Source organism: Somniosus microcephalus, chromosome 3 (assembly GCF_052327205.1).
Source record: "Somniosus microcephalus isolate GS21.2 chromosome 3, FLI_Smic_1.0, whole genome shotgun sequence".
Taxonomy (NCBI): domain Eukaryota; kingdom Metazoa; phylum Chordata; class Chondrichthyes; order Squaliformes; family Somniosidae; genus Somniosus; species Somniosus microcephalus.
In genome coordinates this window covers 153939325-154011413 of record NC_140989.1, presented here as the reverse complement: position 1 = coordinate 154011413, position 72089 = coordinate 153939325, and the positions used below count along the sequence as shown (strand labels likewise).

The window sequence follows — 72089 nt, the reverse complement described above, 5'->3', positions numbered from 1 at the left end:
TAGAATCAAATTCTTTTCTTTTTAAATTACGGCTAGGTATATCTGGCAGCAGTGTTAAAAACCGCTTTTCACTTTCTTACAATGGCTGGAATTTATAGAGTACCATAAGCAAAGCTGGAGAGCATAGTATTGGAGATCAACACAGCATGTAAGAATAACTTCAGATGTAATGGAATTTAACTGTTTGCAGATCGGTGGGAATTGTTTCATTTCTGAGAAATTTGCTTTTTTTTTCTGCACAGATTTTTAATCTAAGGCTGCACTTATCTGCTACGATGCAAAAGGAACAAGGCCCCAATTTGACTGCCAAGCAGATTCCAGTAGGCTATTTCGTACTATTTTAACTTCACACCAGGGAGAGTATAACTCCAGTTCAGGGTGAAGTTGGGGATAAAAGGTGCTTAAGCTGTTTTTTCACTCTCCTGGGCACTTCCTAAACTTAGCCCAGAGTCTCTTTAGCATAATGAGAAAGTGGTGCTGCTGCCCGCTTCTTCCTAATATTAAAAAATAGCCACTGGGGGTACAGAGCTTTGCTCATGGATATAACTGCAGACTGAAAGAGATTGGATCTGTGATGGTTAAAAATAAAATCATTGAATATAACAAGAACTCTTAACAGACTGTTAAACCTCTAGTCAAAATAAAATCATATTTATTTCCTACTAGCAACTACGTTACAAAATATTTCAATTGTATAGTTATAATAAATAGGTTTTCTGTTTTTTGAGCCTTTTCAGAAATAAAAATTATGACATTAGTTGCAAGTAAATATGCACTTCTTCAGGTCCAAATAAAACAGAATGTTTGTAATCAGATAATGTTACGTCTGGCAGCAGATATTTGGAACACATAAATGCAATATCTTAAGTAAATCATATATGTTTACAACTATCTTCACCAGTATAACGCATCATTAACTATATCCTGAGCACGTCTTCACCCATAGACTTTTGTTCAGCTGCCCGTTTGAAATCTTGGAAACCTCGATGCTGTTCATCAGTATGAGATGATAAAGTGCTCCTTGTGTCAAATGGGGAAAGTGGCTGTGAGCATCACACCAGAACTGCAGCATGATGATGTTGACATTCCCAGATTTTATCCAGTTTAACCCTAACTAACCTTGGGATTAATTTTTCAGGGGGCAATCAACAGGTTTAATTGTGTGTAAGCCTAATGGGGTCTAATATGGATCTGATCACCATGACCTTAGCAATAAACGTCAGTGTAAATAAATAAAATATAACTTCCATATCCGATATAGCAGTAGAAACATAACCTGATCCATATCAATAATCAACATCTGTATTATGAACTATAATTATTGACTATGTATTTTGCAGAGCAAGATAACAACTGTAAGCTTCAGTGAGCTTTAATTTTAAAAATCACATTTTATTCTGGGTGTAATCTCCCCTTGCCTGATTCCATTCCTATCTACCCAGTTGTAGCCAGAGAATCACCTGCAGTGGCTTCTATTCCCACTCCCACACCGTTACCTCTGATGTCCCCCCAAGGATCTATTCTTAGCCCCCTCCTATTTCTTATCTATGTGCTGCCCCTTGGCATCATCATCCGAAAACACAATGACAGGTTCCACATGTACGCTGAAGACACCCAGCTCTACCTCACCACCACCTCTCTCAACCCCACCACTGCCTCTGATTTGTCATGGTGCATGTCTGACATCCAGTATTGGATAAGCAGAAATATCCTCCAGTTAAATATTGGGAAGACTGAAGCCCAGTGTTCACTGTAAGGCCAAAAAAAATTACAGGGTCCCTGCCACAAACTCTGTTCCTTAGCCACCGACTCCATCCTTCTAACTGGCCACTGTCTGAGACTGAGCCAGACTGGTCACAACCTTGGCATCCAATTTGAGCCTGAACTAAGTTTCCGACCACATATCCTCTCCATCACCCAGACCGCCTACTTCCACCTCCATAACATAGCCCGTTTCCGCCCCTGCCTCAGCTTATCTGCTGCTGAAACCCTCATAAAGGCTTTTGTTACCTTAAAACTCAGGTATTTCAATACTCCCCTGGCCGGCCTCCCACCTTGCACCCTCTGTAAACTTCAGCTCATCCAAAACTCTGCTGCCCGCATCCTAACTCACACCAAGTCCCGTTCACCCATCACTCCTGTGCTCGCTGACCTATATTGGCTCCCAGTCCAGCAACGCATCAATATTAAAATTTTCATCTTTGTTTTCAAATCTCTCCATGGTTTCGCCCCTCCCTATCTCTGTAACCTCCTCCAGCCCTATAACCCTCCAAGATCTCTGCGCTCTTCTAATTCTGGCCTCTTGCACATCCCTGATTTCCTTCACTCCACCATTGGTGGCCGTGCCTTCAGCTGCCTAGGCCCTAAGCTCTGGAATTCCCTCCCTAAACATCTACGCCACTCTACCTCTCTCCCCTCCTTTAAGACACTCCTTAAAACCTACCTCTTTGACCACGCTTTTGGTCACCTGCCCTAATATCTCCTTCAGTGGCTTGGTGTCAAATTCTGTTTGATAATCCCTCCTGTGAAGCACCTTGGGACATTTTACTATGTTAAAGGTGTTATATAAATGCAATAAATGTTGTTGTTATATATCCATTTCCCTTTTGAAAGTTACTATAGCACTTGCTTCCACCACCCTTTCAGGCAATGCATTCCAGGTTATAACAACTCGCAGCATAAGTAAAATTATCATCATCTTCCCTCTGGTTCTTTTGCCTCATTTTCTCCCCATTGCCAACCCTATACAGCTGCTTCCTGTTGATACAAGTTCCTCTGTTAGCTAGGATGGTAGAAAGATTGGGACCATAGACATTTAACAGTTATGAAACCCATTCAAATATAAACCAACATAAGTTGCCTTTCTGAAGGAGGTGGCAGGAGACAATCTATTTTGCTAGTTTTTCCTTCTTCAGGAAATGAGGAGAGGACCAGTTTGCAGCTGAGCACAGACCTGTGATCTTCTAAGATGGAAGCAACTGGATCACAGAGCAATACCTTTATAACCAACTCTTGGAAAGAACTCTGTTGATTTTTTTTAAACCAAGCAACATGTTTAGATTCTGCAGTGTTGTTTGTTTTGAGTCTGTAAATAAAAATGGTTGCGGTCTTTTCACGACAATGCAACACTGTCTACTAAGATTGAATTTATTTTTACTCCTTTAAATTTATGACAGGATTGGGAAATGAAAAAAAATTGCAATGTGCATTTGTTTAATAATGCAAAACTATAAAAAAGTACCCTCCAACAACATAAATACTGTGTTGCTGTAGAAAAGGCAACTGCTGCATAGACACTTCCCTAGACTCATTAGATATGTAAAGTTTAAAGCTGCCTTCACATGCATTTGGATCTATGAACAGTTAAACAAAAGCATATTTGTCTATAAGCAAAACAGTGATCCAAAAATCAAATGGCATTAATAAATTCAGTCTACTTTTCAATGTTATAACAAAGTAAATTATCATCTTTGTAGTTACAAATGGTTGGCAGTGCAAAATCAGAGTAATTCTCTGACTTGGAAAGGTTGGAACTACAACTTTTTTTAGTTTTGAGGACTGAATAAGGTAGATGTAAGCAGGTTATTTAACTTGGATTGTGAACATAAAACTAGAGGATATGAGTACAAAATTGACAAGCCTCAACTGAAGCTAAAGGTAACTATTTACTCCCCCCTCCCCCACCCCCACACACAGTAGTGGATATGTGGAATAGCCTAGCAGATAAAGCACTTAATGCTGTATCAATTAACACCTTTAAGATAGGCCCCACTCTAGGAGCTGCGCACATAATCTCGGATGATGCTTCAGTGCGATATTGAGAGGGTAGTGAATTGTCAGAGGTGCTATCTTTCAGAGGAAATGTTAAACCAAGGCCCTATTTGCTCTCTCAGGTAGATTTAAAAGATCCCATGGCACTGTTCGAAGAAGGACAGAGGAATTTTCTGGGTGTTCTGGCCTCAAAAAACAGATTATCCGGTGATTAGTCCCACTGCTGTTTGTGGGACCTTGCTGTGTGAAAATTGGCTGCCACTTTTGCCTACAAAACAACAGCGATTATCAAAAATAATTCATTGATTCTAAGGGACATAGAATCATAGGGCGTGATTTTGCCAGCCTTGGGGAGGTGTGTATGGAGGTGGGACTGCTGGGAAAATGGCAGAATTTGGGGGCAGGTGTCCAACTCGCCTCCAACCCGCCTCCATGCCATCTTCCTAGGAGGCGGGTAGCCGTCCCGCGCCGGGTCCCATTTCCTTGGAGGCGGGAAGAGATTAAAGCCTATTAACTGCCTGTTGGTTAGTAGTTAACAGGTAGTTAACAGGCAGAGAATAGGATTATCCCCTTTTTGACCTCACAAGTGCGGGCTTCCCGAAGGCTCCGAAACCCGCCAAGTCAGCGAGGCGAGTACTGGGTCTGCGGGGGTTGGGAGGGTCCAAAAGTGTGCTGTGAAGGTAAGTGATGGGTGCAAGAGTGTAGAGGTGAGTATCTGAGGTAAGTGCAAAGTGTTTTTAAAAGTGTACTTACCTTTGTTTCTTCCTGCAGGCTTCAGTCGGTTTGTATGCGGAGAGTCTCGGACCTCCGTGTTGCAGATGAGAGATAGCCGTTGCATTCTCAGATGCAACAACCATCTCATTTCTGTAAAAGAAAGAAGTTTGATGAGGTCTTGAATTCAAGGCCTCATCAAACTACAGAGAATGTCAGCGTTTGACAGCTTCACAGAGCTGTCAAATGATGACAATTCATCTGTCAAAAATTTTTGACAGATGAAACGTCATATGTTGACGTTCTCTGCAACCGGCTTTCCCTTAATTAGCCTGCTAAGCCCGCTGGGTGGGCTTAACAAGGTCAATCAAGGGAAAATAGCGTGGGTTGGCCACAAATCAATGGAGGCGGGACCTTGATCCGCCAAGCAGCAGTCACGCCTCTAACGCACCCCCATTGGCAAAATCACCCCCATAGAAACTTATAGCACAGAAGGAGGCCAGTCGACCAATCTTTGAAAGAGCTGCCCAATTTAGTCCCACACCCCAGCTTTTTCCCAATAACCCTGCAAATTAGTCCTCTTCAAGTACATGTCCAATTGCCTTTTGAAAGTTCCTAAGGGTTCTGCTTCCACCACTCTTTCAGGTAGTGTGTTCCAAAATTCTATAGACTCTGGTACAGTTCTCATGGATTGGAGGGTAGCTAATGTTAACCCACTATTTAAAAAAGGTGGTAGAGAAAAAACGGGGAATTATAGACCGGTAAGCCTGACATCGGTAGTGGGGAAAATGCTAGAGTCCATTATAAAAGATGTAATAGCAGAGCACTTGGAAAGCAGTGACAGGATCGGACAAAGTCAACATGGATTTACAAGAGGTAAATCATGCTTGACTAATCTACTGGAATTTTTTGAGGATGTAACTGGTAGAATAGATAAGGGAGAACCAGTGGATGTGGTGTATTTTGACTTTCAGAAGGCTTTCAATAAGGTCCCGCATAAGAGACTAGCGTGCAAAGTTAAAGCACATGGGATTGGGGGTAAGGTACTGACTTGGATAGAAAACTGGTTGGCAGACAGGAAGCAAAGAGTTAGAATAAACGGGTCTTTTTCCGAGTTGAAGGCAGTGACTAGTGGGGTACCGCATGGATCGGCGCTAGGACCCCAGTTATTCACAATATATATTAATGATCTAGACGAGGGAACTAGATGTAATATCTCCAAGTTTGCAGATGACACAAAGCTGGGTGGGCATGTGTGCTGTGAGGAGGATGCAGAGTAACTCCAGTATGATTTGGACAGGTTGAGTGATTGGGCAGATGCATGGCAGATGCAGTATAATGTGGATAAATGCGAGGTTATCTACTTTGGTGGCAAAAATAGGAAGGCTGATTATTATCTGAACGGCAATAGATTGGGAAAAGGGGAAGTGCAATGAGACCTGGGTGTCCTTGTGCACCAGTCGCTGAAAGTAAGCATACAGGTGCAGCAGGCGGTTAAGAAGGCAAATGGTATGCTGGCCTTCATAGCAAGAGGATTCGAGTACAGGAGCAAGGATGTCTTGCTGCAGTTGTACAGGGCTTTGGTGAGACCACACCTTGAGTATTGTGTGCAGTTTTGGTCGCTTTGTCTGAGGAAGGATGTTCTTGTCATGGAGGGTGTGCAGCGAAGATTCACCAGACTGATACCTGGGATGGCAGGAGTGACGTATGAAGAGAAATTGGGTCGATTAGGCTTATATTCGCTGGAGTTTAGAAGAATGAGAGGGGATCTCATTGAAATTTATAAAATTCTAACAGGACTAGCCAGACTAGATGCAGGAAGGCTGTTCCCGATGGCAGGGGAGTCCAGAAGCAGGAGTCACAGTCTAAAGATAAGGGGTAAGCCATTTACATAGAAACATAGAAACATAGAAGATAGGAGCAGGAGTAGGCCATTCGGCCCTTCGAGCCTGCTCCGCCATTCAATGAGATCATGGCTGATCATCCAAATTCAGTACCCTGTCCCTGCCATCTCCCCATATCCCTTGATCCCTTTAGCCTCAAGAAATATATCCAACTCTTTCTTGAATATATTTAATGAACTGGCCTCCACCGCCCTCTGTGGCAGAGAATTCCACAGGTTCACCACTCTCTGGGTGAAGAAATTCCTCCTCATTTCTGTCCTAAATGGCTTACCCCTTATCCTTAGACTATGACCCCTGGTTCTGGACTCCCCGGCCATCAGAAACATCCTTCCTGCATCTAGTCTGTCCAGACCTGACAGAATTTTACAGGTTTCGATGAGATCCCCTCTCAATCTTCTAAACTCCAGTGAGTATAAGCCCAATCGACACAATCTCTCCTCAGACGTCATTCCTGCCATCCCAGGTATCAGCCTGGTGAATCTTCGCTGCACTCCCTCCATGGCAAGAACGTCCTTCCTCAGGTAAGGTGACCAAAACTGCACACAATACTCAAGGTGCGGTCTCACCAAGGCCCTGTACAAATGTAGCAAGACATCCTTGTTCCTGTACTCGAACCCTCTTGCTACGAAGGCCAACATACCATTTGCCTTCTTAACCACCTGCTGCACCTGCATGCTTACCTTCAGCGACTGGTGCACAATAACACCCAGGTCTCTTTGCACTTCCCCTTCTCCCAATCTATTGCCATTCAAATAATAATCTGCCTTCCTGTTTTTGCCTGTTTTTGACTGAGATGAGGAGGAATTTCTTCACCCAGGGAGTGGTGAACCTATGGAATTCTCTATCACAGAAGACAGTTGAGGCCAATTCATTAAATATATTCAAGACGGAGTTAGATATATTTCTTAAGGCTAAAGGGATCAAGGGATATGGGGAGAAAGCAGAGACAGGGTACTGAATTTGGATGATCAGCCATGATCGCATTGAATGGCGGAGCAGGCTCGAGGGGCTGAATGGCCTACTCCTGCTCCTATCTTCTATGTTTCTATGTGTTCCAGATCATAACAATCTTCTGTGCGAAAAACATTCTCCTAATTTCCCCACTAGTTCTTTTGCCAATTATTTTAAATCTGTGATGTTTGGTTACCGACCCACTTGCCAGAGGAAACAGTTTCAACAACAACAACTTCTATTTATATAGCACCGTTAACATAGCAAAACATCCCATGGCGCTTCACAGGGGTAAGACAAAAAATTTGACACCGAGCCACATAAGGAGAAATTAGGGCAGATGACCAAAAGCTTGGTCAAAGAGTTAGCTTTTAAGGAGCGTCTTAAACGAAAAAAGCGAGGTAGAGAGGCAGAGAGGTTTAGGGAGGGAATTCCAGAGCTTTGGGCCTAGTCAACAGAAGGCATGACCACCAATGGTTGAGCGATTATAATCAGGGATGCTCAAGAGCGCAGAATTAGAGGAGCACAGATATCTCGGTGGGCTGTGGGGCAGGAGGAGATAACAGAGATAGGGAGGGGTGAGGCCATGGAGGGAGGGATTGACAACCTACTTGACATGCTGAGGATGTGAAAGGTGCTGTCTAAGTGGAAGTTCTTTTTCTACTAAAATCTACGCAAAACCTATCTGGACATGATTTGGTCATGTCCCCTAATTTCTCTTCGGATCCATTTTGTATCTGTAAAGCACCATGGGGCTTTTATTGGGTCATGGGCGCTATATAAATGCAAATTATTGTTGTGGAAAATTTTGGATGGGTTAGATCAGCCTTAAAAAAAGTGAAATTAGAAATAAACAGATACAGAATAGGAAAGGAGAACTGAAGAAACTGGGTCTGGCAGGGTGAGCACAATTAAAATTTCAATGAAGTGTGTTTGGTGTTAATTTGAGTTGTTTAGGGTTGATAATACAGTAATAAAGCTATTGATAATGCTTGAGTCACTCTACTAATATTAATATTATTTTCAGTGTCACAGTATATAAGACAACCCTTTTCATAGCCGGTTGGCCCAAGATGACAGGAATTTCATGGCAGGCAAACTGGAAATTGAACAGTCAGATAAACAACTGTGCTGAGGATCAAGAAGTGTTAGAAGTGTCCCCAAACAAGTCTGGTAATAACATCAAACTGAAAAATGCATTCCTTTGGTTAAAAGTCTTTCACATAATAATTCTTAATTTTCTGTGTGAAATATAGTAATACAGGTTTAACTTTTAATAACTTAATGCTCATTCACACTAATTGATAGTACAAATCATAATATGCAGGAAGAGATGATACTCATTTTGCTAGCCTATGCTTATCCTGTATTCAGAAATAATTTGGTGTTGCAGTTATACTGCAGACACTGGTCTTTGACTGATTTCTACAGATTGTGATGTTCAACTGACAGTCTCAAGTTATACTGCCAGCTGCATCTCACCCTGAATTTAATGACGTTTTACAGCACTGTAGGAAGCTATTCAACCCATTGTGCCTATGCCAGCTCTCTGAAAGAGTTATCCACTTTGTCCCATTTCCCTGCCCTTTATTTCTGTGCCCTATTCGATTTCTATTTTGTAAATATTAACCCCATGTAAAATCGACAACAACAACAAGTATTTATATAGCGCCTTTAACGTAGTAAAACATCCCAAGGCGCATCACAGGAATATTATAATGCAAAAAATTTGAAACCGAGCTACGTAAGGAGAAATTAGGGTAGATGACCAAAAGCTTGGTCAAACAGGTAGGTTTTAAGGAGCATCTTAAAGGAGGAAAGAGAGGTAGCGAGGTGGAAAGGTTTAGGCAGGGAATTCCAGAGCTTAGGGCCTAGGCAACAGAAGGTACGGTCACCAATGGTTGAGCGATTATAATCAGGGATGCTCAATTGGGCAGAATTAGAGGAGCGCAGATATTTTGGGGGGTTGTGGGGCTGAAGGAGATCACAGAGATAGGGAAGGGTGAGGACATGGAGGGATTTGAAAACAAGAATGAGAATTTTGAAATCGAGGCATTGCTTAACTGGGAGCCAACGTAGGTCAGCGAGCACAGGGGTTATGGATGAATGAGACTTGGTGTGATTTAGGACATGGGCAGCCGAGTTTTGGATGACCTCAAGTTTACATAAGGTAGAAGGTGGGAGTGCATTGGAATAGTCAAGTCTAGAGGTAACAAAGGCATGGATGAGGGTTTCAGCAGCAGATGAGCTGAGGCAAGGGCAGAGACTTGCGATGTTACAGAGGTGGAAATAGGCGGTCTTAGTTATGCCGTGGATATGTGGTCAGAAGCTCATTTCAGAGTCAAATGTGACACCAAGGTTGCGAACAGTGTGGTTCAGCCTCAGACAGATATTAGGGAGAGGGATGGAGTCAATGGCTAGGGAATGGAGTTCGTGGCGAGGGTCAAAAACAATGGCTTTGGTCTTCCCAATATTTAATTGGAGAAAATTTCTGCTCATCCAGAACTGGATGTCGGACAAGCAGTCTGACAATTTAGAGACCATGGAGAGGTCGAGAGAAGTGGTGGTGAGGTAGAGTTGGGTGTCGTCAGTGTACATGTGGGAACTGACGCTGTGTTTTCAGATGATGTCGCCAAGGGGCAGCATGTAAATGAGAATCTATTATGGATGATGCTTCCACCACTTTCTGGTCAGGGATCCCATGTCCTGACAACCCTCTGCATAAAAGAATTTCACTAATATCTATATTTTTGTTCCTTGGTGATAATCTTAGACTTATGTCCTCTAGTTACTGAGGCCGCGATTTCCCCTACCGGGTTGCAATCCCGCTGCCGGCTCCAGCCTGCTGTCCAAAGTGATCTTACGTTGATTGGGCTTGTTAAACCTGCCCAGCGCATTTGCCAGCCAATTGAAGGAAGCTGGTCTGATGATGTCACTTGATGATGCGTCATCAGCCGGTTTCCTTAAAGGGACCATGCGCAAATTTATTTTGACAGTTGTACTGTCAGTGTTCTACAGCATTGAGGTGCTGCAAACACTGACAAGCATGGCACAGAGGTGCATGGTTGCACCCAGACTCTCCCATGACTCCCTCCATATGCTTATGGAGGGAGTCACTGCACACAGGGAGGTTCACTTCCCTTCCAATGGGTGGAAGAGACCTCCCCAGGAGATCAACACAGCCTGGTTGCATAATGCACAGGAGGACACAAGCAGGAATGTTATCAGGAGGACTAGGCTGCAGTGGCACAAAGCTTTCAATGATCTCAGTAGATCACGAAACGTTACTGCAAAGCCACACTCAACCTCATCCTGCTGTGCCACTCATCACATCCCCATCACTCTGCCTTCCCCACCCTACTTCTGCATATCCTTACTCACACCAACTTACCTTGCACCTCCACCCATCCCTCTCTATCTACATGATCACTTCCCCATCTCACTAGCCACCCCTTACACTCATCCTCACCCTAGTCCAATCATACCAACTAACAACACACAATGGTAGGCACTTGTGTGTTTTAGCCAATGTCCATGTGACGTTTCTGTTAATGTGCTGTCAAACATTGAAACCTTTATTTTGAACACTTTGCCTTCTTGGACAGAGAGATTTCTGTGCACCTTTGGGAGTGGCTTAGTGAGTTGCAGTGAATGGTGAGACATAACAATATCCCCCGCAATGGTGATGAGTGTGAAAGGAATGGCTTGGGCATTGTAGGGATGCTTTATGGTGTTGGTGTGGAATGGTGCCAACCTGGTGCATCATGTGGCAGTCAGGGTGTACAGTGTCAATTGAAGTAAATCTGGTTACGGTGAGGCCATCACTGGCCTCCTGGCCAGCAATGTGGCCAGGTGCTGATGCCCTGTGTCCTGTGCAGCATCAGGTGATTGCGGAGAAGGTTGTTGTTGCTGTTGGTGCTGCTGGTGTGCCTGGTGCTACTGGTGTTGAGGCTGGTCGTGGTGGGATTCTGAGGACCATGGTGAGATAGTTTCAAGGGCACTGATACTGATGTAATAGATGGCAGGTGAAGTTGAGATGACAGAAGCGATCTGTCAATGGTGAGAGAGGTTGTTCCAGTGAGGTGACACTGGATTCAGAGTTTACTCCAAACACTTGCAACCTGCATAAAACTTAAATTGAACAGCTATGAGACGGGAGCTTTTATAGCACATTTGCAGCTGTCAATTAAAGAAATGATGTCATGGTGACATAACTCCCGACCTGCTTACCTGACGTGATCTCCGAGCAGCGTGGAACCCATGGACGAACTCGTAAAATTTAAAGGTGAGCTTAAAATAGTTTTTAAGTGCTTGTTAACAAACACTTAAGCATCTAAATTGCCTCCCCCACCGCTTGGTGTCGGGTCTGTTCAGCGATGACAGTCCCGACATTTGGGAAACTAGCGTGGTGGTTGGTTGACAGTGGGTTCCCTACCTGCTGTCAAAAACAAAGAATTCCCACCCGAGCCACCACCAAATGTGCCTGCTGACCCCGTAAAATTCCCCCTGACATGCCAACCAGTGGAAAGTTTTTTTTTCCCTTTTTACCTTATCAAATCCCTACATAATCCCTACATAATTTTGAACTTTATACTAATGAAAAGAGCTTTAGTTTCTCAAGAGTCTCACCGTAGTGAATTTCTTCTGCAAGCTCTCCATGATGTTGACAGCCTTCCTGAAGAAGAATGCCCAACCTTGACACAATATTCTAACTCCAACATAACCAATGATTTGTATAGGTTTAGCATTACTTCTTTGCTTTTGTATTCTGTACCTCAAATTTGTAAAACCTAGGATTCTATGTGTCAGTGGTGGTACTCTCATTTCTAAGTCAAGCCTCACTCCAGAGATTTGAGCACATAATCTAGGCTGACACGTCAATGTAATACTGAGGGAGTTCTGCACTGCCAGAGTCTTTCAAATGAGATGTTAAACCGAGGTCCCATCTGCCCCTCAGGTAGACGTAAAAGATCCCATAGCACTATCGAAGAAAAGTTCTCCAACATTTTTCCCTCAATTAAACCACAAAAAACGATTATCTGGTCAATTATTTCATTGTTATTTGTGGGACCTTGCTGTGTTAAAATTGTCTGCTACATTTCGCTTCATTACAACAGTGACTACACTTCCAAAGTACTTTGTTGGCTGTGAATTGCTTCTAAGTTCTACTCCTTTTAAAATGTACTATTTAATAAATGTTATGTCCTTATTCTTCCTCCTAAAATAAATCAACTTACATTTCTACACATTTAATTTCATCTGACATCCATCTGCCCAACCTATTAACCTATCTATGTCCTCCTGAAGCTACTTACAGTCTTTGTCATACTTAAACATGTCCTTACATTTGTGTCATCTGCACATTTTGATATATATGCCCCCCCCCCCCGGACCCACTTCCTGATTATTTTTAAATATTGAGAAGAGCAATGGTCCCACCACCGCCATGTGGAGAATATTGCTGCTTATGTTGCTGTAGTCCAAGAAAGATCCATTAACTATTTCTCTCTATTTTTTGACTCTGATCAACTTCCTATCCATGCTGCCACATTCTCTTTAATACTGTGTGCTTTCATTATAGCAACTAGCTGCCCATGCAGCACCTCATCAAGCACCTTTTGAGAACTCACATATACAACTTCCACTGCACTCCATTCTTTTCTCAAAGAACTCCATTTAATTCGTCAGACTTGACTTGACTTTTACAAATCTGTCCTGGCTGTCCTTAATGAACCCATGTCTTTGTAAGTGAGTATTAATTTTATTCTCTATTATAGTCTCTAGAAACTTATAAACTTATGGACTGACCAGTCTATATATATTGGTTTTATCCCTTTCTCCATTTCTGAACAGATGTCTTACATTAGCAGCTTTCTAGTCCTCCAGCGCAACTTCCATGTCCAAAACATTTTGAAAGATTGTGGTCTGAGCGTTTGGTATTTCGGAAGGAAGGAAGGAAGGAAGGAAAGAAAGAAAGAAAGAAAGAAAGAAAGAAAGAAAGAAAGAAAGAAAGAAAGAAAGAAAGAAAGATAAAGAAAGAAAAAAAAAAAGAAAGGAAGGAAGGAAGGAAAGAAAGAAAGAAAGAGTTTGCATTTATATAGCGCTTTTCACACCCTCAGGACATCCCAAAATGTTTTACAGCCAATGAAGTACTTTTTAGAAATGGTCACTGTTGTAATGTATGAAACTTGGAAGCCAGTTTGCGCACAGTAAGGTCCCACAAACAGCAGTGTGATCATGACCAGATAATTTGTTTTTCTTTAGTGATGTTGGTTGAGGGATAAATATTGGCCAGTACACCAGGGAGAACTGCCCTGCATGCCATCAGAACCCTATGCCTTTTTCAATTTAGGTTCCATCAATTTTTTTTCTGTGCTACTTCCTTATCAATAGCTAGTCTATCTAATTACTCCTCCTCTTGCACCCTTTCCTTCCAATTACCACACTCTTCTGTGAAAACCTAGGCAAAATATTAATTTAGTACCTTTGCTTTTCCTTCAAATTCCATAAGAAGATTCATTTTTCATCTCCAATCAGCCCTACCCTTTCTTATAACATTATTTTATTTTTTGCGTGTTTATAAAATCCTTTACTATTTCCGTTTTGTTACCTACCAGTCTTTCTTCATAACCTCTCCTTGCCTTTCTGATCTTTCTTTGCTTCGACCCTATAATTTCTGTACTCCCCTTAAAAAGCATCAACAAATAAATGTATAATGTTTTCAGGATGGGCTGATGGATATGTCGTCACATCTTTCATTTTAATGTTCTTGTAATTCAGATTGTTCAGCCCACACTGCTTTGCAGTGACAACAACCTGGCAGTATAATTGCTTCAAATAATGACTATACAAAGTGTAAGCAACAGTGTGTAAGTGATGGAACTGTCTCAGAGAATCAAGAATAAAGTAAGTGATTGAAGAATGAGATCACAGCCCGGGTGCTTCCATTATCAATGGAAGCACCTTTCCTTAATTCCTTGCTTCAGTACTTGTACAAGCATATCATTGCTCTTCTATCATTCATTCAAAATGCCGGGCAAAAGGCACAGGAAAACCCACCTTAAAATGTACTTTCCATAGCAACAACTAACACTAATCTCCACCCCCCCCCCCCCCCCCCAAAGTAGTCTCGGTCAATCATGTCTCGGTGGATTCAAGCACTCCAATTCATAAGCAATGGGCTATGTACGACAGAGAGGTGTTATTTTTCAGTATAAATTAAATGTGAAGAGACGGTGTTTATTAATGAGCAGAATAGAACCGTGCTTATAATATTTCCATACTCTATAGGCTATGTTTAATTTTATCTTCCCTTGACAGGAGACGTATGCAGAAAGGTGTTTTAAAATCTACACTGATACACATCAACATTTAGTAAAAGACTGAACGGAAGCTGGAAGCCCTAAGAACCATGGATGATCTACATTTTAAAATAGCACCAGCTTCACTTCAGCCTAGGGATTATGCAACACCCAACAGAGCACCATTCTGGCCCATGAAGGTGTCCATAATCATGTGCAGGTATCCTAAACTAAGTCAAGGTTTTCTTAATCAAAACTACTAAAATGTTGAGCTGGAATCACTACATGGGATTATCCACTCCTATTATCAACTGCAGATTGATTGATGTACAACAGGCCTTTATTTTAGCTCAGAACGCCATGTGTTCATCATTGTGCGGAGATATATCGAAACAAAACAGTCCTTCAAACACCTGTTTTACTCATCGCACTTCAGGCATCGCACCTGTCTGGATGCAAATGTCTGCATCATATTTGCCACTGATTGGCTCAAATTTTATATTCATAAAACAAAAGCGAAACTGAACAGGTAGGTAGTTTACCAATCAGCAAGTAGCAAATTGGATTCATGAGTTCTACAAATACAAAATAGGCATTTAGCAACATGTTGTTCAAAATATTTGTTTTTGAAAATCCTTTCAACTACCATCTTGGATTCTCCACTAACCTGAGCCCCTGAGGTTTGTAATGTGTTAAAGACATAAAAATTACAAGAAAAATATTATGCAATTGCATTCTCTCTGTTTTCTGTTGGAGCCCTATGCCTATGTTGAGAAGCTGGAGTTTTGTGTTCTTGCAGGTTCCCAGAGGTGTGTCACTCCCCGCTCAAGAGACTAAACAGGATGATAGACAACAATTTGTAGAGATGTTCATGAATGACAGCAAGACTGGCCATTCACAGAGCATGTCAGGACTTGCTGTTTGTGAGACCCAGCAGTTCCTGCACTGGAAAATCACTGCATGTAAAAACCCCGAGGAAGCCATTATTAGAAGCAATTAAATCAATTGGAATGGTTTACGTTATACGTATAGAACATCAAGCACAATGTAAAGCATGAACTCTTCATCTTTTTATGAATGTAACTTTGAAGGAAATATCACTGTGCACTTTGTACTGTGTGGTCAGTTTATCTAAGCCAAAGCACGGTTAAATATGAGCTAGTTTGCCTGAATTCCTTTTTTGTGTTACTGTTACTATTTGTCATAAAATGTTGTGGCGACTTCTACATGATTATAATTTTATAAATACTGTATGCTGCTTATGCTTCACCCCCCCCCCCCCCCCCACTCCCGGATCAGACTAATAAAACGTTTCACTGGAAGTTAATTAAACCCAACTTTCTTAAAGTAAATGTGACAGGATACAAGATGACAGAACTATGTGAGGGAGACCCGTAACCCATGCTGCGGCGCATTCATCTTTCATATTTTATTTACATCCAAATTAGATCATTGGACAGAAGAGCAGTGCTTCGCCTCCCAGTCAGAAACAGTGACAAACAGATGGAGTTAGTCGGTGATGTCAGCTGATTGTGTCTCTGGCTGTGCTTGTTCCACACGTGGCGTCATACAAGGTTCCTGTGAGGAAGTTGCCACAGTTAAATGGGACCCATGCCCTCAAAATGTGTAAAATGGAAGAGATAAATTGCGTGAACAGCAAAGCTTTAGGTCGGCTGGGTTAAGGAGGCAAACCCCGTAACGTGTACAGAAAGGTAAAGGGAGTCCTTCGCTTCTTACCGTTTGCGGTGTCACTTGTTTATCGCGAAGGACGCATTACATTGCCTGTTGGATAATCACGAGTCAGACTGGGAGCTATTAAAACCATTAAAATAAGTCCCCATTCGGGAACATTCTGACAACAAAGAGGCGAAACACCATGGGCTGGCCAACTGTATTGTCGCTGCCAAGTGCAAAAAGGACACGTACTTATCTCATGCATAAACCATTGTTTGCAGAATCATTCTTTGGAGGTCTCAGCACCTCTGATGAATCGTTGATGATCTTTCACTCCTATCGCCCAGTCCTCGCTAAGGTAAATATAGTCATTTACAACTTGCCATTAACAGGATAAAATTTTATACATTAAATCAATTCCAAACGGCTTTCTAACTTTCGTTTATCCCATAATAAGGGAATGCGAACGAAACAGACAACTGTAATTTTTGAAAAAGATATAGCTACACAACACGGTAACGAGTAATTGTTTTATTGATTTTAAAGACAATTAATTTAGTTCAAAATTCAATTGTTAGAAAGGGCGAGGATACGATGTATATAGTTATGTTATTGTATCGCTTGTATAGTCTTATACAGACATTTTTATTCTTACCCCATGTTGCTCCTGGTCTGCTTATTGCACGCAATCTGGACCTAGTCTAATATTTTCCATACTGGGCAATGAGATCACAAACTCGCATACAGTAAATCAAAACCGGCGGCACAGCATTTTTTAACTCAATAAAAACGACGTTTATACAGAGAGGGAGAGAGAATGGAAAATGAAAACCATATCTGAAACAAAATATCATTATCTACACATGAGATTAAAACTCGAACCATCGCCGGGACAAGGGGGTAATGTTTGTGCTGCTAGTGAATAGTAATCTTACCACCCTCTCAACCTCCACAATGAAAGGCGCTCAGATATCTAACTGATACTGGCGGGTTGTTGTTGTACAGCTGTTGGCATATTTGGCAAAGATTAAGGAAGTGATTAGACTTAAGGACTGCTCCTCGGCCCTGTGATGTTGCATTTAGCGTGGCTCTTAAGTATAACATTTCGTATCCCGAATCTGCCTCTCTGGACAAGCCATATGCGTAACCTATGCATAGACGATGTCCATTTATTGATGCGTGTGTGTAGGCATATATTTTTACTCCTATATAGTTCCTGTTTCTGAGTCAACCGGTTATTCTTCCATATCATCCAAACGAAAACGTAAATAATATAATAGCTACTAGAAAGGGTCTGTTGAATCTAGTTACGTGGTGAATACGGCGTTAGTCAAAGTGATTACAAGTGTTCTGTGTGTTGAGAAATTGTCTACATTTGATCTATTAGCTGACATCTCGACTCGTCAAGAATCAAACAATTCAAATAAGAGCGAGCCATATCGAAAATACTGAAGTGAACGAAATAGACATATTATTAGTTTGATGAACAGCATATTATTTGTAATTGGGCTCCTTGCATAACATAAAATAGAAGTTCCCAAAATTTACCGAAGGCGCAATCCACATCAAAATGTAAGCCAGTTCCTCATCTCGTCTGTTTTGGATTTTGTCCTATTCTACGGAAGAAGGCAGAATGCGTCGCGTTTTAAAAAATGCCCTAAACTCCACGTTAAATTTTTTTTTTAAACTGACAATACCGCATCCGATTATCCTCGGTTCTATTGGGGAAATTATTTTAGCAGATTAATTTAAATTAGTTTTCGAAAGACTTATCCGCTATTTTCATTCAACATCAAAATAATTCTGTAGGAGTCTGGCTGAGGAGAGGGTTCGTGTGAAAATGCCCCTAACAGTTGTAAATAGGAAAAGCCAATTTCCTGTGAAGTCCTGACCATTCTTCGTAAATTGAGAAAGAGCGGGAATTCGGACTGTCCAACTTGGTGAGGAGCGGTCTGCTGCGTTTCATTTGGTTGCTTGCGACCCTTTACAGACTCGCAGGCTGCTGGCAGTAGGGTGCAAGTGGATTAAATTCAGCCAAGCGTATTGAAAAGGCGAGCATTTAAACTATACAAGTTAAACTTCTAAATCCGCCTTTTATAATCCAAATGATTGACTGTAGTTTGATGGGGGCCGCGTTCAGCCGGCGAGCTGTGCACGCAACGCCAGCAGAGGCCATTCCCCGATCAGTTTGCTCCGAGAACCGACGGCACAATAAGCAGGACAAATCCAACAGCGAGCGTTCATGGGTGATTAATGCACCCCGGCTACAGTTTATGTACTTAACTTCATCCCGTGCTGAAACCAATCCGGGGGTGCATTAATCACCAGTCAACACACGCTCCATTTCCCTCGTTTCATTACCTGGATGACAGTTTCTAATACTGACACAATGAATGACAGAAATTAACACTTTCCACCACTATCTGCGGGGGAAAAAACCCACAATCGGTATTCCCCTCTCAATCCGCAATGATTTGGGTCCTTTAAGTAGGTGCAAGAAGCACCGGTTATGGGTATTATTGTACACTCTCCAGTTTATTGTGATGTTTGCTCGTTTAAATATGTCCAGGGCACTACTACCATGTGACAATGCAATGTGAAACTTTTGTTTATAAGCAAAACAAAACGTTGATTAAATGGCATTTTATTAACATTTGGTATATTTATTTTATGTGTTGTGTGACCGAATCTGGGTCGTCTAAATAAAAATAATTTTAAACCGTGAAATCTAAAATATTTGTTTGTTCCGGGCTACAGAGCTGAGTATTTTGGAAATAAACATATGCGACAAATAATATCCTTTTGGGGGGGGGGGAGTTCCTGTAATTCGCCATATAAAAATATGTAATTTTTTCTCTCTTTAAGTTCACATCGTTATAGCAAAGAACCCCAGACTACTTGCTAGACACTGTTCCTTAATTACATTACTATAGCCCGTGAAACCAGGAAATTGTAGGCTACAGTACATTAAAAGAGAAGCAGACTTCAGAAATATACATCCAGTAACGATTAGTTAATCAAACATGGTCTCTTTAACTGCGCATTGTGGGACCCATAAAACTGTCAACCGTTTAAGAAATGGGAAACCAATTTATAATTACGTTTAGACAAATTACAAAGGAATAACACTCAATAATATCGAGTGCATTAATTTATAACTCACAATCCCGATTACATTGTAACGAGACACAAGACACATCTGATGTAAATTTGATTTAGACTATCGTGATGTCGACAACACCCATTACGATTACTACTTGTTTTCTTAATCTTTAAACGAGGAGAAGGAGACAAAGTTTTTGGGGTTTTGTTTTCTGCCCTCTTACACGGCACATTACTGCTTTCTTAAATGATCCATGTAAACCAAGGAAATAAAGAAAGTTAAATCGGTCTACGGCAATTTAGAACTGCATTCTGCACTGTAAATATTCCATACCGTACTAGGTCGTTTTGTACAGAGCGGACAGAGAGACGGGCAACTGAAGCCAGACATGTACAGAGCGGTTCCGACACAGACATACAATTATGGGTGATGTAAAGGTAATGATAAACAATGTCTACCGCCTGTCCGTTTCGCTATACGGCACCACACGACCAGCACTGTTCCAGTTTGGTTTTCGGAGTGCACTTTTATACAGGGAAGTTCTCTTCCGCCATAGAAACAACAATCCTGGTCGATACTTCTCGTGCAATACATACATAAACACGACATCTGAGTTTTGAAATTCATGGCTGGATTTTTAATTATATTTAATATCATCGGTAAGCAATAAACACCTGCATCTTAGCACTAAAAAAATCATCTGTTTTCACTGAACTGGTCTATTTACAAACCGACCTGTAGAACTGACATGTTAGATGCTGTTTTAATGCACTACATTTAGCTTGCTTACTTGAAACACATCAAAATCAACTTCAGGAGCAAACAAAAAATATAAGCATCATTCTAACTAAACCTAAACATTTTTTCCTGGAAAAGAATGCGTTGAACCTTACACCCAGAGCAGAAGCATTTTGGGGTTTTGTTTTCTGCCCTTTTTACACGTGCGGCACGTTACTGCTTTCTTAAATGATCCATGTAAACATACACGCGACAACCTTACCTTACATTTCAAATTAGATTCTTTAATTCAAACAATTCCGCGATTGGTATCATTTGGCAAATGGGACTTTTGCAGTCCAGAAACCCCCTCGGTAATGGATTTGCCTCGAACAGCCAGCGTTACTCGAGACTTCACCGATCATTCGCATCCCTCATTGGAAGTGTTCCCGCTCCAGTCACAATGCCCGGGATTTCCACCAGGAGGAGACACTCTTCTGTTAAACTCAACACATTCTCCGAAAATCGGGTTCGGGTTTCCGAAGGGTCATACAGACCTTCGGATTAGCACCTGGATTATAGTTTATTTACAAGCCAATGGCTGGCTCCTGGTGGCACAGATCAGTTTCGGACGATTTCGGTATTTTAATTTCCTTATCGGGTCTTATCTAACGACTCGAAATTAAAATTCTCATCCTTGTTTTCAAATCCCTCCATGGCCTCCCCCCCCCCCCCCCCCCCACTATCTCTGTATCTTCCTCCAGCCCCACAACCCTCTAAGATCTCTGCACTCCTCCAATTCTGGCCTCTTGCGCACCCACTCCCATTTCAATCACCCCGCCATTGGCCTTCCGCTGCCTAGGCCCTAAATTCCGGAATTCACTACTTAAACCTCTCAGCCCCTCTCTCCTCCTTTAGGAACATAGGAAAATAGAATCGGGTAGGCCTTTCAGCCCCTCCAGCCTGTTCCAATTATATCATTCAATTAGTTCATGGCTGATCTGTATCTTAACCTTAGCTTTGAAATGCACCTTAAAACCAACCTCTTTATACAAACTTTTGGTTACCTGTCCTAATATCTCTTTATGCGACTCTGTGTCAATTTTTGTCTGATTACTCTCCTGTGAAACGCCTGTGATGCTTCACTCTTTGATTTACAAGTATATTTGTTATTAGCAATTCTCATGAAAAATTCCGATAATCCTGGTATCTCGCTGGGCCCAGCTAGGGTTACCAAATCCACACTTAAACCTTTTCTTACTTACTCTGAAACTGAAATCTGGAACTCTCTCCCCCCAAAAAGCAGTTGAGGCTAGGCCAATTGAAATTTTCAAGACGGTGGTGCATAGATTTTTGTTAGGTAAGGGATGTGGAACTAAGGTGGGTAAATGGAGTCGAGATACAGATCAGCCATGATCTCATTGAATGGTGGAACAGGTTCGAGGGGGCTGAATGGCCTCCTCCTGTTCCTTTGTTCCATTTCTCCACATTTAAGGTTGACCAGCAAAATTGTACTAGACAAGATCAGTTGAGGGCAACATCTCATTTCGCATGGTCTGCCGCCAATGTATGTGTGCTTTATTAGATGGGGTTCAGTGCTTCCCTTGGGGAAAGTGTTGATGGATCATAAAGCCATCTCGTACTTTGCAGCCAGGAGAGGAGACATCAATAGAGTTCCTATTTATTTTTACTCTCCAAACGAGTCTCAGGATTTCTGTTAATAAAATAAAGTCCTAGCAATATACATAAACGACGGACAAAATATATGTGTGCGATTTTACTGGACTAGACGGGGGTAAATAAATAATGCCCAAAATATATTTTTCCTATATAACTGATGCGGGATTCTTCTCTTTTCGGGTACCAGTCTCGAAATGTTGACTTCGCATAGAATAAGGAAAGGTGACTTATGTCTAATATTTATAACTGATTCAGACACAACATTCATCATCTTATTAAAGATCGCAACGACCAACAATAATGAATGGATTTTTATCACTAACTTGTAATTTGCACACATTGTGCACCCTGACAGAATGATGACAATTTAGTATTCCAATAAATGAACGTCTGCGGCAGTTATCATTCCGACATCATTTGATTGTCTAACGCAAATGTACAGGTATCCACTACCACTGAACAATCGGCTAAAATCTGTGAAATTACGCCCCGTTTATCAAATATTCGGCGTTTCTATGTTTTCATTCCGACTCTTTAATAACCCCATGTTCTTTGTATGCATTAGAATTGTTTTTAATCGGGCAAATATTTTGCTATAATAATTTAGCGAGTTTTCACAGGCTGCTACAATATTGAAATAACATACTTTTCGATTTCTTTCTATATTATTTGATCGATTTCTATACCGTTTAATTACAGATTGCAAGCGAATGTGGGACTTGGCGTTAGTGCTCGTATGCGAGATTTATTGATATGTTCACATTAATATTTTGAATTGCTGCCCGATATTTAAATAAAGGATTAGAGGGGGCGACCCAGCGGAGTCTTGCTTGCATAGCATTGTTCAAGGCTGTGGAATCCCAAATACCAGCTCGTCTTGTGTAAGCACCTGAATGGCTGGTGAGATTTGTTTTTCTCAGGTTTTTCCTTTTATTTATCTGGTCACTTCCCCCTCCGAGCCGCTTGGAGAGAAAGAAAAGGGTTGCAAGTTTGACCTGTGCTGATCTCTTACATGTGTGTCTCTACGGGAGAAACAAGCCAGGCACGTCCCGAAACCATAAACTGCAACTTCCAGGAGCACTGACAGTTTTTTTGTGACCTGTGGGACGACGAATATATTATTATTTCAACTGTGTAAAGGATGAGCAGATTAACGATATGCCCCCCCATGCCGACATACGGTACGCAGATTGTGCCTTCCTGGCGATATACCGTCTTATCACTTAAACGACCAAAGCTGGCCTCAAAAGGCGCATTCATGCAATAGGATATATAAATATATATATACACATTCGGAATATTTTGAAAGCTGGCGAAAATGTTTGTAAACGTCAAAAAGGTGTTCAGGGTGAAACTTTCGATGATGACTTACTGTATTTGTTATTTAAGACACTGTATATAATTGGAATCACAAGGGGTTCGTTATAAGCAGAGAAGCGATGGGGATTTCCTTGTTACTTACACCAAAGGTTTCCCTACTGTGAAAAAAGCTGCAGGTATTATTTCCGTCCAGGTAGTTAAAATAGTTATCAGAAACACTGCTAATGTGCAGACGATGCAGCGTGTTCTGGAGGTTACTGTACTCTTTTCTACTGCTTACATTGTAAGTGCAACCATGCAATGGGAAAATCGAGATTAGTTTTCCCATCTTGTAACCTGAAAAAGCGATTATTAAAATTCTAGTTTTCCTTGATAAGAGATAGTGGTTACCGAGTTCAGATATTGAAAAATATGAACGCTGTTTGTATTATTTTACTGCTGTCTGCCTATTGGTCTAACAGTCTACCTTTTAAATCAGTGGAGTTATTTCGGCTAATTAGATATATTCCCGGCCAGTCATTTCGAACAATACAGACTGTAAACCTGGTTTGCGATGCTTTTATTGCAAGGTTAGAAACTGGAGAAATGGGCATGTTTTGGGGGTACATGTTTCAATTCCAACAGCTTTGAGTAAATGTTCTGTTTTGTCCCTGAATAGAAAGGATAATTTCTTTTCTCACCAGTCTCCATTAATATGGTGCTTTTGGAAAACAAATGTTTATTTTAAGGTTTCATTTCTCAAAATAAAAAAAAGAAACGACTCTATGGTGGCTTGGAAAACAGATGAAGATTATTTTAATTTTTAAGAAAAAGGCGCTTAATGGTTTTTTTTAATAGACACACTCCGCAGATTGGATTCTTCTCTTTAAAATCCTATGCTCACTTGTCTCATTCTCCAGTAGTCATTCGCAAAAATAAAATGGAACCACTAATGATAGATCTTTTTAAGAGAATTGGACAAACAGAACGGAGGGAAATGAAACAAACGTATCGTTTAAATAATTTTATTTTCTAGAGAACTAAATGACCGATTTTATTGATGAGAAAATGTTTAGATGATGTACCACCATCTCTGGTGTCCAATAACTAAACCAAACTTATTACACATGATATGTCATTTCATTTTATGTAATTACACAGCCTTTATTCTTCATTAAAAAACACGTAATTAAAGTACCACGTGGATTATCGCCTCCGAGCTCTTTTTTATTTAAGGGTTCGCAAACTGTACCTTTGCAAGGTTGAGACTGTACTTTCGATGGAGCGACGCGGACCCTATCGAAGTGGGAGTTGTGTTTAGGGAGGGCGGGGGGGCTGGAGTATGAAAGGTAGGGTGGCTTTGTTTTTCTTTCATATACTTTTTAAAAGCCTTTAATAACTGGCAAAATAAAACACACGGAATAAAAGAAAAAGCGGACTGTCCCATTTCAGGCACCGATATCCATGCGTTTTATGCTTTCGCCAATTCTAATTGCAATTTCTAGTAATCAAGTCTTCAGCAGTTGCTTCCCTCCTGACTTTGAGGAGTTGCCAAAAAGGCGGAAAGTCTCCGAGCGGAATTAATAAGTTCTGCTTCAAGGCAGCCAATGGGGAGAGGAGGGAGCCCACGAAAGACTAATGAGAACTTCGCAGCGTGACCATCAAGATTGACGTGGAAAAACGCGTAAAATTGATCTGGACAAACTACAGCCTCTAGGATATACAAATTTGCCCTAATCGGATGAAGATCACCTTGTGCTTTTCGAGCAGCCCCGTCTGAATATTGCTCTCCCCCCCTCAAGCCTTCAGCGTGGGTTGCGGAAGGAGTTCTCCTCCTGTGTGCGCGGAGCCAGGGTCTGGTTCTCTCTGCCACTGTATTTCCCCGGTCAGACTTCGCTCCAGCTAGCAGAAGGAAACTTTCAGCCATTGCAAGGGGAGGTTTGTTTTTTAAAAAAATTGCTGAAAAGTTCTCGCCTCGTTGGGCAATGGGTAAGCATCGACTCCTATTTGCATGGTTCAGTGGCATGAGTTTGATAACAGAATAAAAGGTTGTTTTACACGCCTGCATAACGTGAGGCTCAGAACAGAAATGAGACCTCTGCACTCGACGATTCGCATCTGCATGATTAGACTTAAAGGGGTATTTTTCATATATATCTAAAAAAATAGCAGGCTTTTATTCTTTGGGCGACAGATCCCGAGTCTGCTTAAAATATATATTTACGGGGGGTAGGTGGGGGTGGGGGCGATTACTCGAAGCAGCCTGAATTACAGCTAGATGGAAACGTGTCTGATTCGGGAAGGTTGTAAACTGAAAAGATCCGGTCGAGTTTTACATTGCGACAGGCGCACATGCAATGGAGTACCCCGGTGAGAAATAGGAGACTAAACATAATCAAAAGCGAGTTGGTAATAATGAAATACTATTCTCCAAAATACATGACTTCATATTTTAAGCCCGTGCATGTATTTTTGTTGGAAACCGGCGTTTATTTCCATGATCAGGCTTCAGAAGCTTGTGGGAAGTGCAATGTTTTGACAGCTGTTTAATTTCGGTCCTTTTGGTATTTTTTTTAAGCGGGCGATTATCACCGTTGTCTCTTTGCATTTCTTTCCCGTAGATCAGACTTACGGCGAGGTGAATCAGCTGGGAGGCGTGTTCGTTAACGGGAGACCCCTTCCCAACGCCATCAGGTTGAGGATAGTGGAACTGGCTCAGCTAGGAATCAGACCGTGCGACATCAGCAGGCAGCTCCGGGTGTCCCACGGCTGCGTGAGCAAAATCCTGGCCCGTTACAACGAGACGGGCTCCATCTTACCCGGAGCCATCGGGGGCAGCAAGCCCAGGGTCACCACCCCGACCGTGGTGAAGTACATCAGGGAATACAAGCAAGGCGACCCGGGGATCTTCGCCTGGGAGATTCGGGACCGGCTCCTGGCCGACGCGGTTTGTGACAAATACAATGTCCCTTCGGTCAGTTCCATCAGCAGGATCTTGAGAAACAAGATCGGCAATCTGTCGCATTCGGGTCACTACGAGGCCGGCAAGCAGCTCCCCCCGCAGCCGACGCTGTCTTACAATCCCATTTACCAGTATTCCTACCCCAACCACATGTCATCTGCGGCCGCGAAAATGGGCAGTGCTACAGGGGTCCCTGTGGCAGGGGTTACGGGACATGTCGGGATCCACAGGGCATGGCCGTCCGCTCACTCAGTCACCAACATCCTCGGACTCAGAAGCCTCGTTGAACAGACAGGTTAGTGGGTTACCAGCACCTCCAAACAGCCCCCCCCCCCCCCCCGCCGCCCCCACCCCGGCCTATAGCCAACCCATCTTGTTACTGACCGTGGTGAGAATGGATGGGGATGACTATTACAAATTTGTCGTTTTGGTGAAGCGAGGTCGCATCCATTACCGAGTCAGGCCACAGTTTAGTCTTAAAAAAAACCACATATGTAAATTGTCACAAGACTTATTCTGGTCTCATTAATGATGCCGTGTTTGCATTCTTTCAGTTTGAATGCGCCTCTTCTGTTCCACATAAAGCTACAGATAGGTTGTGCAGTAACAGATTACAATATAAAAGAGATTTACCAAAATGCTTCTGGTAGATGTGATACCATTAATAATGTCGTTATTGGAAGACAGGGCAAAGGGAGGCCACACACTTCAGTACTCTTGTATCTGAATTTGCTATGACAGTACTCGTAACAGGTATCCTTCTCGGCGCCTTTATTACCTACTCAGTGTGTTAAAAACATCAACGTCCCTTTCCTACTATTCTTTATGGGCAACATATCCCCCCACTAGCATTAAACAATAAAGTTCAGGCCTTTCTCAGATATTTCCCCGTGTTTCCTTCTTTGTACACAAGCAGCGCCCTTGCGGCCTAGGCTTCCACTTACCTGAACTCGTGTCCCTGCGTCCTTTAGTTACCTCCCTAATCCACAAACCGTTCGCAAAATGTTTGCTAACTTGAGCCTGTTGAAATCTCCCGACTTTTCGCCGATGGGACACTTGCAATGAGAATGAGCTATGGATGTTCAAAACCGACTGAACCCGCAGTCAGTCCATTCTCTGGCACGCTCGGCCATCAAAACTCCGCCATAAAAATCCGATTTCTTCCCGGTCAGCGGCAAGCGCCGTCACTTAGGAAAATCCGGGCCTTACATTTTTTAATGATGTTGATAAATTGTTGATCTCGGTATTTTGGTAGCGACAAATGCTCTGGAATCTTGACAGTGCTGCAGATGATTCTGTGCAGTGTGTACGGAACTTGCGCTAACCCTCTATTTGGTATTTTAACTTTTGATCTCGAGAGGTGACATATACGGCCAGACTCCTACTTTATTTATAAGAGGCCATTGTATTTGTTGCGCTTTTGATAAGTAAAGAAATCCAAAAAAATCATATACACTATATATCATAGGATTCATTTTTCGGATTGCTTTATACATATAAGTTTGAAGGTTGGCTTGCATAATATCAAAATGATTAGACAATTTGCGTTGTCTTATAAATGAAAATCTACGTTAAAATGCATTTGAAAAGAAATCCGATCTAGAATTACAATGTGCTTGTAGCAAGGATAAAAGTTTGTCATTTACATTTAAGACAACCCATTTATATACTTAAAAGCAGACAAAACGAATTTACAACAAAATGTCTTCTGTTACATGTTACACTGAATATCGAATGGCGTTTACAAGCAATAACATCTTTTAAAATGTATTTTAGCTGCTCTTGGTGGAACCGAGGCTTCAGCTTATCAAACAAAAATGGAAGATTGGAGTAACGTCAATAGACCAACTTTCCCATCAACTCAAAGTGTCAACGGGATTGAAAAACAGGTGATCGACCCGGATCTGAAATACCCCCAGGTACTGACCCAGCAGCCCCCTGTGTATATTTTCATATAATGAATGATGTATTCCTACTCTCTGCGTGTCTCTCCCTCTAATATTAGCACCTTAAAGTAAAGCAAACTTGGTATTGTTGTATTACAGCCTCCATCTGCACTACCTGCTGTGAGTAGTTTTGTTCCTGCTTGCGCTGTTGGCCCTTATCCCTCGTCGAACCAGGTGCCGAGCTATGGAGTGTACAGTGGCCCTGGAGCCGGCTATATGACTGGCCATCCCTGGCAGCCCCAGAGCAGCAGTCTCTCCCACTCTGGGCCAGGAATTGCCATGCACGGCGGAGACATCCACGCACCAATGCCCTTCAAACACCTCTCAGCTAGAGAAGGTAAATCACTTTGCTCGTTATAAGGGCCACGGTCCATTTCCTCAAAAAAAAACTGGGTCAGAGCAATTAAAAGATTCACAGTGTTTCCATAACATTTGGAATGAAACAAAAGTAGCTGATTGAAAAACAAATTGCTACTGCAGTAGACCATCTTCCAGGTAAGTATTCTTTAATACAGCTTTGCATTGGGGATTGTATGTGGAAATCAGTGCAAATATTCGCCAGGGTAGATCAACAGAATATAATGGCTCATTGTCAAAAAGCACATAACTGACAGGAAATAGAATTTGTGGAGCTTCAATGCCAGAATGGATCTCAAAGTACATTTTCCATATCGAAGCAGTTATTCCCTTTTGAAGTTTTATGTGTCTTTTTAGTCAGGAGACAGTGTTTCGTGACGGCAACATACTGCATGCATTTACATTCATTCTACTCTGAGAATGTTGTTATTTCTCTTGGAACAGTTACAATCTGAAGGCAATTATATTTTCCAAAAGCTGCTTTTGTTTCATTCTAGAGACACAACAATCTTTGCATACGGTGCGCAGAAGCAGCCTATAAGGAGCTGTGTTACTAAGAGTTGATGTTGGATGGTCACCTAGTATGTCAGCTGAAAATGACAAGGTGTGCATTTGATTAATAAATTTTCATGTTGGTTTGTATCGTATTATAAATCAGACTTTGTTCAGCGGTTACTGCTAATTAAAGATGAATCGTTAAACAATCGCGGAAAAATACGACAAGTAGACGGGATTGCAATTTAAACTGGAATCATAGAATGGTTACAGCACGGAAGAAGGCCCTTCGGCCCGTCCAGCCCGTGCGGACTCTCATCTAGTCCAACTCCCCTGCCCTTTCCCAGTAGCCCTGCACTTTTTTTTCCTTCAGATACTTATCCAACTCCCTTTTGAAAGATAAGATTGAGTCTGCCTCCAGCACCCTTTCAGGCAGTGCATTCCAGATCCTAACCACTCGCTGGTAGAAAAGTTTTTCCTCATCTCGCCTTTGGTTCTTTTGCCAATCACCTTAACTCTGTGTCCTCTGGTGGTAAACCTTTCCGCCAATGGGAACAGCTTCCATCTATCTACTCTGTCCAGACCCCATTTATTATATAATATCCATTCACGTTGGATAACAATGACTAGATTTTCTGTGGATGTAGATAAAATGTAAAATGGTAAACAGTAAAGCGGAAGTAACGCCGCTATTAATCGTTACAAGTAATTTTTTTACACGTCTAAAATGAGGAGTGACCTGTACGGTAGCTGACTGGACAGTACTTCGGCTGTGACACGCCGGGTGTGCAGTGCAGTTACTCGTCTCAGTCTTAATAAAACATGGCGTGGTTAATTGTTTTGGAAAGGAGAGTCTAAAACTTCTATTAACGAGAACATGAGTAAAGAAGAAAAGGGCCATTTGGCGCAGTGAAGCCGTCCTTCTAGTAATGAAGCTGTCCTGCCCTGGTATCCCACTGTGTCCCCTGGTAGCCCCCTAATGTACGACCGAGCCTGGGTATGGTTTATTCCAGACATTTATTGCCCTTTGCTGCAGAAGTTATCCTATGTGTTCTAAATGTATTTTTCACCAGCTTGTATTTATGATCTCTAGCCCCACTATCCTGCCTTATTTTAAAGTAAAATATATTCGGGTTTTACCCTATCCACGTCATTTAATATTTTATGCACTTAAACCGATTTCCCAATAGCCGCTTTTCTTCAGCGAACACAAACATTCGCCGCATGCAAAGTGCAATAGTTATAATCCTAAAATCTAACTAATAATACTGTTATACAATCTAACAGCTTTTTGTCATATTTTGAATAATTCACATTTGCAGTGACAGTGACTAGATGTGAGAAACAACAGCACATTTGTACAGCGCACAGTGTTTCCCCAACAAAGTGAAAACTTGCTCAAATTAGTTCAAACTCATTTGCTTCGTTTATTCCGCAGCATTTTCTTTTACCAGAAAAGTACTCGCGGTTTAGATAACCCGGTTTTACATTACGCCGTCTAATATAAAGAAGATTCTGCTATAGCAATTATATATATGTATATATAGAAATATATGGCGACCTGATATTGTTTTCTGTATTTGAGATGCAATTCTTGCTTGAGAAGCTTTGTGTGTGCAGTGTTAATAGAGTGTTGTGGGAACGAGTATGAATCAGCGGGCCAGTTGAATGGTAAAGACAACACACCATAGAATAGATATTTTACGGTACCCAGGTCTGCTACGTTCTTCACTTCCTTTTCCAATCAATATCAGATTTAAGGAGAACTACTGATGAATAATGTGCAGACTATCGGATTCATCCGTCATCATAAACCTGTAATTATATATATAATTATATAATTTTATTGACAAAGTTCAAAACCAATCGCGGTGCTTTACACTCAATGTAGGAGCTGCCATTTATTTCAGTCGGAAAGTAAATTCAGCATTAGTTAATACATTAATATTGCATTTGAAATTTTTGGAGCTGCAACACTGGAGAATTTAAAGGTAGCGAGAGAATGGCTTAAATATAGAGGAAGTGCGTTGTAGAATTTCAGGCGTAGGAAGCAACGATTTGAATTCTACTGTTTGAACAAGTTGCCCTGTTTTTTGCACTTACAAAAAAAGACAATTGTGTCACAATGGTATAAATTTAAGCAGGTAATACAATCCTTCTGATTGAATAAAAAATCTATAATTTTACAAATGTGTATATATAGTACTGGAGCACGAGTTCAGATCTTCCTTAATTTTGCATGGCAGCCATTTGCATGCACGACGTGTTCATAAAAGGTGTGTGAATATGAATATGAATGTAATTTAACATAAAACCAGTGTCAGGTGTATTGCGGCCCAATGATGTAAAAACCCAGTGTTTCATCCTCACATGATTATTTTCTACCTAAGCTGCACGTGGGGGTTGAAACAACATTGGTATATTTTGTAGTAGTATTTCGATATTCCCACGTGGAATAGGAAAATACAGGGAGTCGCATCATCAAAGGATACTTTCATCATTTAGGAATCAGGTTGAGCTTTTGGGCATCTTTTTTTATGCAGCGTTCAGAAGAACGTGGGACTCATTCGGGAAGTCTCAAATTTATCGTTCATTTTAAATCCTTATTCCACATGATTATTACGTGGAATCTGAGTTTTGTTACGACCTAAAGCAAGAAGAAAGGGGGAGGCTGGTGTGACTTGTCAAGAGACTCTGCAAGGAGACTGACTGATAGCGGCCTCTGTCTGTCCCTGTGTTCCATACGCGTGGGCCTGACTGCTTTCAGTGCCCTAATCATGTGTTATTTCTGCACATGAAATGGCTTTCAAAGCAAATACAGTAAATGCAAGGTGATTATGAATCAGGAAATGTTTCGACTCCAAGTCAGTAGGCGGGTATCCAAGGTGAGGTGGTGGTGGGGGGAGGGAGCGCAAGAACCCTCTTCCAACCAGGGCGCCGTGTTTGAATTCAATAGATTTCGGAAGACACCATCTTGTTTTTCACCAGTTATCTAATTTATATATTTTAGAAAATAAAAAAATTGAACCCGCGATTCTGGTCATCTCGCCATAAAACGCGGGCAATCAAAAGAACATCTTTCTCTTAGCCTGGGTAACATCTAATGGAATAATTCCCGAGAGACCCAGCAGCCACAGATAGCCGTTGAGCACCTTCTTTCATTGATTTTAGTAACGACGACGTGCCAATTGTCACACCGTCTCCATTATGAGCCCCATTTCAATCGATTCTGGAATCGCCTGCACCTCCTGCCGCTAGCAGACGGCAACATTCCCCAGGTACAGATCCCACTGGAATATCAATGAGTTAGAGCCCTTATTCTACAGAGGGATGGCATTACATTCTGAATTGCCCCTTCGATAACTCGATATTCCATTTACAAATTAGAAATCAATTATTTCCCACATTACAACAGTGACTCCACTTCAAAAGTACTTCATTGGCTGTAAAGCGCTTTGGGACGTCCGGTGGCTGTGAAAGGCGCTATAGAAATGCAAGTCGTTCTTTTATTATTTGCTGTATCGGCGAGACTGGCAACCAGACAAGTTATTTTAGATGTGGTCTTACTTTCCCGAAAATAATGTCATTTTGTCACCTTTAAAAAAAGGCTCTCTCTCCATACTGTACACTGCGAGTAACTATCTAATCGTCCACAATGTGTATCTAGGTCATAGTAGAAATATTTAAGTAGGAAGAGAAAATAAAAATGCCGGAAATACACAGCAGGTCGGTTAGTATCTGCAGAGACGGCTTAGTGTTTCGGTGGGGACACTTGGAATTCTGATAAAAGGTTTTTTACATTCTAAACTTTAGTAGATGGTTATTCTTTCTGACGCTGACTGGCCTGCTGTGTATTTCATGCACATCTTGCTGTTGTTAATATCAGATTTCCAGCATTTGCAGGTTTTGCATGAGAAGTTTTGCATGAGAAGTTTGCAAACGGCTCTTTGAATTATAAAATGTATTCCCAACTGAATTGGCGATTTTTCTGTGCGCCCAATTTTAACGTAAATCTCTTGCTTCGATTTGCGATGCATAATGGTGTATTTTGTTTGAAAAAGGATTCCAATATATTACAATCATTGTCGTAACGATAGTAATCTCAACATGTCGTTTCGGATCCTTTATGATTGCAAGCAAGCGAATGGAGAGTACATTTTTTTTGGAATATATGAATTTTGAGCAATAGTTGACGTTTATCAAAACAGTAAAGATGTCAGGGCGATTCTCTACTGTTTAAATGCGACCTTTATGTATCCCCCTTATTAACTACTTTATCACCTTTTCCTTCTCGCTGGTCAGTTCTGGTTGTGGCAAGTGGATAGATCGGCCTGCGTTAACTAAACCCAAAATAAAACATAATTTGTGCAAGTTAAGAATTCGCTCGTCTATTGTCTTAAAACTTTTTCTTTTCTTCTTGCTCTTATTTCAGTAGCGGACAGAAAACCCGGGAACCCGGTTACCAAGCCCCCGGAAGCTCTTGGCAACGCGCACGGCCTCTCAATCCCAGCCTCCAGCACGTAAAACCCCACCGCGAACGGGACACTGGTAACAAACCGAACGGCTCCAAATGATCTGATCGAATTGTATACTTAACCGCAAGGTTCATTTCCAAGAACTGTCACTCTCTGCTATTTTTTGTTTTGAAAAGGAAATTATTTTTCCGAGTACAGCGAAAAAAATAACCCCTCTGTACAGAATCTGTTGGAAAATAAATCTGCAACTCAAATGCAGCGAGGTGAAGGTAAACGATGTTCCAATTGGAGAAAAAAAAGTTTACATCCCCTACCTTCAGAGCCTAATATTTCTTCAATTCAGCGTGGTGTTGGTGGCGGGGAGGCCAATTTGTCTTGATTTAGTTTCATATATTTGTAAATTGTTGGAAAATCATATTTGTATGTAGCTGATAGGAATATAAGCCATAATATAATCAAAAAGGATCATTAGTGCAGGCTTCGCCTATAAATCTGGCACTCTTCGTTACCTTGCGGGTAACGGAAGCCATCCCTAGTTATGTGTAATGTATTTGTATATAGCTTTATGAACCCAGACACTTGGCTAACGCGTAAAGAAAACGGTTGGCGCCACAAACGATGTGAACAAATTGTGAACATTTTGATGTATATCCGATACTGTAAATGTAAAAATATTTTGCCCTCGCGGTCTATTTTATATTTTTATATTTTGAATTTAAAATATGCATTTATGTTGAAATAAAACAACGATAAAACCGACGACTGGAAGTGCCTCGAGTAAATCAGACATTGCGTGGCTTTCTCTGTCTTGTAATTAACGATTGGAACAGCGGACAAACATTGTATGATATCAACCAACTTATTGAATTATCAACGAAAGTACTGTCATTAATTACAGTTGTTTTGTGAAATTACAAGGCAGGCTTTTCTCTTTCACTGTACTCATCGCCGTAGATCTCTATTCGCCCTTTATATACTTTTATGTGTCAATTTAAGATGCTTTACGTCTGAGAGAATGTAATAGCTGCCGGATGTGAAACATTTACTGAAACGCAAACAATAATCACGTTACATTAATAAATTAAATGCATAGCACTCTAAGTGTTCAAAGTATATAATTCCATCCTGAAATATATTACATTTAAAAGTATATTTAGTTACCTCTCTGGACCATAGAAATCCATATATTTGACTACAACTTATTTATAATTTCACAGACGTAAAGGGCTTTAGGCCCGAAGACAATTACACGAATTCATGCCTGCGCTATTTTGTTTGTCTTATCTGGCCCAGCAGTGAAATGGTTTAATATTATGGGGAGGTGATCTTATATATTTACGGCAATACAGAAGGAGATATTCACTGCATCTGGCTATGCTATAGCTGACCTGGGTGCCTACAATGGAAAGCTGTTCTGTTAACCCATTACTAATTTTTAAAGACAATTGGGAAAGACGATAAATATAAAAGCAATTGGGAGAAGCGTGAATAGTTCATAAAAAATCTTGTCAAAAACAAAAACAATTGATTTACGAAACGTTTTATCATTATTTTGACTAGAATTTGATTCTCTGTTGGGGTGTTGCCATTTGCAGAGACTAGGTAAGAGAAAAGCACATTTGGCCTATCATTCCCAGTGTATAATGCTCCACTCATTCCAATGCTCTGAACAGTATAGAGCACCCGTTGCAATCATTATAAATCGATAAACTAATGTTAATTCTCACAGGTAGCGAAGCTAAAATAATCTTTGCTGCACTTTCCAGTGTAGGAGAATAATTGAGTTTCATTACCCAACTGTAAATCATTCACAGAATTTCAACCAATAGCTGCAAGTGTACTTTTTTGTTGCAGAGAACGTTCAAATAGGTTAACAAATGCTTTTGATTTTGAGTACATTTTGGTATTACAGGATGGGTGGTTAATGGTAAAGTAAGAAAAATATCAATGGCAAAGTTGGAAAATAATCCTTGAAACATTTATAATGATCGAAACAGCCAGTCTCTGTAGTTACAACGCATTGGCAGACACACGGACTATATATGATAGAACCGCTCAACATGTGGTCTCAGAGTAATATTCTGTCCTCTCACTCTCACCAACATGCTAACATTATAGAATGCCTGTTTCAATAATCAGAAACATAAGACGCTATAAAATATGGTCCTAAGGCTGAAATAGAAAATAATCATCAGTGCATACCCCAATAAGGCAAAACAACAGAGGTCCCTTGTTTCAAGAAATAATGTGAAATATGATCAAGGGACTACAAATTATAAATCATGATCTCACTTTCCACCAATTAAGTGTTCCATTATATGTGCATGAGCCCAGTATGTAAAATAGCTCAGGTTAGTGCTGAAACTTTAGATTTATGTGTTTTTATGCATTGCATACTTCCTTAATAACATTTATAATGGCACACATATAGTCCTATACTGTTCAATAAATGTGAGGAAAGATTGATTTTCATAGATTATTGCACGTATTCATTTCAATTTAAGAACATTTGGTGGCATCCATATTAAGTTTCCCTCATTATTATTGTTGAATATTTTTTTCAATTATATTTTTGGTGAATTTTGTATTCAAGATGAGGACTTTTTGTACTTGGGAATGAACACTCTGTACATCCAGTATCAATGCCAATAACTTACAAGTCAGATATAGTACAAGTTAAATGCAAATAATACTACATTAGCCCAACAATGTGCCTTGATTCTAACATCCTACTGTACCAGTATGAGAGCAGTGGTGTGTTGTAGGTTCATGCCTATAGGAACGGAATTAAGATTAACCAAACACTTCGACCCAACATAAAGGAGGCAGTTTCATAGCGTCCTACTATATGAAATGATTTAAACCCTACTGGGCAGCTCTAGTATCTGACGCCCGAGTATTCCAATATACCAGCAACTGGAAAATAATCAAAGATTTTCAGCAGAAAACAACGAGCTTAATATCTGATCTTTGGCAAATACTTTAAATAACTTATAGCGGGGTTATTAGTGGAGCCAGAAATGCTTGCCTCTGAGTACATGACATAATCATTAAAATTTTGTTTTCCAAATACTATTGAACTTGCTTCTCGAGGTAATGTTAAATGTTATATAGATGAAAGTAAGAACCTTTAGCTAATTAACAAACTTTAGAGCACACTGCAGTGAGGCAATACAAATCTTTCACTTGAATAAAACATTTTAAAACAAGATTTATAACAGGACTGAGTACAATACAGAGCTCCCCAATTATCCTGATAGTATGGCGAAACCTCATTTTGCACCTGATTATCTTTCCATTTTCTAAGCTGCTATTTTTTAATGTTTGTGTCAGAGAGGATACCAATTGCAACCTGGTTTATGCTTTTCAACTCGTACACACTGAAAAACAAACAGCTGCACACAGGCATATTTCATCCAGGATCCTTAACTGTACTGGATTTTCAAGTGAGCCCAGAAGTGAATGGATGTGCATTCTGCAACTCACAGACCGCTTCAAAAGAAGGTTAACAATTCCAGGAAAAGCAGGGTTGTCATCGTTTTTGATTAATTTCCACCCCAAACAGCACCAGGTGTCATCATAATTGGTCTTTGCTGAGTGACAGACACATTTAAAAGGATACTCTTCAGTTAAACGCCTACCTTTCATTATTCAGACAACCTGCATATATTAAAATATTTTCACATAAATGCAATTTGTCGTGAATATTATCGAAATGTTTCAAAGTTACCTATTATTGAAGTCTAACTACAGTGACATCACGCAAGGAGTACACATGTTTGGCTGACACTTGATCCCAAGAAACAGAAAAACCTCTTAACCCACCGGTGCTAAAGAATAATTATGGCGTTACCCGTAGAACAATCTTTAGCATTTTCCTTGTTCCCCATTCGGTAAAGTTTATTTACGACTTGCAGACTCCCTCTTTCTCTCTCCCCCATCCGCATCGCCAATGCAAATGAATGGTTAGGTGATTCGTGTGTCTGTGTAGGAAAGTTGTACAGACATCTGTTAAAACTGCTAACAGTGTAGCTTTACTCTGAGGTCATAAAAAGTATTGTGCAAAATGTTTTATTTAACCGCAATGGAAGAATAAAATCTAAATCGACTTGAGTCTGTTCCTAATGTGAAACAGTTTGTTCTTGGCGATGAACTGCACTTATATCAACTGTTTCAGAGTTATCAAAATGTGTAGTTTAAAGGGGGGAAACAGCAATGTCCGCAAAACTATTTAATTGTAGTTTTAATTGGTTGAAACCATTAAAGGGAAAACAATGTTTTATATTGGATAAAATGAGTTGTGAATGCTAAACCAGCCGAGCGCTCGCGTTACCGCAATCTTACTGCAGGCGCAGGAAGTGACCACTTTATGGTAGAGTTTATAGAACTCTTGCCGAGTGGATCAATGCGGAGAGGCGCTGGGTATTTGTGGACACTCACAAATGCTGCCAATATTTTCAAATAATTTTTAAATGATATTTCGTTACAGGCAAAGGCCGTGTGGCGGGAATAAATCGCAGAGCTGCTTCTCAGGTAATCACAGATTCCAATAAGCTGCTGGTTGCGGGTACATTGAAGGTTTCTAATGAGCTTACCGATAATATAATCACAGTCCTGTATCCAGAGAAAAATCACAAAATGATTGAGGACAAAAACAAGCAGTAGACGAGTCATAATGACCTACACAGTTCCCCACAACAGTGTGATATTTGAAAGATAAACATTGGTCGCAAACAATACGTTTTATAAGGTTACATTAACCCTTCCAAAACAACTATTACGAAATATTGTTTGGTTAAAAATGATTACCATTTTGACGATAAAATTTTGTAAAACAAAAACTCCAAACACATGATACAGGCCTCCACGTTATATTCATTCCAAATTTAACAGCAAACTGACGCTTCGTGGGAAAGCTTAAGTGCAGATTTAAAATGATTTAAAATCATTCTGATCACAGCCTCTGAAAATTGCTGTCACTTGCACCGCAGACAGCTCTTCTGCAACACCCCGAGTCTGCCATTTAGCAACACCGTCGTTGTGTGTCCTCCTCCCTGTGGCAAAGTTGTTTCGTTTCCTCCTCGTCATTCTGCTCCTGTCTGATTATTCCATCCTCAGCTGCCAGGTTGTGGATTGAGAAATGTTGGCAAGTATGTATGATTACAATGAAGCAAAGAAACAGGTTAAACACACGTGTGCGCAAATGCAGTACATACAGCAGTTTCCAAATGTAACTGAAAATAATTGTGATTTTATAGCTCTGTAAATATCATCAAAAATAAATAACATACAGTTGCCAGGTTAATAAAAGAAATAAGCTTACGGCACCCCAATTACAGGGTAAATCATGCAACTTATATTTTGAAAGGTAAATATTCTACAGCTCCATTAGATAAAGACATGTTTGATATTGGATGAGTAAAGGATGACGGCCATCTCTGATATACACATTCTAGCAGTACAATTTAATGTAACGTGGACAGTGTGGAGTTATACTGCCGACTGACAATGCTCTCCAGTCAGGAGAAGCAGAGCTCTGCACCTGAGTATTTAAAGCACTGCTCATCGGCCTGAAACTGCCAGCGACATTTCTGAAGTCAGGAAAGAGATCACTATCACCGACTAACACTTTGCCAAAAAACATTTTAAGTTAGTTGATCTTTGAAACATTTTAAGCTTGGCTTCCACCTCGGGCTATAGTTATACTATGTCAGTGGAAAGTCCAAACACACTTCTTGCCTTTACGGTGCCTTTATATTGTGATGCAAAGTTGTTTTGTGTGTACGTTGATGTGGAAACAGAAGTGTAGTTCAGGAGTGAAGAGGTGATCTGACTTACAAGTGCACTGAAGCCAAGAGGTGTAAGACCATAGTAATCTCACATTGGGTACTGCATGGGCAAATTACAACTCCAGCCTGGTCCAAAGCCACATTTTAAGAGTTCAGATGGTCCATTGGACCTTCTTAAAATATACTTTTGAATCACTTTAATATCGGGAATGGAAGCATAGTGGTTTTGTTATTGGACTAGTAATCCAGAGGCCTGGACTAATGATCTGGAGATGTGAGTTCAAATTCCACCACGGCAGCTGGGGAATTTAAATTCAGTTAATTAAATAAATCTGGAATAAAAAGCTAGTATCAGTAATGGTGACCATGAAACTATCGGATTGTCATGAAAATCCATCTGGTTCACTAATGTCCTTTAGGGAAGGAAATCTGCCGTCCTTACCTGGTCTGGCCTATATGTGACTCCAGACCCACAGCAATGTGGGCGACTCTTAACTGCCCTCTGAAATGGCCTAGCAAGCCACTCAGTTGTAAAAACCGCTACGAAAAACAAAATCCTGGAACTCCCTCCCTAACAGCACTGTGGAAGTATCTTCACCACACAGACTACAGCGGTTCAAGGAGGTGGCTCGCCTTCTCAAGGGCAACTAGGGATGGGCAATAAATGCTGGCCTTGCCAGCTAGCCCATCACATGAACAAATAAAAAAAAACGTTAATATCAGAAGAAAGCAAGCACTTCCACCCGAGCTTTCCTAATATTTAAACTTATCTGGCTGTGGAACAAAGTTCTGCACAGAGCTCTCACATCACTGGATGGAGTGCCAGGTGCATACAGCATGTATAATTCAGGTTTATCCAAATGGCGCATTGCACTGGTCTGAGACCATTACCTGTAATGCAACAGCGCCCTTACTTATGACCTGGCTCCTGAGATGTACTACCAGATTGGCATCCATGCACATCTGAAACCACTTTGCATCAACACAAAACCAGTAGTATAATGACAGAGTATGTGAGCCATACCTGCACTGTAACCACCCATCAATGTTTTGACACCAAAGCAGAACCACGTGCTGAAGGGAATTTTCCTCCTGCGGTCAAAGGAAAAAGGTCAGGATCCACCTGAAACCTTGGGAAAATATCAAACCTTTCTTTACAGCTCAAGTTCTCCAAAAAGAAAATCAACCTGTCACCAGGCATTTTTTCCTCGGCATTGTGCAAGGAATTCGGAATAAGGCACTGCATAACGATTTTGTGCTTTATATTAAACTAATCTTTTATGGACTGTGCATCTGTGACATGTTTTCTTACCTGCTAGTTTTTGTAACTTGAGGGAGAACACATGACGATTTTGTATATTCTATGTGTAGAGTAGTTGAGTTGATCAGGCTTTATAAAATGATATGCTCGGCCTGTAGCACACCTGCTCACCGACTGGTTAAAGTGAGAGAAAAAAAACAGAATTAAAATTCGAACCTGAACGTTTCACGAGAGGCACAGCCATTCCCAGATACAAATGAAAAATATTCCAACCTCCAATATTTGGTATCTGATTATTGAGAGTCAGTATTGAGTTTCTTAAAACGAAATTTAAAAAAAATGTTCTTAGTGGTCAGCGCAATAAATAACTATTCAAAAATGTTTTCCCACCAGAGTTTTATCATAAAAAGAAATAAAGGCCTAAGTGATTCCAACATGTAAAAGTGACATTGACTATTCTTCTCTCAGTTTAGACACTCAGCTGCAATTCTTCCAATGGAACTGAAGGACACTGTTCAATTGTCGGGTGATGAAAAGGGCCACGCATAATTTTTTTCCCTGAAGATGGTGGCCTTTAAAATTAATGTAAGAAGTCACACAACACCAGGTTATAATCCAACAGTTTTATTTTAAATCACAAGCTTTCGGAGCGCTGCTCCTTCGTCAGCAGCGCTCCGAAAGCTTGTGATTTCAAATAAAACTGTTGGACTATAACCGGGTGTTGTGTGACTTCTTACATTTGTCCACCCCAGTCCAACTCCGGCATCTCCACACCATGTTTAAAATTAAGGTTAACTTTGAATAAGTCCTATACATTAAAATTTGTATTTGTTGCTTGGTATGTTATCTTGCCTTCAAGGAATGATCCAGTAAGTATTCTACAAGTGGCTATTGTGTAGAAATTGCTGGTGATGTCTAATTCGGATCTTCTCAAAAGAAAATACTAACGTTTTTCTAACGATTTTGTGAGAAATTTCAGCATTGTATCAGTCCTTAGAATATGAATTCTGAAAGCAGGATACCATCTACAGTGCTACATATATGATATTGATTATCTACACTATATTAAAATTTTAAATCTGCTGCACTTTATGTGTCAACTTTTCCCTTATAAATTCCTATGTCCACATGTATAATGATGAAGCCTGCCTGCTAAAGCTGTCACACTGTAATTACACCCTCCTGATAGTGGTGGTGCTGTAGCACCTCAGTTTTGCATCTCCAGGTCCCTCAGCCTGCACTGCTGAGAAACTCCTATACTAATTCTACTCCTCTGCTTCACAAACTGCCGTCAGTTTTGTCAAATGATTATACAAAAAATAAAGACAGAATGTATGACTTTAAAATGGGGTCTGAATTCTGCCTGGACGCCCTGGCCCAATTATTCCCTGCCCGCTAAACTCCTATCACTTGAAGACAATTGGTCGTCACTTCCGTGGGCAATGCCACAGGAGATTGACGAGTATATTATAGAAGCTTTGTGATGTGTCCGTCACACAAGCAAAGTGTACTTAATGCGAAAATCCCGACTAACTCAAATTTCCCAGAAAACAATCAAGCTTTATCACTTATTCTCTGGGCATTGATCTCAAAAAATTCTTCCAGCACCACGCACACTCTGCTGAACACAGCATATCCCCAACACACCAGGCCACAGGAGATCAACCAATATGAAACAAAAACCAGAACTACTGGAAATAGACAGTAGGTCAAAAAAGCATCTAACGCAGTAAGACAGTTTCGGCAATGCAGCAGAGCTGAGCACCCTGCTGTGCATTTCTGATTTTTTTTGTTTTTATTTCAATCTGCAGAATGCTTGGTTTTCTGTTTAAGCGATGTGACGTGTAAGAAGTTGATATGTATTGGAAAAAACTGAAAATAAATTGATACATGTTTCTACGTTTTCAAAAAAATAATCAGTGCAGTACATTTTAAATTTCCCATACTGGTGACTGCACACTGTGCTGAGCAGAGATACACCGTTACCCACAGAGTGAAAGTTTAATTATAATGCTGAAAGCCGATACCGATTCTGCTGTGTCATGTGATAACTAGCTCCAAATTTCCGATTTGCAAATACCTCCCTCAGAAATCGAAGAGCTGATGATCCTGTCTACAGAATTTTTGGGGGAATATTTTCGCTTTAACGTAAATGGTGATGGCATCTCCTGGGAACTGGCTTGGCAGAGCTACTGAGGCCAGCAGTGCGAGAGAGCTAAATTTACATACATAGCTGGAATAGAGTTGTTCCAGAAACACTCTTGAGTTCCTTATTGTCTCTACGAAAGCTAGTTCAGCTTACATCACGCTGCTGTGGCCAGTCACCCGTCCCTTCAGTGATGTCATCAGCATTCATCATTTAAGGGAAGCAGTTCAAAAAACATCACTGAAAATAATGTGTAAAAGTTAATCTAATTTATTTTCAGCTGTTTGACTGAAAGGGCTAGCCTTCCGCTTTCATACAATGAAAGACAATTGAATCCTGATGACTGCATTACCCACAGGGATTTGTAAAGAAATTCTGCTGTTGTGATTACATTTGGGTCAGGATTTTCGATGTCAATAATGAATGAGGATGATAGCCTGGAAATTTATATTTGAACTGGAATTGTGACTGAATGAAGTGTGTGGTTCTGCAACAGGCACAACAATATGTTTTCATTATGTTACAGTCTGCAATATAACCCTGAAAAAGTACAAGGCAGTAAATCGAGACTGCAGGTCTGGTTCTCACCGAAATGCTCAACATGACTTTAGATCCATCATTCGGGGTGAACACTGGGTGCAAATGGAAGTTGCATAATAGCATATACATTCATTAAAAGCATAACAGCTCTGAGAAAGACTTTTATTTGATGACCTAAATACAAAACGGTTATGTACTAGGCCTGAAAATATACTGGCAGGTGTAAAGTTATTAACGCTAAACATTTATTATCTTCGTAAGAAGACAGGATACGAGACAGAAGTTGGTTAAAAAGGCACTTCAGAAATGTTGGTACCAGAGCAGTTGAAATATTTACAATGCTGCAAATTAACCCAAGTTCTTTTTCAAGATCAAACCTTTACAAGATCAAACCTGGTGAATACAAAATTAGGGCAGGAAACATTAAAGAATCATTACAAACTAGAGGGTGACACATTTTTTAAATAAATAAACATCAGTAGTTTCCATTAAATTTTAATGGCAGTTCTAAGTTCAATTCTCACTTCCAGTGGAAAAAAATGAAGAGATTCAATTGAGCCTTTTCTTATATTAATCTCATGTTATGTGATTTACTTTGAATAAACATACTAAATGTTTTGTACGTTATTACAGAAGTGAAACTTCACAATATGGCCCTGAGACAAATTTTAATTTACACTGACAGTTTAGCTGCCCCTATAAATTAATTTATAGGTTTAATTTTAAGTCCCATGTTCCCATAATTGTACTCTGGTAGATCACTCATTAGGGTAGGTTTTTCTTTCTGGCACTTGGACTGCGGGACTGGGTGAACTGTGAACGTTGTGCTTGCACGTATTTAGGAGCACTTATTATACATGACCATACTGCAGCAGGGTGGAAATTGAAGCTGCAACTTATAACTGAAACCCTTTCTGGACTGACATCTTAAAGTGGCTTTACTACAGAACCTAACTGCATTTACGCACATATTTGATGGGGTGGAGGATGGCACTTGGGTGTCACTGCATGTGTTCTTGAAACTTGCAACGTCTGAAGATTACTTCTCTGCTTTAGCACTTCACGAATTCAGGTCTGCTGCAGATAATTTCTTGGGTTCAGTGGTATTAGTTTCTTCTGAAAGCAGTCTGCGTGTTTCACCTTTATTGGAGTTGACTCACACTGCCATCCACCTACTCGTATGGTGGCAGGGCCCGGGTGTGTAACAATGAAACTCCCTTGTGATCTGGAATCAATCTTAAGCAGGTATACTTCTTGAATCGCTCCAATGGTGGAGCGAGTTAACACCAGAGGAGGCAAAGTTAGGTTCAGTACGTAAACTGCTTTATTCCACAGTAAGGTGAAATGTACAGAGTGACAGATATGATCTGTGCCACATAGTTCAATTGATGCAACTTATGCTTGTGTAATGATATAAAATTAAGATCATGTAATGTTATTCAATTTTGTTGGTAGTCTTGCTTAACTTACATACAATAACCTCTCTGCATTCTGTTCTACAGTTCCAGGACAGTACTATTATCACTTCACAGCAGTGTGCTGCCTGACTGTCTGTGCAGTGTCTCCTGTCCAGTGGAGTCTGTGTTCTGCATTACTCTTGACTGTTCGCAATCAGGAAGAGATCAAAACCATCCGAATACAATGGCCCGATATTTACGGGGAGGCGGGGAGGCTACAGGTGAGGCTGAAGAACCCGTCAAGGCTGAGGACGCAGAGGGCCCACCGATTTTAACGGCAAGGCCTCATTTGCATCTTGTAGGGCCCCCTCCCGCCTGGCAGCCGGCCAAATGGACAGCCCGGCCGGTGGGCGGGAGAGCTGGGATGAGGCCCACGATCGAGAGGGCTGGAGATTGGGGCTAGGGGAAGGAAGCTGGAGATCCGGGCTGGGGGAATGGAAGCTGGAGATTGGGGCGGAGGGGAGGCCGAAGGCTTCTTTGAGGGGCTGGGGGAGCTCTCCTGGCCCACAGGAGCGCTAAAAGAGCCAATTACCTCGGGGAGCCGGCGGCTCCCGCCTTGGATCTGCTGCTGGGAATCACACAGCTCGGGCCTCCCCTTCACCTTCTGTTAAATTTATGATGCGGCGCTGATGATATAGTAATTAGACCCCTGCCTCCCTTTTACGGGAGCTTTGTCCATGCCCCTGATTTCTGCACTTTAAAATTTAAAGGGGCAGGAATGGGGTTGAGTTGGGGTCATGTTGCCCAATCCTGACATTTTTAACCACCCTGATCCTCTCCTGTCTGTCGTTGGGGGCCAGGGCGGGGGCTTAAAATCGAGGTCAATGGGTGCAAGGTGTTTATTTCTGAAGGAGAAAAGCCACCGGATTGAAAAACAACTCCTGATTAGCATGTTGACCACTTTTCATCTGACTTTGGATCCATAATCTAGACCCTGAGAAGCTAACACCTTGAAAGCAAGCTGAAACTCAAAACACATTTTAAAATAATTCATAGCTGTAGTTCCATGGAAAAGTGGCCAAAGAATCCTGAAGCATGACAAGGACAAAGTGGCACAAATCAGGAGGGAACCAACCCACACGTGAGGAGGGGCTCCACAACTTTAAGCTCTTTTTAAAAGGCCAAACTGAAAATCCTGAGGCTGGAGAGCAGAGCGGAAGTGAGGGAAGGTGAAAGTCAGAGGCCTTCCCCAAACTCAGTAACTCATGCTCACACTTTAGCACACTCATCAGGACACACCATCTTAGCACTGTTTGAAGGGGTGTCTTGTGTCCAGCTTCCTAAGATTTGTCCTTCTTCTATAGGAGTCTCCAAGAATCCGTTACAGATCCTAGTGCCGCACAAAAAGCCAGCATCGCACACCATTCTGTCACTGAATTAATCCGTTTCTAGCATCAACACATGCATATTCACCCCTTGGGATGTAGATATGCACCGGATGAATCACAGAGCATGACTAATCAGGTGCCTGTGATGATAATAGTGGAAAAGCAGGAATCTGTGGGCTGGATGGCCAGTTAATGTCCTTCCTTAGCTTGATAGCCCTGGTATTCAGAACTCACAGGGGGGGGAAATTCGGTATCACCCCGTTTGGGGCACTATTATCAGCTGGGCACAAAGTTTAACGCCCGGCGCTAATTATCGCCTCTGACTGCAAACTTGGCCTCTATCGCCCCTGGAGATGATTTGAGCACTAAATCTGGCGCTACATACCTGTCTCAAGGCACTAACTTCCAGGAGCAAGGCACTACCTCAGAGCGCTGGCGAAGCTCAGGTGGTCAGTTAGCAATGGAACACAGACAGACTGGCGCCAGCCAGTTCTTAAAGGGGAGGGTCGATGTTGCTCTCCATCCACACCCTGCTCATTGCAGCCTTGAATCTCGGCCTGGAGAGACCTGTACATCAATTGTGCTGGAACCACCAATGCAGAGGCACAGGGAAAGAGCTCAGCGCTTCAGCGACTGGGCCTTGGTGGCTCTGGTAGGCGCTGTGGAGCGGCGACGGGCAGTGCTCTACCTACAGAGTGGCAGGAAGCCTTTGCCCCGTGAATACAGAAGAGTCTGGAGGGAGGTGGCTCAGCACGTCTCCTCCAGGAGCCCGGTGCTGAGGACCCAAACCCAATGTCGGAAGAAGTTCAATGACCTCACTCGGGTGGTCAGGGTGAGTGGCTGCTTTTCAATACCTCTACATCCCTCCATCTCAACTTCACTCTGTGCCCAGAGTGTTTAAAAACCCCAAATTCCCAACACTCATCCAAGACCTTTGGCCATCTCATAAAACACACACACACATTCCACACCTTGCATATATTAAGGGCAATTCAACTATGGGAGGCACATCAGGCAAGCACATGGCTGCATATATTAAGGGCTATTCAACTATGGGAGGCACATCAGGCAAGCACATGGCTGCATACATTAAGGACTATTCAACTATGGGAGGCACATCAGGAAAGCACATGGCTGCACATTCACTCAGCCGACGTCCTTTTTCTTGCAGGCCAAGCTCTCTCATAACATGCGGGAGTAGCAACACACAAGAGGAGGACTGGCTGACCTAAACACCCTCAACCCTCACCGATTTGGAGGCGAACGTGCACAGGATCATTACCAGCCAGGTCATAGGTGCCATGGCCACTGGAGAGGTCGGCCCCCTTGGGGGCAGCAATGGTATGTTCATCAGCTTTCTCTCCTCTCTCATTCCACTTGCCCCTCATAACACCAGCCTTTTACACTTTCAGTCCAACTTACTAACTGTCTCCAGTCCTTGCTCCCTTACTGCCCCCCTGTCCTGACGCTCAGGCCACTCTTGTACCTTCCTGTTTTCAGATAGTGAACCACCAGCTGACCAGCCTGTCCCTCAACCTACCAGTGGCAGCGATGCCCCAGACGAGGAGGAAGAGGAAGCCGGAGCCTCACCGCCTGCGTCTCCCGAGGGAGCCCATGTATACACTGGGACCATGCCTTCCCTGGAGGGGAGCGGGGGGTAGGGTCTGATGAGGGCAAAGCTCCTGGACCCAGTGGGCTGCAGCAACGCCATGGGGGTAGGGAAGCTTGGGGGCCTTCTCCCCGGAGAGCGAGTAGGCCAGCGAATCCTGCTGCACTGGACTCAGAGGAGGACCGCATCATCGCGGCCATGAATAGCCAGGCCTTGAGCATGCACACTGAGCTCATGGGTGCAATGGCAAGGGTGCCCAAAAGCATGGATGGACTGGCTAGGAGTGTGGAGCAGTCCGCTGCAGCACAGGCCAACGCAATGCAGTAGGCCAGCAATCTGTGCTCGAGCAGATTGCTCCGGATGCTGAGGTACTGCCCCGTGGGAGTGCCAGTGTGTCGGTCGAGCAGGAAGGTGCTGTCCTCTTTCAGGATGTGACAGCATTCCTGCTCCCACCACTGGCACTTCCCCATTGCACTTGCCACCGCCTGCAACACAGCCAGCCCAGTCTGCTGCCGCCCATGCAGAGTTGGTGCAGTCTGCAGCAGGGGCCTCCAGGCCCAGAGCTGGTCGAGGGCGTCCTTCAAGGGCATCTGCAGCCTCTGCATCTGACATTCAGCAGCCTTCCACCAGTCTTGCTGCAGCCACTGGGGCCCCATTACGGAGGAGCAGTAGGGTGGGAAGGGGGGAAGTGCACAGGGGATGGAGATCACCCTCGAAGGGCAAACAGTAGGAGGTCTAAATAAATGGTGTGAATGTTTGTAGTAAAGGTTGATGTTTGTGTGATTACATTTGTTTACTGTTTTGCCGTTTATCTCCATCTTGTGAGAACCAGTTCTGTTAGTTCATGATTTGTTGTGTTTGTTTCTAATTGTTTGTCCTGAATAAATGACACACACAGAGTTTGTTAAAGAAAAAAATTGTATTGAAAATGTATATTTTTGGCCTTTGCAATCATTCCAGCTTTGGCCGGCAATAGGGGGTGCGGGTTGCTTTCCATGATATTGTTCTCCATGCCAGAAGCCATCTTCTGAGTAGGGGCCGAGAAGCGGCTTCTTAACAGCCGTTGACGGACGGCCATTGCAGTGGCAACATTGTGGGCCTCCCTCCCACGTTGGTGCTGCTGCTGCTCCTCCTTCTCATCCTCCTCCTCCTCTTCCTCCTCCTCAGGTGGTGCACCAATCCCTGGTGGCATTGGCTGGGCCCTCAGGATTGCCAGGTTGTGAAGCATGCAGCACACAACTATGAAGAGGGGGACTTGCTCAGGAGAGTACTGCAGGCCTCCTCCTGAGTGGTCCAGACAGCGGAACTGTTGCTTCAGCACGCCGATCGTCTGCTCAATTATGTTCCTGGTGGCGATATGGCTCTCATTATACTGCAGCTCGGCAGGGGTGTTGGGGTTACGGAGCGGTGTTATCAGCCAGGTGCAGAGTGGATAACCCTTGTCCATGAGGAGACATCCACTTGGGTAACACGGTACCTGGAAAAGGTCTGGCACACCAGTCTGGCACAGGATGAAAGCATCATGGCTGCTACCAGGATAGCGGGCATTGACGGCGAGTATGAGCTGTTTGTGGTAACAGAGCAACTGCACATTTAAGGAGTGGTAGCCCTTGCGGTTTCGGAATACCTCTGCATTTTCATGTGTGGCCCGCAATGCCACATGCGTGCAGTCAATGGCACCCTGCACCATGGGGAAGCCCGCTATCCTAGCAAACCCACATGCGTGCTCATGCTGTTTGGCCCAGGTCATGGGGAAAGAGATGTACTGGCGTCTCCTTTTATACAGGGCATTTGTGACCTGATGGATACAACAATGGACCGCGAACTGGAAGATCTTGGCGAAGTCCCCAGTAGAAGCTTGAAAGGAGCCGCTGGCATAAAAATTCAGAGCCACTGTGACCTTCACTGCCACCGACAGAGACGTCCTGGTCCTCAGTTGAGGCTGCAGATCTGGTTGCAGCAGAAGGCAGAGCTCAGTGACCACCTCCTTGCTGAAGCGCAGCCTGCTGAAACACTGCTCCTCAGACAAATGAAGGTGTGCGAACTGCTCCCTGAATAACCTCGGAGGGTGAGGTCTCCTGTGCAGAGGCCTGTTGGCCATCCTCCCTCTGGCCATGTTTGCCACTCCCTCTCTGCGTCTCTGCTGCCTCCGATTCTGCAGGATGTAAGGGGGTGGCGTGTGGTGGTGTTTGGCACATACGCCCAGTCAGTTATGCCTCTGACTGTTTTGTGAGCGGTTCGAATCGCTCCCACGCCCCTGGGCTCTAGACACCAGACTTAGGTACAAGGCGGCGGTACAGAGAAGACTCGAGTAGACAGGTGGTCGGATGTAAACAAAAAACAAGATTTTATTGAAGAGGAAAAACTTGATACAATCTTATGGAAAAATTACTAGTGTACACTTCTACAGGCAAAATTACAAAAGAATAATAACTATATGCTTATACAGGGAATGGGGAACACACGGCACATCAAGGGAAAACAGCTATCTTAACAATCCCCTTATCCTTATCCCACCCCTTATACCTAACTAGATTAAGCTATGAGGGGTCAGAACTTCATGCTCACCAATCAAAAGGTTTGTTGGACTCAAAACAGCGGTTGGGTTCGGGGTTCACTCTTGGTGCTCTCTGGAGCCTGCCATCGTCACGTGGTCTCCGGGTGCTGCAAGGGCGTTGTCCAGGTTCGAGTACCACAAAGTTAAAGTCTCTGTTTGGGTACTTTTCCTTGCAGGGATGATTACTCGTTGCCAGCCGCCAGTTTGAGTTGGTGTACAGATATTCGAAGGTCGGCTGAGGCGGAAGGCCCGATAATTCGAAGCCTCCCTTCAGTTCGTCTCCTCGGTTGGTCTTTTTCAGCCGGTCTTCCTCAGGTGGCCTTCCCTCCGGTGGTCTTCCCTCCTCCCCTCGTCGCGTCCCGCCTCGCCTGGCCTGAATTGTCCGTGTCCGCCCGACCCGGTGCCGGGGCGATTCCAGATGGAGTGGGGAAAAGGCACGGGTAACGGCCAGGGGGTAAGAGCGGGACGGGGAAAGAGCGGCAGGCACGAGGACGAGGGGCCGAAGAGCAGAGAGAGCAGCAGCACCAGCACACAGAGAGCGTGATTGCTACCCGGGGGCCTTCAATTATACCTTTTTTGAAAACCCTTATCTGCACGCCAAATCAGGTTAGTTCTTTGCCTTAATTTTGGCAGGCTCGTTTAAATAATGGTAGCAATCCATACTAACTGGTTTTAGATGGCCGGTAATCGCATCTACCAGCCCGATAATTGACTTGTATTGTCATGAAAGTTCCTGGATGGGCCTGTCCAGCCTCGCTGGCTCTGTTAATCTGTTTCCGATAATATATGTAGACTGCTTGATGGCCTTAACTATAGGCCTAAACTGAATTTAGATTTGTCTCCAATTCGGTCTAATGCATAATTCAGAGTCCTGTCTGGTTTCAAAATACAAAGTCTCTCTTCACAGACACTGCAGCTTTGGTTTCGATGCACAAGCTGTCTGCGTTGCAGTGTCCATTTTAAAATCTCACAGGCTTTCTGCCACGAGGCACGGACGCCATCTTGGGTAACCTTTTTGATTTAAAATGTCCACGCAGGGTCCCGTTTATTAATAACAGCCTTCAGGGAAATGCAGAAATTTTGCAAATCTTACACTCCCCCCATGATACTAAAACTTGCTTGAAGTATCATACTTTTAAGGTGAGCAAAATTTTTCTGACCCTCCATAGTCAACCTTCCCCTGTAATCATCTATCTAATATACCCACGACACATGCACTTCCCATTCCGCGAAGGTGTAGTGTACATCAGCATACAGAGAGTAAAATTACAGACTTTACACACACATTCAAGCATGGAGGGGGTCCAACACCCCTGCATCACTTATTACACATATCTTTATTTAACTGCGTCGCAAAAAAGCAACAAAGAAAAAAAAAACCTTTATTAGAAACAACAATCCTTTACTTATAATACAGGGAAAAGACTTAAACCAACGTATCTACCGCCACCTTTACATAATGTTCCTTCCAAAACCTCTGGTTTCGGAATTCTGACCACCGACCTTTTCCCTTACACTGGATACAAACTAAATACAACACTATCCCTAACTGGCAAACCACGAGAATGTGGGAAGCCAGTCTGATCCACGAAGGGACCTCTATATTACTGAGAATGTTCCACCAGGGTGGAGTCACAATATCCAATATCTTAGTCCCTATCTCTACTGTTTTCTTTTCGAGAGTGTAAAAATGTTTCTGCAAAACTATAACGGCTTTGAGTATTTTGGTAAAGTGTTCAGGGAGAGGGGGAATTTCATAGCCAAAGTGTGCTACATACTTCTGCAAATTCGTAAAATCCTCCTGCACAGTGAGGTGAACAGTGGCGGGTTCAGGAATCGGGACAATTCGCTCCTGGGCCACTTGAACTTCTGCCTCGGGTTTAAAACAGAAACTGCTGTCACTAACCGGACACCAGCTATGCTGTCCATGTTGGTAGTGGGACGCGCCGGTGGTGACACAATGGCCCAGAAATTCGGGTCGGGGGCTTCCCGCGGCACTTACCTTGAGCGCCGGCAGTTGAGCTGTAGGGCCCCGTGGAATTCCGATCCGGGGTCTGGCCCAGCTGCAGTTAGTTCGATGCGTCCCCTGGGATCACGTGAGCCATGGGCAGCCAATCGGAGGAGGGAAAAGCCCATTCATAACTCTGACAGGAAGACCTGTCAAGACTTATACATACTACGGCCCCAAAATAGCAGTAAACCTTCAAATAATTTTTTTAAAAATCACACTTTTTAAATAAGCTATAAATTACATTAAATAACTATTTTAAACAATAATTTAAATTTTTGAAAAAATAATTTTATATTCTAATGGGGCTAAAAATAAACTTACCTTGCTTTAAAGTATTTAAAAATAATAAACCTGTGGAAAAAATGTTTTAATTTTAATTAATTGACCACTTACCTTGTAAAAAGCAGGCCTTACACCTGCTTTTTACATTTCTAAATCCTGCAGGCTTACGATCCCGGGAAAACCTGCAAAAAAAACCTAAGTTCAAAGCGCAGGCGCAGCCTCTCCTGCGCGCGCATTTGACCTCTGAACCCCTTCGTTCAGAGGATCGGAAGTGCCGGTTTCCCGCGCATGCGCAGTGCATGCAGAAAACCGGCACTTCCATTCGGCCTACGGGTGAGTACCCCGTGCGTACTCACCCGTGGAGACCGGAATTTCTGGGCCATATGTCCCACCTCCTATATGCTACCTGCGGGGGAACATGGCCTTGTGCCATTGCCTCCATTGTACAATTTATAGGCTTCGCGCCAGCAGCTCTGAACCCACACTGCAGTTTTGAATAGGCATTCAAGTGCTGGGGACACAGGATTATGTGTGCTCCCCGGCTCCGGCACCCTGAGAGGTCAGTACCTGTCATAGCGTGCTCCCACTTAATGACGTAAGGCGGGACCGCTGTGAAACGAATGTGTGCACCCTCTTGAATGACCCCATTGTTCTCAACCCTGCATACTGGCATGGCTCGGGCTGTCCTACCCATGACCGGCATCCTAACTACTACTCCCATGATTGTGTGGTTGGACTGCCCACAATCCACGGGGACTGGATAAGCTTCAGAGGCTAGCCGGAGTTGGCACGGGCTTAATGCTTTCTCAAAAGGGTGGAGGGTTGCGAGGTGCTTGTTGCTAATCCAGGAGGGGACCAAACCCTGTTTTAAATCCTCCAGATTACTGCGGCCCTCGCCCAGCAACCACGCCCCGTATAACACGCACACCTCATTCTGCGCAGCCTGGTCAGAAGCATTTCTGTCCTCCCTTATGAGAGCATTTACCGTCTTTGCGTGCTTTTCCAACTCGGCTATGATCTCCTTTAAATGGACCGTCATGGCCTGGTCCTCATGCAACTCCGAGCCCACTACCTTGTTCTCATTCAGTAATATCCCTTTTAACTGTGTTTTTAAACCGTTTATCTGGGTCTGCAGCTCTATGTCATCTAAACTGTTGATGACAGAGGACCCAGTATTAAACACAGTAAAACCATCATTCCATACTCCCTTTCTTTGTCTCCCTGCATTGCTCAAAAATTCTCGGTGTGTGCTGTAGAGTTTGGTTTTGTCCACATGGGCAAAATCGAACTCGTAAAATTTCTTGAACATGTCCTTTAATAGGGCCTGGTATAACTGCTCTGTTTCTTTGGTGCACCACTCCGGTAAATGTACCTCCGTGAGATTTAAAATCACGGTGGCTACCGCATAATGTACCCCCTGGTACAGCATCTGATCGCTGGGGACTTGTACCAACCCATTCCTTGGTCCCTTGGTGGCGGTGGGGCAACCTTCCCTGGATAACCTCGCCGCCTGCGCCGTGGGCAGGGCACAAGCTCAGTGGCATTGACTGGGATCTGGGTGTATGGGACCGCACACACCTTCAGGCTGGTATCCCACCTTATCCGCTCACCAGCGTCTTGCCACTACTGGTGGAAAACAATGGATATGCCTGCGGGTCATACCATCTCTGACCCCCACATACAGATGTAAATCCCTTGATCCGGTTCCCACCACTTGTCCCAACACACGCTTAGTCCTCCATGAGTCCCGGTAATCGTCCGATGGGTGTTGTTTCCCAACCGTTCCCACTTGACTTCGGGGTTCCTCATGTCCTTGCTCAACTTCCTGAGCCACCACCACCTATCCAGTGGAATGTGTCCTTTACACGTCAAACATATTCGCTTTCCAACGGTGACGCTGACCCTCGTAGTAACGACTCGTACCCTGGGGCACAGGAGGGAGGCCTCCCCGTACGTGAATCCGGTTTGTCTGGAGTACTGAGACGAATTGGACTCCAACCATCCTGGCCACCTTCCCTCGTGGACGTAGACGGCGGTCTCCTCCGCATCCCGTTCACCACTCTCATCGATCGCCAGGGGCGCCTTGTCTCCCGAACACCCGTAGATGTGGGAGTCCTGGACGTCACCCCTCCTCTCCACACTTATCCCGATCAGGGCGAATAGGATCATGATCCATTCCATCCCGAAAATCTTTCTGCAAAAAGATGTAAAACCAAGCAGCCAGGTCCCCAAGAGATTCTCTGGCTTAGTGAAGCATGGTCGGGTCCCGCGATCTCGACCCAAAGATACACTCTTAACAGACTACTTAACTTAAAACTACCCATCACCTTATTCAACTTAAATTATAAACACCCAAACTTAAGCTAAATAATTACACCTTACTTGAAACTTAAACTTAAACTAAAACTATATACATCCGCCGCCCGTCTCCGTGCGGCCAGGTTAATCCCTGGTCGGACTACGGCTCGCCGCTACCTCCGGCGTGACCGCATCGTCCTTCACTGTTGGTCCCTCGTAGCCCGTGGCTGCTGGCTGAGGACCTGTGTCCTTGGACCTCTCCCTGACTCGAGGGGCGGCCTTTGGTAACTGGAGGGCTGGTGACCATGGCTTTCTCGGCTGGGGTGTCCTTGGGGACCTTCTAGGGGCTTTGACGGGTGGGGCTTTCTTGGCTGCTGGGCCTTTTACCCGAACCGCTGCTTCCCCAGGCTTGACCCCTCCCAAACCTGGGCTGGGGGCAGGTAACTTTTCGCAGCCTGCTGCTGCGAGCTGAGAGTCTCCGCCCCCATGTCCCATGGCTGGGCGGGGTTTTCGACCTCAGGTCCCTCCCTCACTACACCTGGGTTAGGGGTGGGGTTTTCGCCCTCAGGTCCCTCCCCCTCGTCTGGATCCCAGAAGAGTGGGGGAGTGTCCCAATCGATGGGCGGGATGGTCCCTCCCTTCAAGCAAGCCACAGCGCCTGCCTGTGCAGTCTGTGAACTCGCTCCTGCTGCGGGCTGAGGATCTTTATCCTCAGACCCTTTTCCAACTGGCTGCTTTCCCCTTTCAGGTGTAAACAGCTTACAATGGTTGATGGAACCAGCGGCCTGTTTTAAAACCTGTGCTGAAGGCTTGCCCGCTGCCCCGAATGGACCTTTTAGGGGCTCCCCTTTCTCTTTCCTCACCGGGACGGACTTACAGACAGGATCTTGGGCCCGGACCCGCTTTAGAGGTCCGGGGCCAAAACTACCCCCCGTGTGCCTCCCTTGTCCCGGACTGCGGCTTCCGGACCTGCCCAGTAGGGGTCCCGGGACTCTACTTCCCCAGCCTTATCTATGGCCCTTTCTCCAGCGCGCATGGTCAGACTGAGGAATTTCACCTCCTGCTGGCCGATCTGTGCCTTCTTGGGATTTACCTTAAAACCCTTCTGTCCTAACAGCTCCAGCAGTTCGGCCAATAGCGGGCCATGCTCCTCTTTCAAATCAGTGAACAGCAGCAGGTCATCCACATATTGAACCAACTGTCTAGGCTGGCTAAAATCCTTCAAACTGTCAGCCATGCACTGATGGAAAATGCTGGGGCTGTTGTGGAAGCCCTGTGGCAAACAGTTCCATGTGTACTGTTGCCCTTTAAATGTAAAGGCAAACTGGTACTGATCCTCCTTCCTTACAGGGATGGACCAAAACCCATTTGAAATATCCAGCACCATGAAAGTGGTCGCGGATGCTGGGATACTCCCGATGAGGTCGGCAACTGCTGCTACAGTGGGTGCGCAGGCTGGGATGTTGCTATTGAGCACCCGATAGTCCACCGTGGCCCTTCAGGAATTGTCCGGCTTTCTGACCGGCCATAATCGAGAATTCACGTGGGTCGCTATCGGTCTCAGAACTCCCTGCTGCACTAACGAGGACATGGCTGCTCCCATGTCCGGCTTTGCTTCCCTGGGGAAGTTATACTGTTTCTGTGGTCGGGCCATGGGGTCCTCGTCTACGCTGACCTCAAACCATGTGACCCTCCTGCAGTCGTGTTTGTGAGTGACAAATGTGACCAGGTGGGCCTGCACAAATGCCTGGAACTCTGGTGGGGTGTTGCTGACCATGAGCCCGAGGTTATAATCCTCTTTGGGCTTCATGGTGCAGAGGGTCCCCTTCCCTTCCTTACCCGGGATAACTAAAATCTCACCGTTCTTTACTTTACCTGCCCCCCAAAGGCAGTGATTCCTCAAATCCACTAGGATCCCATGGCCTACAATAAAGTCGGCTCCCAGGACCCCTCTTCCATCCTCCATGTCCCATTTCATCAGGTCACACGTCCACTTGGAGCGGAGCGGTCCTATCCGAATGGCGAGCGGGATGGAAACTGAGCCGGCCTGTTCCCTACCCGTGAACCCCGATAGACTGTATGGGACCCGCTGGAGAGAGGTGAGGTGATGGGGTTAGCTGAGTAGATCACGGTGCGCGATGCCCCCGTGTCCAACAGATAGGTCCCTGTCACCTTTTCCACCACCATCTCCAAAAGGGGTCTCCTCCACTCATCATATCGGAGCGAACACAGATAAACAGGCTGCGCTGGCTCTAGTCACGGCTGTGGGTTGGATGGGGCTGACGGGGTGAGAGCACCGGTGGCGGCTGCTACTCTCCCCTGGCCAGTCAGTAAGGACCTCATGGCGTCCAAAAGTGACTCGACCTCTGTGGAAGGGGTCCCTACCCCCGCCTTTTGGGCTGGGGCTGTGGGATGCTTTCCCTTGTTATCCTTCCAAGGGTTTTTGCACTCCTTCCGCCAGTGACCATCCTTCCCACACCCGTAACAATTGGTCTTTGTGTTGGGGGGGGGTTACTCCCTTCCTGGTGCCACTCTTTCCTACTCTGCACTCCTGGTTTTATCTCATGCACCTTCCCCTTGGGTGGGTGTGCATCGGTTGCCCTGCAGTTTTTGTAGGCTAGGGTTAGCTGCCTAATTACCGTGAGCTCTGTGGTCTGGGGATCGTTGGGGTTGAACCAGGCTTCTGCCTTGGCCCGAACCTGTGGCAAGCTGTTCGCCACCAGGCAACGGAGCCAATGCGTCAGGGAATCTCCGTTCAGGAACGTCCGGCCTGGCGTCCCCGGGCAAGCTTTCCGGTACACCGGCCACAGCCGGCCCGCAAAAGCCTGCGGGGTTTCCCCAGAAAGCTGATCGTCTTCTCCACGCGGGAAAAGGGACTTCCCTCATCCATCCCCATGTCCTCTAGAACCGCATCTCTAAGCTCCTCATACCCACTCTGCCCCCTTTTACACTCGTCAGAGAGGGATTGGAGGAGATTACTCTCCAGGGAAAATAGCAGCATTTTGGCCTGCTCAGCGCCATCGCAGTCGTTGACGCTGGCGGTCTGCTCTACTTCCCTGAAGTGGATCGAGGGGTCTCCTTTGGCGGAAAGCTTTGGGATATGGTTGACCATAACCCTGAGCTGTTGGGTGTCAAAGGGTAACAAGAACTGGTTTTGGAGAGGTCCCTCAATGTCGCCGTTGGCGGGTGGGCCGAACCTCCAATGCAATGCTGGGCACGTCGGTCCCGTCTCCGGCCTCTCGGGCGGGGGTTGCTCTACCTCCGCCTCCACCTCTGGCTCCGCTTCGGGTTCCACCCCCGGTTCCACCCCCCCTTGCTGCCAAACCTCGCTGAAACTTGGCGCTATGGGTGGTGGCCATGAGGTCTCCTCTCTCTCAACCGGGTCGTCCCTAGGCACTACCGGTGATGTTGGAACTGTCCTCCCCTCGTTCCCCATAAAATCTGCCTGGCCTGCCTTTGGGCTTATGAGGCATACCATGCATTTTGCCTTCCGGAGGGCCCGGTTCAGATTTTCTATCCTCTATCTACAGGGGCCGTGGTCTGCCTCCTCAAACCCCTGTTCACTTGCTAGCTTGTAAGCGACTTTTACCTCCTGTACTTTCTCTTCCTGTTCCCTAATCTGCCTTGCCAAGCGGCCATTCTTCTCCCGCAACCTTAACTCATTTCCCTTGGCCTCGGTGACTTGCCACCGTAGGTATTCCAACTGGGCCTTGTGTTCTCCTACTAAATGTACTCTCTCCTGATTCAAAGCCTGTAAAGCTACTAACAACTTCTCCCCTGCGAGAGCCTTATCCCGGATCTCCAGGGCTGACTCCCTTAACTCGACTGCCTGTGCTGCGACGAGCCCGTCCAAGAGCTGGACCTGCTTTTTAAAGCACATCAGCCAAACTGCCTTCTCTAAGGACTTCTTGTGTTCCTTTCCATCTGTCCACTTAGCTGCTGCATCTATCGGATGCCCAGCCCTTAACAGAGTGGTGATCCACTTCATACTGATAATCACCTTGCTAAACACATAATCAGAAATCCTTTCCTCCATCATGGTTCGCTCATCCGAACCACTGTCCACTGCATCGCAACCTTGTTGCCGGTGTCCTGCCGTGGTCGCCATTTCTGTAAGGGGGTGGCGTGTGGTGGTGTTTGGCGCGTACGCCCACTCAGTTATGCCTCTGACTGTTTTGTGAGCGGTTCGAATCGCTCCAACGCCCCTGGGTTCTAGACACCGGACTTAGGTACAAGGCAGCGGTACAGAGAAGACTCGAGTAGACAGGTGGTTGGATGTAAACAAAAACCAAGATTTTATTGAAGAGGAAAAACTTGATACAATCTTATGGAAAAATTACTAGTGTACACTTCTACAGGCAAAATTACAAAAGAATAATAACTATACTTATACAGGGAATGGGGAACACACGGCACATCGAGGTAAAACAACTATCTTAACAATCCCCTTATCCTTATCCCACCCCCTATACCTAACTAGATTAAGTTATGAGGGGTCAGAACTTCATGCTCACCAATCAAAAGGTTTGTTAGACTCAAAACAGCGGTTGGGTTTGGGGTTCGCTCTTGGTGCTCTCTGGAGCCTGCCGTCGTCACGTGGTCTCCGGGCGCTGCAAGGGCATTGTCCAGGTTTGAGTACCCCAAAGTTAAAGTCTCTGTTTGGGTACTTTACCTTGCAGGGATGATTCTTTGTCGCCAGTCGCCAGTTTGAGTTGGTGTACAGATATTCGAAGGTTGGCCGAGGCTGAAGGCCCGATAATTCGAAGCCTCCCCTCAGTTCATCTCCTCAGTTGGTCTTCTTTAGCTGGTCCTCCTCAGATGGCCTTCCCTCTGGTGGTCTTCCCTCCTCCCCTCGTCGCGTCCCGCCTCGCCTGGCCTGAATTGTCCGTGTCCGCCCGACCCAGTGCTGGGGCGATTCCAGATGGAGTGGGGAAAAAGCACGGGCAAAGGCCAGGGGGTAAGCGCAGGACGGGGAAAGAGCAGCAGCCATGAGGGCGAGGGGCCGAAGAGCAGAGAGAGCAGAAGCACCAGCACACAGAGAGTGCGACTGCTACCCGGGGGCCTTCAATTATACCTTTTTTGAAAACCCTTATCTGCGCGCCAAATCAGGTTAGTTCTTTGTCTTAATTTTGGTGGGCTAGTTTAAATAATGGTAGCAATCCATACTAACTGGTTTTAGATGGCCGGTAATCGCATCTACCGGCCCGATAATTGACTTGTATTGTCATGAAAGTTCCTTGATGGGCCTGTCCAGCCTCGATGGCTCTGTTAATCTGTTTCCAATAATATATGTAGACTGCTTGATGGCCTTAACTATAGGCCTAAACTGAATTTAGATTTGTCTCCAATTTGGTCTAATGCATAATTCAGAGTCCTGTCTGGTTTCAAAATACAAAGTCTCTCTTCACAGACACTGCAGCTTTGGTTTCGATCCACAAGCTGTCTGCGTTGCAGAGTCCATTTTAAAATCTCACAGGCTTTCTGCCACGAGGCACGGACGCCATCTTGGGTACCCTTTTTGATTTAAAATGTCCATGCAGGGTCCCGTTTATTAATAACAGCCTTCGGGGAAATGCAGAAATTTTGCAAATCTTACAAGGTGCAGGACGCCGCCCTGATTCAGTGCAGCCCACATAGTCTCTTCTAAATCACTGCAATGATGGTCAAATCAAAATGAACCTGCAAAATGCTGCTCAGTCCCTAAAACTCCTTCACACTGCATTGAATGTCTCCAGACGTCTCTCTCTCTCTCAGAATGCGTGGTGCAAAAATGTCGCTGACAAAAAAAGGCAGGAAGTGGCCGCCTTTAAATAGCACTCCCCCAGCCCCATTCCTGACTGCAAAACATTCCCCTCTACCTGTTGTTTCTAGCGACAGGTGGAAAGGCGCGACTCAATATCCAGTCCGGGGCACTACTGGGGTGTTGCACGCTCGAATGACGTCACGATCTGCAGGCACAGGAGATCATGATGGTAGTGATTAACGCTGCCGCAAAATGTCTGGTCAATGTCATGAGTGGCGCAAACATCGCCGCGCTCGGGCACTAGATGCTTTGTGCCCCGTTAGCGCCCTAAGAGGGCACTAATGGGAGGCACAAATCAACTGAATTTTTCCCCCACAGTGTAAAGGAAATAGCCATATTCCAAGAGATACACCATCCTATGAACAGATTTCTGATATTATTAAAACATGAAAACTGGGGTTAAAAATCAAAAAGCCTCAACAACACAGGCTGCAAACAGAACACAGGCTTCTGAGATAAGATGAAGTGTTAACGCAAAAGTTGTAATCACCACACAAGCTTTTGAAATGGGAATGGGTTATTGACAATAAAACAATGGCCCTATTGAAATAGCAAGTTGCAGCTTCCAGAATGTCTGTAGTTTGGAACCAACACAATAGCAATGCCCAAGTAAAGTGTTAAAAACTAACACTTCAAACAGGAACACAGAATATTAAAAAACCATGTGCCTTTGTAAAAGTAACATCAAATGAAACAGGAAACACGATTTTATATACAACCAATTGAAGTAGCTAAGAAATGCAACCAACACCCTAGTTGAAGTGTCTTTGATTTACATATTGTAAAAGGTACAAACAGAACACTTTGAAAATATGATCTCAATAGATGACACCTAGCAATCACATGGTTTTTGTATTGGAAATGGAATAGTTAGGAGACACAATATCTGATTATAACCAGTTAAGCCAATATTAAGAATTGAATGGAAGACCTTCGATAAAAATGACATCAAAGAGATAAATCTGTTGTAGCCATTTTATGGTAAGTTTTTGGAACACCTAAAGGTAGAGACAGGGCTGTCATCCTACTGAACTCCACAAATAAACTCTAAAGCCTGCACATCTGCCAATGCACGTTATTATGTTTATGTTAATGTATTACAAGCCAAATGAATGTTGAATGTTTAAATGTCTTAATCTAAATGTACACTCTCAGGAGCCGCAAGCCTACATTTTGTTGTACTGCACTTGTGCACTAACAATGACAATAAAGTTGATTATTATTATTATTATTATTATTAAATTGACAGTAAGAATAGAAAATAATTCAACAGAGAATGACTTGAGATAATTAGCTTACATCAGCAGAAAACTTCAAAGAATAAACCACTGAAAAAGGTATAAAAATAGAGCTTTTCAGATAGAAAGTCAGAAGTCGCTGGAAAGGGCAAGCGATTCTCAACTTCAGAGGCATGCTCTGTAAGTTTTTAATTCTTTATCAAACTCGTGAACTCAATTTCTGTACACTCTCTTGTGAGGAGTTGTAGAATTCTGGGGGGGGTTTCCGGACCCTCATAATATCCAGAAGGTTACAGTCTAGTTAACTTATTAAAAATGCTATCTGGAAGACAGTAATATCTTTATGTCGTTCCTTTCCTTTAGAGAGAGATAGCCTTGTCCTTTAGACCCGATTAAACGTCTTATAGAATTCGGCTATCTCTAACTTTAGTTGAAGGTGAATGTCTGGGGAATATGCCTGATCTGGGGTAGCCCGAAAAGGGCTAGGGCTAGTAATTATCCCTTCAACAGTGTCTGCATTTGAAAGAAGGACACTCTCTGATCACAAACATTTGGTGTAGTTGTTTGAAAATGTGCTAAACACCCTGCAAGGTTTGGTGTTGACTATGGGGGAAGCTGCATTTATACATTTTCAGCTGCCCACTCTTTGGAACTGTAGTTCTCCATCTAGTGTGCGGCAGCTCCAAGGAATGTGAGGGGAAACCTCTGGTGATGGAGGTCTTTTGCACAGTAAGAACCTCTCTCATGAATACTCACACTGCTGCTTTGGAGGCCTTGAGCTCCAATTTCTAATCGGTTCTGTTGTTGACCTTCCAAATACTGGGATTCTGGGGGGATCAGATGGAGATGGCCTTTATGCAAGGCTACACAAATGCCATTGCTGCCCAGACATCTGTTGCCCAGAGGTTTGCTCTCATACTGGGTATGCCGAAGAGAGGCCAGCAGTCAGGGCATGGCTGTACATGCAAGACTGCTGTTTCTTAGGAAGATGGTGCATCTGGCCTGTTACTCAAATGACAGTAGATGTGCCAGAAAATACATAGGGCCAACCAGCCACTGGAGCTGCAGATGTAGTGGAGGCATTAGGGCCATCTCATGACCCACTATAAGGAGGCAATGGACCCAGAACGAGCACAAGATTAACTTCGAGAGGATGCATAGAAAAGATTGTCACCAAGGAGATGCACTGTAGTAAAACAAACTTGGCACATACACTCATCACCTTAAAGGTACTAAATTTGGTTGCACTTTATTTCAACTATATCTGGAGAAGTTTCATCTGATGATGGCTTGTGTGGAGCATAAACACTAGCATGGACCTGTTGGGCTGAATGGCCTGTTTCTGTGCTATAAATACTACGTAACTGTAATACTATGTGATGTAGAAAAAGATATCAGCAGATCAAAGGAATTGTAGTTAAGGTAGTGCAGATGCTAATGAGAAAATTGGGGAATCATGTGATCACTTATTAAAATACGATTTCTATGGATTTATACAGTGAAATAAAGCTCTTACACAGAATATGCAAGAGCACTTTAGGCTGGCCTAAGAAACTGCTCAATTCAGCAGGTGCCTGACCCTATGAATCACCACCTTATTTCCTGAGTCTTAAACATTGATTCTGTAAATAGTTCCACCATGAAGAAGATCTACTTGACTTTAATAGAAAGACAAATTGGAGGAGGTGTATAACGGGCGGGTGATCCGATATTGTCCATTTTACACTTGTTAAAATGACCCCGCATCGTGCATAATACAAAATGGTTAGAGTTCCAGTGTAACTGATCTGGGCCCACTTTTGTGATCAGGATCCCTTGTTTTGTCAGTGCAAGTTGGACACGCCCAAATTTGAAATACCTTCTATGAGCATTAAAGGTATGCTGAATGAATGAGATCTCAAAACATTAGTGCCTTATTACAGCTCTAAAACATACGAAGCAATATTTTTCTCCTCTTCCCCTTTCATGCCCTCGGAGACAAGAAAGTAGGTGGACAATACAGCTCGTGCCAGTGCCATCATGAAACCGGCTACTAGGAAACACAGAAAGGTAGCTCCTTCTGACTTTCCTTCCTCGAAAGACTTGCATTTATATAGCAACTTTCATGTCTTCAGGACAATGAATCATTTCGGAGATTAAGTTAATGTTTTGTCCTCAAAGGTGGCAATGGATTTGTGCACCGAAAAGTCCCAGAAATAGCAGCTAATCTGTTTGTTGATTAATGTTGGTTTGGACATCAGGAAAACTTCCTGTTTTTCTTTAAAAAAGTGCCATGGGATCACCTGATCAATCATAGTTGGGCTTGCATTAGACAGCACCTCTGACAATGCAGCGCTTCCCCAGTACTACACTGCAGTGTTGGCCGAGATTATGTGCTCAAGTCCTGGAGTAGGGCTTTAACTCGAAACCTTCTGACACAGAGGCAAAAGTGCCAGCACTGCGCCAAGGCAGACATTTCCTGTGGCAAAGTTCCTGACATTTCTCATAGCAGCATAACTGAAATGAGTTAAAGATATCTGTAGACCATGCAGTGAGTGCTGCTCTTCAGGATCACTCTTGCTCTGATTTTCTCTTAGAGGAGGTGCTGACAAGAGATGAACCATCTTCCCTCACAGTACTGATTAGGCGATCAGTAAAATCTTGTTCTCTCCATTCTGTAGTGCTGGCTGCTAACCATTGGTTATGTTGCAACACCTTGCCACCCGCAGTTTGCCAACATTTCTCGTGCCACTCCGTAAATGCTGCTATTACAACTCAACTGAGGAGGCATAGCAACTAAGCTTAGGGGCCATCAAAAAATCCTAAATACGAATTCTCCAAGTCCATTGATATGGCCATTTAACACTAAATAAAAAAGTTTACTTTACGTTAAGGAGCTGAAAAGAGGTGATTTGTTTTTAATTGATGGCTGAGGGATGATCTGATTGAAACATCTTCATAATTTTAAAGCTCTCTTAGAGTAGATGTAGAGAAAATGTTTCCACTTGTGGAGGAGTCCAAAGCTGGGGGACATCAATATAAGATAGTCACTAATAAATCCAATAGGGAATTCAGGAGAAACTTCTTTACTCAGAGGGTGGTTAGAATGTGGAACTCGCTATCACAAGGAGTGGTTGAGGCGAATATCATAGATGCATTTAAGTGGAAGCGTGATAAGTGCATGAGGGAGAAAGCGATAGAAGGATATGCTGATGGGGTTAGATGATGAGTGGTGGGAGGAGGCTCATGTGGAGCATAAACACTGGCACAGACCAGTTGGGCTGAATGGTCTGTTTCTGTGCTGCAAATTCTATGTAACATAACTAAAAACAGATTATTAGGTCATTTATCTCATTGGTGTTTGTGGGATCTTTCTGTGCACAAATTGGCTGCCGTGTTTCCAACATTACAACAGGAACTGCAATTCAAAAAGTACTTTGTTGGCTGTAAAGCACTTTGGGTCATCATGAGGTTGTGAAAGGTAGCATATAAATGCAAGTTCTTACTTTTCTTTCAGGGAGGCAGTTTGCATGAGTGAGAAATCAATAGAAGGATATGCTGATAGGGTTAGATGAATTAGGATGGGAGGAGGCTCATGTGGAGTATAAACACTGGCACAGACCATTTGGAACGAATGGCCTGTTTCTGTGCTGTAAATTCTATGTAATTCTATGTAACATGTATTGTCATTCTTTACTGATACAGTCAATATTCAGGATAATCTTGTGTTGGTATTGGTCATAAAGGGAAGATCTGTCCAGGCACTGGTGTGGCATATGTGCTTTTTGTAATGTTTGCTTAAATGAACAATTGAATAATGACAATATTTTGCATGCTAACAAAAGAGTTCTAGAAGCCTTGGCGAGTTGCTGCAGTGCATCTCGTAGATGGTACACACTGCAGCCAAGGTACGTCAGTGGTGGAGGGAGTGAATGTTTACGGTGGTGGATGGGGTGCCAATCAAGCGGGCTGCTTTGTCTTGGATGATGTCAAGCTTTTTGAGTGTTGTTGGAGCTGCACTCATCCAGGCAAGTGGAGAGTATTCCATCACACTCCTGACTTGTGCCTTGTAGATGGTGGAATGCTTTGGGGACTCAGGAGGTGAGGCACTCACCGCAAAATTCCCCACCTCTGACCTGCTCTTGTAGCCAAAGTATTTATGTGGCTGATCCAGTTCAGTTTCTGGTCAATGGTGACCCCCAGGATGTTGACGGTGAGGGATTTGGCGATGGTAATGCCATTGAATGTCAAGCGGCAGTGGTTAGACTCTCGCTTGTTGCAGGTAGTCATTGCCTGGCACTTGTGTGGTGCAAATGCTACTTGCCACTTATCAGCCCAGGCCTGAATGTCATCCAGGTCTTGCTGCATGCGGGCATGGACTGCTTCATTATCTGAGGAGCTCTGAATGGAACTGAACATTGTGCAATCATCAGGGAACATCCCCACTTCTGACATTATAACGGAGGGAAGGTCATTGATGAAGCAGCTGAAGATGGTTGGGCCTAGGACATTGCCTTGAGGAACACCTGCAGCAATGTCCTGGGGCTGAGATGATTGGCCTCCAACAACCACAAACATCTTCCTTTGTGCTAGGTATGCCTCCAGCCAGTGGAGAGTTTTCCCCTGATTCACATTGACTTCAATTTTACTGGGGCTCCTCGATGCCACACTCAGTCAAATGCTGCCTTAATGTCAAGGGCAGTCACTCTCACCTCACCTATGGTAGTCAGCTCTTTTGTCCATGTTGGGATCAAGGCTGTAATGAGGTCTGGAGCCAAGTGGTCCTGGCGGAACCCAAACTGAGCATCAGTCAGCAGGTTATTTGGGAGTAAGTGCTGCTTTATAGTACTGCCAATGACATCTTCCATCATTTTGCTGATGATTGAGAGTAGACTGATGGGGCGGTAATTGGCCGGATAGGATTTGTTCTGCTTTTTTGGACAGGGCATACCTGGGCAATTTTCCACATTGTCGGGTAGATGCCAGTGTTGTAGATGTACTAGAACAGCTTGGCTAAGGGGCGGCCAGTTCTGGAGTACAACTCTTCAGCACGATAGCCGGGATGTTCTCCGGGCCTATAGCCTTTGCTGTATCCAGTGCGCTCAGTCGTTTCTTGATATCACGTGGAGTGGATCGAATTGGCTAAAGACTGGCTTCTGTGATGGTGGGGACCTCATGAGTAGGCCGATATGGATCATCCACTCGGCACTTCTGGCTGAAGACGTTTGCGAATGCTTCAGCCTTGGTTTTTGTACTTACGTGCTGGGCTCCACCATCATTGAGGATGGGGATATTCATGGAGCCTCCTCCTCCCAATAGTTGTTTAATGGTCCACTACCATTCACAACTGGATGTGGCAGGACTGCAGAGATTTGACCTGAACTGTTGGTTGTGGGATCGCTTAGCTCCATCTTTGCATGCTGTTTCTGCTGTTTAGCATGTATGTAGTCCTGTGTTGTGGCTTCACCAGGTTGGCACTTAATTTTTAGGTACGCCTGGTGCTGCTCCTGGCACGCTCTTCTACACTCCTCATTGAACCAGTGTTGGTCCCCTGGCTTGACGGTAATGATAGTGAGGGATATGCTGGGCCATGAGGTTACAGATTGTGGTGGAATACAATTCTGCTGCTGTTGATGGCCCACAGAGCCTTGTGGACGCCCAGTTTTTAGCTGCAAGATCTGTTCTGAATCTATCCCATTTAGCACATTGGTAGTGCCACACAACACGATGGAGGGTTTCCTCAGTGTGAAGATGGAACTTTGTCTCCACAAGGTCTGTGTTGTGGTCACTCCTACCAATGCTGTCATGGACAGATGCATCTGCGATAAGTAGATTGATGAGGATGAGGTCAAGTAGGCTTTTCCCTCATGTTGGTTCTATCACCACCTGCCGCAGGCTCAGTCTGGCAGCTATGTCGGTCAATAGTGGTGCTACCGAGCCACTCTTGGTGATGGACATTGAAGTCCCCTACCCAGAATATGTTCTGTGCATTTACTATCCTCATGCTTCTTCAAAATGGTGTTCAACATGGAAGAATACTGATTCATCAGCTGAGGGAGGGCGGTAGGTGGTAATCAGAAGGAGGTTTTCTTGTCTATGTTTGACCTGATGCCATGAGACTTCATGGGGTCCAGAGTCAATGTTGAGGACTGCAGGGCCACCACCTCCTTACTGTATACCACTGTGCCACTACCTCTGGTGGGTCTGTCCTACCGGTGGGACAGGGCATACTCAGGGATGGTGATGGAGGAGTCAGGGATGTTGGCTGAAAGGTATGATTTTGTGAGTATGGCTATGTCAGATTGCTGCTTGACTAGTCTGTGGTACAGCTCTCCCAATTTTAGCACAAGTCCCCAGATGTTAGTGAGTGAGATCGACTGTGCTGGGTATGGCTTTGTCGTGTCCAGTGCCTAGGTCGATGCTGGGTGGTCCGTCTGGTATTATTCTTTGCTACTACTTTGTAGCAGTTTGGTACAACTGAATGGCTTGCTGGGCCATTTCAAAGGGCAGTTAAGAGTCAACCACATTGCTGTGGGTCTGGAGTCACATATGAGCCAGACCAGGTAAGGACGGCAGATTTCCTTCCCTAAAGGACATCGGTGAACCAGATCAGTTTTTATGACAATCCAGTAGTTTCATGGTCGTCATTACCAGAGTAAAGGACTAAAATGTGACTTACAAATGAAAAAGGACTGCAGGACACAAAGTAACCTTTAATCCCTATCTGCTTCTAAAATGAACTAGTCCTGTAGCCATTGTTGCATTTCTTGAAATAGATGTCAGTGGGAATTCAGTATTTCAGAAGTCTACTGTTGTATCTGGAATTTCAAAAAAAAAATCAGTAGTTCTTAAATACGTAGAATATTAATGACAGATTATAATAGTAGGCTTTTCCAAGGAGTGTATGATTACGAAGTCAAATAAAAAGATGTTTGATCTTTCATTTGTGAAAAGACATAAAAGCCAACAAAAGTGGCAGTAAGGTGGGAGTTAAAATAGAGCTACGTAGCTACGCTGACTGACTTTCCAATCATTTGAAAATAAACATCTGCAGTTCATTACTTCAAAGGCATGTCACTCCTTAAAAACATTCTGCTAGATAACAGGTTGATAGGAGAAAAAACCTACATGATAAAAATCATTTTCAATTGTATGAAATCAATAGAGTTCAATAGAGTAAGAAAATAACAACCTGGTTCATGACTGAAGTTACTCAACTCAAAAAAAAGTGACATTCAGATCTTGAAGAGCGAAAGATGAAGTAATGAAAAACTTACTGCTGTGAGAAAAGTCACCATATTTAATACAAGGTCTATAATTTCATGTTATTTATGAGCCCAGTGGTTAAAAAGAATCTTTAAAGATATGTTCAGAATAGAGATGAGAGTCCTAGCATGACAGCCTTCTATTAATTCATCGGTCTGATCAGACTGGAGGAAGCTGCAGTGGTCAACTCACATTTCTGCTATAATTTTCAGAGAGACTGGAGCAGCATTTTGATGTCTGTGCTTTTTCCTACTGCAAAAACAAAGTATTTATCTGAAACATACCTTACCATTTTTTCAGTGCTTAACTTACACAATATTAATGTAACAATAAATGATACAAATCAGTCAGTTAACTTATGTTAGGAGTGCATGTTAGAAGTAATCGGCAAGAAGAAGCAAGTTAGCACGAAACATAAAACTTCACAAGGCAGCAGTAAACAGAAACCTTCCAATGAGAAAGTTGGGAGTAAATAGCCAACTTCAATGATCCTAATCAATGGGCAGAAAAAGGCAGCACCCAATTTTTTTCATTTTGTTATTTCTTTTCCCATTATTTTTTAATTTACTTTCTTCCCTTCTGTCATCTCTGTGCTTTCTTATTGAGAACCCTACATGAAGGACAAAGGCCCATGATTCCCCTCTTCCATCATCCCACCATTGGCAGCTGTGCCTTCAGCCACCCATGCTCTGAAGATCCCTCCCAAAACCACTCCGCCTCTCCACTTTCCTCTCCTCCTTTAGCACTCTCCCTAAAATCTATTTCTCCGACCAAGCTTTGGTCACCCCCTTTAATATCTCCTTCCTTAGTTCAGCATCCAATTTATGATTATGCCTCTGTGAAATGCTTTGGGATGTTTTTCCATATTAAAGGTGCTATATAAATGCAAGTTGCTGTTGCTTAACAAAGGGATTTGGAGAGAAACCTTTGTGAGGAGTTGTCCCTCTATTAGGAATGGTGAAAATCAAGGGGCTCTCAAAGAGCTGAGCTAGTGCAGAGTATCCCATGGGTGTTGAGGAGACTTCAGCACGGTGGTCAGTTAACTGCAGTAAAAGGACAGAACATTAAATTCATCTTCCGATTAGGCACTCTGCAGCCTTCTGGACTCAATATCGAGTTCAACAATTTCAGATCATAAGCTCGGCCCCTATTTCATTTTTTCTTGTAATTTTTCCACTCCTTTCCCCCCCCCCCTTTCCTTTTGTTTCTCTCTCACACCTGGCAGCTATCTCTTGCCCTGCCAGTGCACTTTACACCTAATCTCAGCCTATTACCATCTCGTCTAGCTTCTAATCTCGTTTACTTCTTTTGTTTCTTTTATTCTTTTGTCCGATCGCAGCCCTGCCTTCGACCTAGTTTCTTTTCTTTCCAGTTTTGAAGAAGGGTTCGACCCGAAACGTCAACTCAAATTTCTCTCCACGGATGCTGCCTGACCTGCTGAGTTTTTTCAGCATTTTCTGTTGTTATATTAAATCATCTGCTGTGATCCGAAGATGCCATCAGCTGATACTAGAAGGGGTTGTTTGCCGTGATGATACCTGTGAAGCAGTCTTCCTGGGTCCACTAAAAATAACTACTTGAAGGGAAAAGATAAATTGCTCGACACAATTTTGAAAGGCAAAGCAAATCATGGTTTGGTTATTCTGCTTGTTATCAGACTAGCAAGGAAATGTACATCCATGTACATTTGTATAGCCATCTTCTGTGCTGTATCATTCTATGATAAAGATAAGTAGCTAGTTAAAACGCTCCCCACAGTACATCAGATATTTACTTTTGAATACACTCCATATAGTACTAGGGTTACACAACATATAGCATACAATCTTTGCACTTGTAGGTTTTGTGTGGATTGTGTAGTGGCAACATTTGGAGGCTATAGAGATTGACGCATTGATCTTTTGTTATGTTCTACTGCTGTAAAGACATCATGCATTATGCATTGTGATAATGGTTTGTGGTGGATTCAAAACATCTGAAATCATTGCCACACACGGATTATACAAACAAGAGCATGAGGTAGTGAAAAGACCTTGTGGTGATTGAAGGTGCAAATCAGTCAATTGCTCACATGCATGATTTAGCTAAGAACATTTTTTCGTAAGCTTTGAACTGTGATTTTATCACTAAAGGATGAATCTATTTACTCTTGCGGCATTTTTAGGGTCAATTATATTTGCGGCATGATGTTCGCAAAAGGGCAGAAGTTATGAGTATGTTTACAATCGTGTTTCACTGGTGATATGTAGGGACTCAGTATTTAATGTCTCCTAAAATAATTGTATGCTTGCATCCTGTAACATTATCTTCACATTATGATTAGTGGCTATGATTGTCCTACGTTATTCTTTATTCTCAAGTATAATATATTAATGGCTGAAATAAAATTCTAATGTACACTATTTTTATTATCATTAAAAAAAGACAGAGTTTGTTTTTATCTCCAAGGAATCCTTGCTGATTTGCTTTTATTGTGCCCAACTGTCTTTAAAAAGAGAGGTTTTGTATGTGATGTAGGGACAAGGACTGAGTTTAAAACTTGAAATCCACTTTTGAAATAATGTGACCCATTTATCAACTCAATGTTTTTGCAAGGATGCTTCCCTCTGCAGCAAAGTAAGAGGCTTTTTATTGAACGCAATGAATTTCCAGTTCAAATATGAGAAAATAATGTCCCAGATTTTGCAGTCAGCGGCGAACGAATGGCGCTAACCGTTCATTGCACATACACTTATCCACAGACTTTCTGTGGGCTTTTGGCCTGGAATTTGCAGTTATTAGAATCCCTATTGAGACACGTATAGAGTCTGAATCAGGAAGTGAAAGTTAGAATAATTAATTCAATGCCAAATCATGTACAGAAAGTGAAATAAAAAGAGGGAAAGATGGGATTACGATAGAGAGAGAGATAAAAGAGACAGAACGAAAAAGTTAAAAAAAACACTAATTTTTAACTTTTTTAAACCTTCAACAATAATTAAAATCTGAAGGAATGAGACTTCACACTTGTAAAAGTTCATTTTCAGTGCCAGAGATGTTGTTTGGCAGTAATTAAGACTAATCACACTGTTAAAAATTCATTTACACGTGAATGGACAAGCCATAACTTTTTCTGGCATGTTTAGTGTGTAAGCAACTTCACGCTCTTCATGTCCTTGAATGCCGAGTCTCTCGGCGAG

General features: G+C 43.3%; 1 protein-coding gene across 1 annotated transcript; it reads left to right on the top strand.

Moving 5' to 3' along the window:
* Positions 1-14213: 14213 nt before the first annotated feature.
* On the top strand, positions 14214-33395 carry LOC147121481 (paired box protein Pax-9-like). Its single transcript, XM_085977815.1, has 6 exons — positions 14214-14243; positions 15438-15600; positions 25733-26368; positions 27850-27992; positions 28119-28356; positions 33304-33395. Exons 1-6 carry the CDS (start codon positions 14214-14216, stop codon positions 33393-33395), a joined length of 1302 nt encoding a protein of 433 aa, XP_085833941.1.
* Positions 33396-72089: the final 38694 nt, after the last annotated feature.

Excerpts from the sequence above, each read along its gene's own strand:
- LOC147121481 (XM_085977815.1), top strand. The coding sequence starts at position 14,214 with ATGGAACTGTCTCAGAGAATCAAGAATAAA. Across the intron at positions 15,601-25,732 it reads GCACTGGAAAATCACTGCAT|ATCAGACTTACGGCGAGGTG; the intron begins GTAAAAACCCCG and ends TCTTTCCCGTAG. Across the intron at positions 27,993-28,118 it reads CGGATCTGAAATACCCCCAG|CCTCCATCTGCACTACCTGC; the intron begins GTACTGACCCAG and ends GTTGTATTACAG.